Source organism: Melopsittacus undulatus, chromosome 2, assembly GCF_012275295.1.
Source record: "Melopsittacus undulatus isolate bMelUnd1 chromosome 2, bMelUnd1.mat.Z, whole genome shotgun sequence".
Classification (NCBI taxonomy): Eukaryota; Metazoa; Chordata; class Aves; order Psittaciformes; family Psittaculidae; genus Melopsittacus; species Melopsittacus undulatus.
The window spans coordinates 20,022,538-20,087,392 of NC_047528.1; the positions used below are offsets into that span (position 1 = coordinate 20,022,538).

Sequence of the window (64,855 nt, forward strand, 5' to 3'; positions counted from 1 at the left end):
GTTTTAGGGTTTCCTTGGATAGTAAAGGCACAGATTTCTACATTTCTGAAGAATGTTTAGCCAGTTTCCAGAAAATCGATGCATATCGGGACATGCTCTGGTGTTACCTAAATGGTCCTTAAGAAATAGGCAACAGATGTTCTAAGACAGAAAACTCCAGCATTTCACAAACAGTCTCTATCTTGTTTATTTAAAAAAAAATGTACTTAATAAATCCATTGTGAGCATAATCACAAATAAACTGGATGCATTTGCTGTGACACTTGTAGCTGGAACTCTTCCGGATTTTGTTTGCTCTGGAGTTCAGCAAGAACTGAAGACCCAAAAGGTGACCTTCATAATTCATTAATCATCACAAAACACTTCCTTGAGGGAAAGAGGTATGAAAGGTATGTGCAGTACTGAAAGAGGGCTGCTGGCGTCACAGCAGATCCAAGAGCCTGGTCTCAGAGTCAGAGGATGACTTTTCTTACAGAAATGGTCCATCCAGACCCCATGTGCATGTGGGTGCATCCAGCCTGGTATGCACAGTCACCCCCCTCTGCCCTGACACCTCCTGCTTGCTCTGCAGGGCTCACCTCCCCTGGCAGCTCAACAGGAATGGATGGGACAAGTGGCTTGGTTATTCCAGCTACACCTTAGCTCTAACGCTGTCTCCTCTGCCAGAGGCTGTCCTTGCCCTGCTCTTCATCATTTAGTTTCCAGCATAGCCTGTCTTTTCCTAGGCCTGCTTTTGGTCTGTGACTATGCCTATGCAACTAAATTAGAAAGGGGCAGGACAGGTGCATTCATCACTGGCCTGCAGCTGTCCTGGTGAGATACTTAGCAGCATGATCCCTGGCATGGCTTTGGGCCTTGGCAGCTACCCCAAATGCCTGGGCACAGTTCAGCTCCCAGTAGACCCAATATACATGTACACCAAATTGACTGTATGGATCTGTACTGCTGTTGGTGTAGACAGGTTAGCCAAGTAAATGCAATCTCTGCTGTGCCACTCGCCCTCAAAGGCTAGAGAAGGGGCTGTGGACACATTCACTCCACACATACAGCTGCAGCCAGTATGGCCCAACCCTCACACTTGGTTGCTCTTAAGACAAGCAGAGCTAATCCATTCTGGTATAGAACAGTCAAAAGAAGCAATGAGGCATCCCAGAAGAAAACTCCTTCGGTCTCTTTGGCTTAGTAACACAAGACTTGTGAGATCTCAAGTCATGACAAAATAAAGCTGACAGAGAGAAGAGCCCAGATCTACCATCACCTTGGAGGTGAGGCTGCCCTTGTGCTGTGTATGGGTGTTTCAACTATGCCAGTAAATTCCTCCACCAGTGCTGCCAGCAGCAAGTATGTGTTTCCTCACCATGAGCAGCACTGTGGCTGCTCTAGTTCAGTGAGTCCCTGTGCCATCTGCAGCTGGGGCAGGATGCATCAACAGCTCCATCAACACACACCATTTTCACCATGGGACTGCTGGGTGTTCTCCACTCTTCCCCCAGGCATCCTGCTGCTCCCTGAACTGTGCTTGTGGCCACTTCACTGACTTCATAGTGCAGATGACTCCTCTGGTGAGTGTTGCAGCTGCTCGTGTGGTCTCCTGGAATTCAAACGTACTGATACTGCTTTTCCCTCGCATCGCACATATCACATCTTCAAGCTCGTGTTTTGAAGGAGTCATCAACTGCCTTACCAGTGCTGTACAACCAGACATGGGAAGCCTCAGCTTTTTTTTTGTAGGCCATCTTTCATCAGAAAACATGGCCCAAGCCATCTGTAAAATGAGCACTGCACTCCTCAGTCCATACTTTGACATCTAACTAAAGTAGAACAGTCTTTAAAGGCACTCAGGGTTGCAGATCTCCCCGATTTTGTCAGTTGTTCACTGAAAAGGAATGGGAATGTGATTAACACAGTGCAACTCTTCATAACTCATCTGGGATAATTCCTTGTTTCTCCAAGCAAGTCTCCTTTTGGCCTAGTTTGCTACAGAAGTGAAGCTCCTGTGATACTGTGGCTTAGGCAGAAGAGCATGTGTGCAAGTGTTCCTCCTTATTACCACACTATCAGCCTGTGACTGGTGTGAGCTGGTGTGTCCCACAGCTCAGTTTTTACAAGTTTGATAAAAATAAGTGTCTCTGTGCAGAAGAAAAAGAGCGCCATTGGATATCTCTGTGGGGATGCAGGAGACAAGGACCAATGGCTTCTCAGATAGAAGTGAAGCTCTACAGGAGAGGCACATGAGAACTACCTCAGCCACTGGAAGAAGTCTTGGAGTTGGCATAAAACAATGCAGCGACCCAGCAGAAATTCCCCAGGAAAGCAGTCCTACACTGCCTGTTAGCCTCTTCACTTACATTCCCACCGTAAGTCGTATTTTCTCAGTGTAAACCCACTGCCAGAGCTATCTTCATCCCCCTACTTGTCTAAGTTCTCTTTTTAAGCTGGACAGAAGATAACAAGAACATGACTTAGCTTGGAGAACATGAGCTTGCTCTGGAAAGCTACCGAAGTCTCAAACATTTGTAAGGAGGAGAAGTGCAGATACAAGAGCATGTCTGGAGACAGCGAAGTGATAGTGGGCAGCTACTTGCAAGAAAACAAACCCTGAACTATATTCACACACGTGTTCTGTTGGGGAGAAATGAGTGAAAAGTTCTTTTCTATGGGCCTGATGCAGAATAGACAGAGCCCTCTGGTCCCACTCCAGCACAGCAGCTCAGCAAGGTTTTATGTTAAGGGCACATGTAATCTCTGTAAAGCAAGTAGGATTACTCGTGTGCTTCAAGTTAAGCACAGGTTGAAAATTGCTTCTGTGGCTGTGGGCCAGCTTCCTTAGCATTTAGGTCATCCTTGCTGCCTTTGCAGCTTTTGGGAGGTACACTGAGCCCCGAGACCACTGTCTTGGTGGGATGACGGAGTCTAGAGTAAAGCCACAATGTCAGGAAAGGACAGAGGGATCAACTGACGAGGGAAAATCATAAAGCTAAATAGGGTTTGTCTAAAATATAACACAGTGTGTGGGCAGATGTGAAAACAGTCTGTAGATATCTGAGGAGAGTAAACACCGTTGATAGAGAAAAATTGCTTAAGCAAACACACTGGCAGGGTAATTAGGGTAAATGAGGGGAAATTAAGAAAAGGAAAATTCAAATTAAACACTATGAACATACTACTGATGAGTTTGTACTGTGAAGCTGCTGTCGACAGCTTTGCTAACTCCTGCTCCTCAGAAAGTCATCAGGCTGGAACTGAACAAGTCAACATTAATAGAGTGGATTTTTCATTTGTTTTAGTTTTAATTGAAATGTCCTTGCATGGTTCAGTGTATTCTGTTACACATCAAACCACCCAATAATGACACAAATTATGCTCTGAATGAAACCAGTATCATTCTTATTTGCCTTCACTGGTTTTGGGCAAGTGATGTTAGAGCAATGGAGATCAGATGCTGTTCCAGGTTTAGGTGATGTGACACATTCTGGATGTCTACATTATTCTGTTTAAATCTTACAGTGCCAAAGAGCTTGTTACATCTTCATTTAATTACTTATATCATCTAAAAGTGATTTATATTTTGCTAAATCATTCATACAAATCCTTCACGTGGTGAAGCAAACCATACACTGTGACTTTAATAGGAGTGATCTGCCCAGATCTTGCATGTCCTCAAAGGAAAACCAAAGACTGGCCCCAATGCCACAGCCTGCAGTCGAGGCAGGCCTATCATCACCTGTGGCTTTGTATTTCAGACGGCTGATGGCTTTGCCTTCACAGAAGATGTGTTGCTGGTTGATAGGCCCCTGGATCCTACATCTACAGGACAATTTGGTCCTAGTGGGAGAACTCCAAATGCCTGCTTAAGCTAGACGATTGTGTCTAGAAGGGTTTGTGATAAAGCCATCGCCCTTTGGAAGCGTTGCATCCCGGCCTTAAGTAGGGCATATCCTGCTTCTGTTCCCATCTTTGTCTCTTAATTCTGCTTTTGCTTCTGCACAGAAGTAGCCTGTGCTGTAGGTTCATGGGGACCCCAAATAAACATCACCCAGAGCCCAGACCCATGAGCACATGTGGCCAGAGGAGCCAGCTCTTCTTGTGCTCTCATAGCAGCTACAGAAGAATCATTCCCACTGGCACCATCGTTTCCTGTTTGTGTACAGATGTCCTGTAGGTCTCTTGGAATTCTTGTGCAAGACTTGGGTGAGAGGGACTGCTATAAGGACACAATGCCCAGTCCATTCAAAGACCACACTGTCCTACCTGGGAGCAAGGAGAGAGACAAGCCCAGCCCATGCATGCAGTCACCCAGTGTCCCCAGGTCCCTGCTCTAACAGCGAGGGTGCAGAGCAGCAGGTTTACCCTATAGCTCTGCAGATGCTCCTCCTCCCCTGGTGGGAGTTGAAATGTTCAAGGCACAAAGAGTGTTTAGTGGCTTGGTTCATTGCTGTCAGTAATTCCCCCTGCTATTTGCTTCCTCCTGGAAGAAGCTGCCCCGAGAGCAAGGTTGGAAGCTTTGTTTTTCTTCCACAATAACCCTTTTCTTGGCAGAAGTGCCTCCCATCTACCTAAGCAGCTGGTGGCTCAGCAAATGGCTTCAGGGGAGCTCCGTTTCTGAGGAAGCATTGCCTGTGCCCCTTACTGTAACACTGCATAAACACCAGCATCATTGCGAGATCGGATGGCAGTTATCGTTGTGTTCCGTGATAAACACAGATGGTGTTTATGTTTAAATATGCCAAATGTGGTAATAAGAGCAAACTTTGGAAGCTTTTATTTTTATGTTGCTTCCATCCTGGCCTCTGACAATTAAGGCTGCTGTGACCTGACTTTTGGAGGACAAAAATACATTAATGCAGTACTATTCATGTTTCTAAAATAGCTCAGGGAGGTTTGGTTTGGTCTTTGCTGAAGGACAGAGAGCTCCTGTTTTCCAGGAGGTTTTATTGCCCTGTCTTGAGAACTGCAGACCAAGGTTTACAGAGGTAATCTGGCCATTTGTTTATACACATCTTCACTGCTTCTAAAGAATCCTTTTAAAAATTACTATTCTTTTTTCTTTTTTTTTCCACCAGAAAAGCAGGTTAACGTAAGAGTTGGAAAAGCTTTACTCTGTTTTATGCAGGCTCTTACACTGTGCTCATGCAGTAGCATTGACCACCAGTAAGGAGCGTGTGTTCAGCCACACATCTGTTCTGGAGCAGGTATCTTCTCTCATCTCCTCTGGAGGTGACTGTTGGGAAGCCCTGTTTCAGATAAACACTGACACATGCAAGCACATGCACAAGTGTTTATGCTAGAGGCAAGATCTAAGAGACAAGTCCTACAACCCATAAAGAAGGTGATGGTATTTCCCAGAGCTGCCTCCATAGCTATGAGCATCCCTGCTCTCCTTGTCCGTAAGGGAAGGAGCTCCTTCTCCTGCAGGGACAAGCCAGGGTTGCTTCAGACACATGTTGCTGCCAGGCCTCTTGGAAGAGAGCCTGCTGCTCTGCAACTCAAGCACAAAACTTCCCCCACATTATAGTGTTGAAAACCTGGAATAAATCCATGTAAGACATTTGAGGTTCAATGAGGCAAAGTGCTGGGTCCCGCACTTGGGCCACAACAACCTCATGCAATGCTACAGGTTTGGGGCAGAGTGGCTGGAAAGCTGCTTGGCAGAAAGGACCTGGGGGTGCTGATTGACAGAGCTGAACATGAACCAGCTTGTGCCCAGGCAGCCAAGAAGGCCAATGGCATCCTGGCCTGTATCAGACATAGTGTGTCCAGCAGCGCCAGGCCAGTGATGGTCCCCCTGTACTCAGCACTGGTGAGGCTGCACCTTAAATCCTGTGTTCAGTTCTGGGCCCCTTACTACAAGAAAGACATTGAGGTGCTGGAGTGGGTCCAGAGAAGGGCAGTGAAGATGATGAAGGGTCTGAAGCACAGGTGTGATGAGGAATGGCTGACTGTGGAGAAGAGAAGGCTCAGGGGGGACCTTACTGTTCTCTATGAGTACCTGAAAGGAGGATGGAGGAAGGAAGTGGCTGGTCTCTTCTCCCTGGTAATAATAAGTAATAGGACAAGAGGAAACAGCCTCAAGTGGCACCAGAAGAGGTTTAGGTTGGATATTGGGAAAAAAAATCAGCACCAAAAGGCTGCTCAGGCATTGGAACAGACTGCCCAGGGCAGTGGTAGAGTCACCATCCCTGGAAGTGTTCAAAACCTGTTTAGATGAGGTCCTCAGTGACATGGCTTAGTGGTGGCCCTGGCAGTCCTGGGGTAATGGTTGGACTTGATGATCTTAAAGGTCTTTTCCAACCTGGTTAATTCTGTGATTCTCTGAAAGGGCAATCTGACTGCCTGAGCTGGAGCAGAGATCACCCCTATTTGTCTTCTGCCTTCAGGCCAGTGCACCTAAAATCTTTCAGAGCTAATGCAAACTTGTGCATTGGCACTGATGCTTGGACTGAAAGAAATGTGTTGTGACATTTCAGTGGGGTCAGTGTGGAAAAGATGCTAATGTGGTATATCAAGAAGGCCATGACAGACAGCCTGAGATGCCTCTTCTCCAGGGCCTAGCACCAGCCATGCTGGTTGTGGGTCCTCAGGATTTAAAGTTTGATCCTTGTTATCCTACTGTTTTATTGCACTAAATGTCATAGGCTCCCAGGCATCTATCCTGTTATCAAATATAACCTGTAGCAGAGCCTCTTACACTGAGTTCTCAAACAGCTGTGCCTAAATGTCACTGTTCAGGGAGGAGCTGATACAGCTGGTACTGCAGGCATAGCAAACTAAGCAGAATAAAATTAAAAAGTATAATTTCTTAACATTATTTTGAAAATCTGGAATCCTCTTGAGGTGACTACATAATGCAAACAGCTTTCCACCCATTTGGACTTCCAGGAACACTGGCTTCTTGGAAAAGGAAAGCTAAAGTCCCAGTGCATATTTGGTGTCTTTGAGATATAAGTCATATTTAAAATCTTTATTCCCCCTCCCCAGGCTTGCAGGTACAGTGAGGAAGTTGCTAGGATCTTTTTTCTTCTACGGTTGTTACCATTTAAATCATGGCCAATAAGAGCTGCGTGTAATGGTGCTTTCAGGAGTCTATGAGACAGCAGCTATGTTAGAGACAGCTGTATCTGTTTTTTTTCTTTCCTTCAGCTTGGCATCTATAGCTGCATTTATAGACTTGCACAAGAAGCCTAATTTTCTGCACTACCAAGCATCTTCAGCTTCCACCTTTGAAAACAAGCATAGATTAGTGGGGCTGAACACTGAAAGCAGGAAATATTGACTTCCATGGCTACCTCAGCATCACAGCATCAATTGGCAAGACACTCAAATGCAAATCAGAGAGCAGGAACTGCTGATTACACCCATTTCTTTTTCAGCGCTACATGTAACTCTATAGGATGCTACTGTCTATGGAGTCTGTTTCACACAAAAGCTGACCCAACTGAAAATGTTAACTTATTTTTCTAGGGTCAGTATAAAAGTTACTGTTGAAATGAGGACTGGATCACTTGAAAAAAGGTGATACAGATAAATGGGGTTGTTACATGCATCAAGTGAGTAACCTATGATGAAAGCTTGGGTAAAGTTTTAACACCTGCATGTGTGGAAACCAATGTAAAAGGCCTGGCAAACTTGTCACTCATGAGGGCAAGCTTAAAACCAAGTCCAAGTTAGTTGTTTGAATAGCTGCTAAACACACAAGAAATGCAGGCATTCAGTCCTGGTTGTTCAGATCCCCCTGTGACCTTCAGCAATTCACCTCATACCAGATTTGTATCACCTAACTTTAGGTATTTAGGCTCCCTCTGTAATCAATGGAGAGAGAAGGCACTGCAGGGATAATTCATCCTCATCACCTCCAGGAATATGTCTTGGTGGACTCTGCTGAACCTGCCCCGTCTGGCTGATGCTTTTCCTGTGTTGGGAAACCCAAAACTGGATGAAGTGTGAAGATCTGGTTTAGTGAGTACTGATTAGAGGGGATAATACCTTCCCTCAATCCACTGCAATGCTCCTTATTTCAGTCTGTATGAGCAAAAGCTGAGCTGTGCCTCGTTCTTCTGCCCAGCCTGTATGAAGTTATGAGGCTATAGGGTATTTCCCTGGCCCCATTTCCACCCCCTCAAAGAGCAATTCTACAGCTCCGCTCTGTGTGGACCTTCAGGTTTCCCCAGAGAAGTGCAGATGAGTTTTTATGTTAAAGTTGAAGCAGGACTTAATTTTACATCCAGCCTCAATGATGGTAAATATCTGGACAGAGTTTACTAGGATGTGAGCAATACCTGCTCAGCAGAAAGGCTCTGGTCCGCCTTGTCAGGAGGGTCACAACATTTGCCCTAAAGAAACCCTTCAGGATAATGCAGAATAACTGATTTCTTAAAAGAAACACTGGAATTTGGTTTCATTCTGCGATGACTGAGTAACAAATGCAGTCACAGCCAAACATTAATCCAAAAGAAAGGATGCATGAAGGATTAGGACACAGAGGTCCCCAGATTTTCCATGTCAGTTGATTTTAAACAGTTGTTAGGAACGAGGGGAAACAACAGAAGTATTTGTTTTTTTATAAAAACAAAATGTTTGAGGGAATGCCAACTGCTCTACAGCATCCGGAGCCAAATACTTAAATCAGCCATGGAAGTGTGTGGTGCACAACCATGAAAAATGTTTTAAGAGCTGTTGGAAGAGCCTGGGATTGAAGTTCTTCACTAGAAACAGAGAAAAGGTCCCGGGAGCCGCGTTTTTACTAACCCTCCATACCTCAAATCAGGCCGACCGACGTCAGTCCGCCCTGCCCGGGTTTCCCCTGGCTGCTGGCACCATCTTGTGGCATTCCAAGTAACACTATCGGGAAGCCAATTCCCAGCAACTGCTTCCGCTGCAGGAATAGATGGAGCAAAACCAGAGCAAACTCTGTTCCGACCCTCAGAGTGTTATTATTAGGAGCTATTAATCAAAGAAACTTCTACTAATCTCTTCCTTATCCAAACCAGACACGTTGCACTTACAACCCAAATTCCTGGCGGTACCATAGCTGGCCAGCTTTCCAGGATGTTCACATAACTGGTATTTGACATAATACCACTGACATTCATACAGCTGTAAAGTCACAAGGACTTTAGAAGCAATAATTATAAGGCACCATTAAATTGTCTCTGGGATGAAAGATGTCAGCTGGGGGCAGGTGAGCAGAATGCCTGATGGGGAAAGTGGGAACTTTGCCAAAGGCCATCTAAGCTAAATCGTGGTGTGAAAAGAAACCCCAAACCCGAAGTACAGGACCTTAACATGCAGAAGCTTTCCTTATGGGATCTGATCCAAAAAAAGGTACCACAAAATAAACTGCATCGAATTTAAGACAGCCTAGCATTTGAGATCAGACATTAAAGCTGCAAAACACTCTTCTTCCACATGGTTGACAATGTGAACAAATAATTTTCTGCATGATTTCCAGTCTTGTAGCTCCAGAAGGAGTTTATTTTATAATTCAAAAGATGAAGCACAACATTACTCATTTGTATCACATGTAGAATACACTGGGTTTGCTTATAGTGTTCCAAATTTAACACCAACTGTTAACTGTGGGGAGCAGTGATTAATGGATGAACTAACACTGTTTTGGTGATCAGATGGAGGTAATCTGGAGAGATCTGGAATAGAACAAATACAAAAGAAGTAATAAAAGAAATCTAACTGGCCTTAGCAGCAGCAGTCGAGACCTATAAATCTGCAGAAGATACAGACTCAAGGAGGACTGAGGGGAGATTACTCAGGAGTATGAGAGACTGAAGAAACTATGGACCCACTTGACTGAATGGCTATAAAGGGCCAAATAATGAAAGCCAAGGAAGTGGGCATAAAACAGGAATAAAAAAGAGCATGGATCTATAGAAGATAGGTCACAAGAGGTAAACCTCCCACATTTTTTTCATAGGGGAAAAGCAGTATTTAGTCTCTGTGGGTATGTGAAAAACATCTCATTGGATGTGCTAGAAGAAATTATTAGACAGCTTGCAGTAAATGTGATCCAGCATGGCACATGTGTAAGCCAGGCTTTGGGCAGCAGCAGACAACCTGCAGCATTCTTCAGGAACTGGTCTTGAACAGAGTTCCCTCAGTGAACAGCAGGCCCCTGGGATGGTATCTGGAGGTGCTTGGTCAGTGCATAGGAGGGGAAGAACTGGTGCCCTTGGAGCCTAGACCAGCAGCAGTGTGAGGATCCTCAACTGTATAAGATGGGAAGTCACAGTCCTGAGAAGAGGTGCTAAGAAATTCATGGTAATTGGGTGCTCGTCTTTAGGGAATGGAAAACAGTGAAAAAGACGTGTTCATGTTTAGGGATGATCCTGAAGCTGCCATCTCCCAGCACGAGTCAGCAATCCCATTCCCAGCTCACATACTAGCCTGTATTACAGCTGGGCATGTACTTACTGGTCCCCAGCAGGATACATCCTGTCTTGTACTTTAGGAGCTGAGTATATGTGTAAAGAGATAACACAGGAAAAGAGGAAGAGCTGGATGAACATTTATGATATGGAAGATACTGCAGTGGCTGAGTGCTGTTACACTGTGTGAATGCCAAGTGCTGCTCATACAGTCTCTACAGCATCCTCACCCTGCCTAAGCATTCACAAACTATATGCCAGGTGCCAAAGTAATAAAAAGCTTTAAAATCATGATATTTGAAAGAACAAGTTTACTTTCTGTTCACCTTTGAATTTGAGCCTTGAAGTAACATATTTACAATTCTTTTCCTTTGCGGCTGCATGAGTTTTCAAGTAAGCAAAGCAAGCTGCAGTCTCATGCAAGAACCAAGATATGGAGCAACACTGCTCCAGTTACAGCCTCATGGCTGGGCTGTGCCTATCAATAGGATGAGTTGTATCCAGCCAGGGTAATTTGCTGAGGGTGGGTCCAAGTGTTGTTACCTGAAGTTTAATTATAACATTGCATAACAGCAGAAGCTGCCAGCTTGGAACTACTTTGTTAAAAAGAACCCACTTATTTCCTTTTTGCAAAAAGCAATTATTATAAATACAATATATATATTTATATGTAATATATATAATAAAATTATTATTATTATGGTTTGTGGAAGCATTTATAACATGACAGACATTACTAATATTGCATTAATATTGCCTCCTACTCTTCAAAAAGTAAAAAACATTTGAGAAATTACTACTGATTTTCCATTTTAAAATAAATCCTAAGGACCAGTGGCAACATTTTTCCGTGCAGAAAACTTCACTGGTTTTACTTCATGTTTAGTTTTGCTCCAGGATGGCTGTGAATTTTCAATTAGAGAAACAGATCCCAAATCTAATCTTAATTACAGGGGAATAAATCTCAATGGAATAAACTACAGGGGAATAACCTCCATTCATGTTTAAAGATTTCCCACAGCTTTGCATTGCTCCATTGAAAACCAAGTCTTGGCCTCATGTCAAATCGTAGAGAAGGGCGGTGACGTGGGGCACAGAGCCTTCATTCAACTATAAATGTGATTTATTGCCTTTTACTCTGGGACAGTTAAAGGAGCAGTTACAACAGCACAGACTCAAGTATCGGTTTCTTGGCACGGTGTTGTCATAAAAGCATAAAATGAAACTGCAGACATGGTCGGTAGATGTCACCCATGCACCAGGCACCAGGCATGCAACCCTTACCCATAGCCACCCAAACCTACCTTCCTACTGCAGGCAGAGGACGAGGGCAGGCAGAGGTTTGAGAAAGCTTACTTCAAAAGCAGCCCATGGATGGTGCAGGCATGTTCAGCGTGGTGGCCGTGCACGGTGGCAGCAGCAGCCCCTGCGCATCCTCTGAGTTCCTGGGTGAGCCGTGGGCATTCCCAGCGGGAAAAACTCCTGTGGCCCATGTTGGACATGGGGAAAGCACACAAACTTCTGCCTCTGCTGCTGGCACCTGTGCAAGGGATGAGCTCGAAAAGGAGAGGGTGTTGCTTCAGCCAGGCACAGGGAGAGCAGCCCCAAGGAGCTGATCTCCACCATCACCCCATCTTCTGACCCTGCTACCAATGGGGGTGGTGGAGACAGGGCTGAGGATGTCCCCGGCAGAGTGCCAGCCTCTGCAGCCCTGTGCACTTGAGTTCCTCAGTGTGACAGCTCGAGACTAGCTTGAGCTAGACCCTGTCGCTCCTCTTTACAAGCATATCTCATGGACATGAACCTTCCAGATTGTTTCTCCCCTCTAAAAATCAATTGAAAGCTGCTAGGTGTGATCCAGCTTAATTATTAATAAGTGCCGAGCTGGCTAATGGTGTTTGTTCAGGCTTTCCATAAAACATTTAAAACCAAACCCCTGTGATCTCCCCCAAGCCCTGTTACCAAGAGTCTCATTAATCCCAGATGAAACCATGCTGCTCAGCCCCTATGTTTTTACTGCAAGAGGTTTAGAAATAGTTAAGCTTTTACCCTGCTCTGCTTATCACAAGGTTGTTTGGCCTTGGCCAGGGTTTTGCTGCTGCTCTGGTGTGGCAGAAGGCCACTGCTTTGGCTGAGCACCTCCTACCTCACCCCAGAGTCTGGTGCTGCTGGGGAGCTCGGCTGTCTAACCAACCCTCGTGTTTCCCCAGCTTGTTGTGATTCCTGAGCAGAACGCTGGCAGCTTCAAACCTGAAGAAGTGGAAATGTCAGTTGGCAATACTGGTGGCTTCAGCTGCTGCTTTGGGTTTTGTGTGCTGAGCAGGAGCCTGGGAAGCAGGAGCTCCCCAGAGCTCTGAGCAGAATCATGGGCTTTGGAGTCACCTCTGTGGTTTACAGGAATTTAGGTGTTGAAACACAGAAAAAATCTGTCTATAATAATTGGTATTTAAGAAAGCAAATCAACCATCTCACGGAGATGTGATCATGCCTGGTTCTATCAAATGGATCAAAGGGCATCACTGATGTTTCTAGGGTTCTTTTTCACACCAACCAAATAGGAAGGAGGTCTTCTACCCTGCTGACTCTAGCTAAATAATCCTCCCAGGATCCCTGATCACGCAGGTTGAAGGTAGCACCACAGTTACGTGCTGGCTGCAACAGGTTGCTAAATGTTTTTTCTAGACAGAATAATGGGGTTTGGAAAAAAATACATATTGCTTTTCTGATCCATACAGCAGACCCAGGCTTCATGTCCCTAACCAGAAGCTTTGGAAGGGGACAAGATCACCATGTTTTCCTGACACAAACAACAAAGTATCAACGGAAATCAAAATAATCTGATGGAGCAGATTCAGTCCTGCACCTCCTTGCATGGGCACAGGAGCTCCTGACTGGTGGTGCTTTCTGTGGGTGGCACTGGTTAATGATTTCAAAGCAGCTTACCTTTCTGATCTGGCATTGCCCAGCTCAGTTCAGTGCCACAGGGCCTTCCAGGGGGGTTTCCAGGAGGAGGAAGACAGTGATCCGTTGTTGTCATCCCAGTTTCTGTATCAACAAAGTGGGTAGAAATAATCTTCCCTGTGTACAGGTGGGAAAAAGAGGAGAGGGCTATTTCTATATAGAGAAAACCAGCAAATACCTGGGTTCAAAGAACTGCAGCCTCTTCTGGGACAGATCCTTCTTGCTTGCTGAGCAGCTCCCCCCTGCCAGTGCTCCCAGCTCTGGGTAATTCCTTGGTCCTCAGGTCTGCTCTGCCTGGAGCTGACACACAAAAGGCCATTTAATTGCTCTTTGCTTCAGAGGAAAGATGCTTGCCCTGGCCTTCAACCAGCTCCCCAGCTGTCCTTAAATCATAAACCTACTGAAATGGATAAATCCTTTTTCTTTTCAATAGCAACACAAACATTACTACCATTCACATGTGCTGCACAGATTATCTTGAGCTGTGGGAGAGGAAGACCCAGGCACCACTACATGCCTGTGCTGCGTGCCTGCGCGGACGATGCTGTTCTGTGACTGACATTGAGATAAAACCCTTTATTAGACCAGTTAACGTGGCAGCAGGTAGGATGCAGGGCTAATAAACCACCCTGCCTCTGGCAAGCACAGGTCACTTCCACGAGGTGGGGCTCTGTCCCCAGATTTTGCAGCTCTTCCTCCTCTCCTGAAGCGTCTCCAGCTTCTCCCTCTGGGGCGCTGAGGGCAGTGGCAGAGGTCCTGGAGATGGGAAGGGAGAAACAGGGGATGACATTTTAATGGGATTTGGGATGCTCAGCATCATCCTCCTGGGAGGCACCGATGCCCAGCAAGTGCCTGTGCAGCACAGCCCCATGGGCAGCTCAAACCAGCACCCACAGCACTTTCCACGAATAAAAGCACTGAGCTGATGCTTGGAAGAGGTCTGTGGAGGCCAAATCCTGCCATGTACTAAACACCTTTCTACCCCAGTAACCAAGGATGTTAGGCCAAGGCAAGATGCTTCCTGCAAAATGGTTTTCTTGGCAGGAATGGTTCACTTCAGGCATCAGTCTCACAGACACAGGGATTTTCTCCATCTCCCTGCACTTGATACAAGCCGTGTTAACATCCCAGTAAACGTGTTTTCTTTTCAGCTACACTGCTTGTAACAGTATTTGCCTGAATTAGAGTGAGTTTGCTCTGCAAACTACATTTACCTTTCCCAGATACAGAGCAGCTGTTCCCTGTTCGTTTTCGCAAGGTCCTTGTTTGCACAGACTTTTGTCAGCAAATACACCCCCCTGAACAAGCCACTCACTTCGACTTTCCAGCATTGATAGGGGAGTTGTGAGCCCTGCAAGACACCTTCATCCTTGTCTTCTTGATTCATTAACAGGGACCTGCCTTCGAGACGGCGCCAACAAGGCTTTGCTCTCGCCATCAATCATGGTTTGACCAGCCCTTGCAGAAGTGTGAAAGAAAGAAGCAGACATTATTAATTCTTCTTTCAGTGAAAGCTCTTCAATCACACAGTGCTGACACTCACTGCGAACCCCACAGCACAAACACAAAGGTTGCCAGCTCCCGAGTCAGCACCCAAAACATCCCCCCCATGACTCCCCACATGCATGACAGCATTTACTGCAGCTCAGATGGAATCACAGTCTGTATAAAACACCAAGGCAGCGGTGCCTGCTGTGATGGTGGAGGCAGGAAGCTGCCCTGATGCCCACAAGCAGGGCTGAGAGCAGAGCAAGGGCTGTCTGCAAGCCCTGCAATGGAAGAGGTGACCAGGCTTCAACACCAATCTGCAGGAGTCAGGGCATCCTGCAAAATCACCTCATTTCAGCAATGTGTAGGCACATGTCCACCAGATGTGACTGAGATGCTGCCAGCTTGTCTTGCAGGCAATGGGGCGGCTGAGCCAGGGCCATCCATGGCACACTGGGGACTTGGTGGCTTCCAGGGCTTGTGGATGTCTGCTGCAGAGCCGCGAGATGGAACCCAGACTATGGGGGAGACAAGAGCTCTGCTGACCAGCAGAAAGCACCTTGAGCATGGATCTTTCATGTGGAAGTGTCAGTGAAGGGCTGGTGTGGTGGTGTGTGCTGGGGTCCTCGTTGCTCCCACACTTCCTGCTGTGCACACAGGAACCTGCTCTCCTGGATCTAAAAATCTCTTTCTAGTCTCACTCATGTTTGCCAGAACTCTGGACTGAGATTCAGCCTTTGAGGAATGTGTTGATCACTGGGATCCAATAGTAAGAGAAGGGATGGGTCACAAAAGGGTGTCATTAGCTCCAGACAGGCATTGTCTTCTTGATACAGCTCCTGAAGAGAATTCCATGAATATATGTGTGTGAGGAGGAAGATACAAAAAAGTGAAGAGGGCAGGGACATCAGGGACTTTTCACTTCCACCTTTCACAATGTGACATATATGACCCCAAAACACACACAGGGGCCACTAGAAAAGGCCTTCTCCTCCCTTCAACCTCAAGTTCAAGAAATGCTGTTCTGGACACCTGTGGAAAGAACCACTCTAAGGTTGAGGACAAGTTAAGTGCCCAGCCACTCGTTTCCCCCATTTCTCAATCCACCTCTCAATTCTGCCACAGAATATTTCCGTTTAGAGGTGGACAAAGCTACAATACCAGACGGGGCTTCATGTCACCTCCTGTGGACTGAAATTCAGAGCATCTGTTGGAACCTCTTTCTTGCAAAGCCTGGGGAACAGGTGGATCTGAAAGGGGTTAATCAGGGCATTGATCGTCAACCATGGCAGGAAGTGAGGGTTTCTTCAGACTGTTTACTAAAGATGCCAAAACACCTTTGTCCCTACACTGACTGCAGGGAGTCTTGCAGCTCTGCAGAGTAGGTGGTCAGGCTCACCCACTGTGCTCGTGCATTCACACGTTACAGTAAGCAGCAAACACTACTGTAAAGGACCTGCCCAAAGTGTCAGAATCTGGAGCAGAGCCAGCGACCTCACATTTGTCTCTTAAGTCCCCATCTATGCCGTCACTTGAGGACCACCATTCCTCACAAATAGCTGTGTCTGATGTCTGAGTGGTGTGCATGAAACCACCTGAGAGAGGAGGTGAGGCACTGACTGACACAAGACTAACACAGTCCCATGGCTCAATTTCACTGCAATGAGAGCTGAGGGATCGGGGGCCTGAGATGTGTGTGCTGGGATGCCCCCCTGGGAAGCCCAATATGTGATTTACCTGAAGGCCCATCACAGTGTGCTGCTGGTGAAGGACCCTGGTGGGACAGTATTGAGGAGAGACACCCTCTTCATGTGGTGAGATCAAGTGAAGCTGCTGACTGTGGTCAGCCTACCCCATCTGACCACAGCTGGGGACCTGGCTCTCTTCTTCCTAGTCCTGAGTAGGTCCATACCTACCGCTTCTCCTGCTCTCAGGGGCAGGTATACCTAAAAACATACACACCTGTGCTCTTCTGACCCCAACCAGGGTTTCCAGATGCTCAGGCCAGCTTGCAGCATTTCTTTGAAATGTATTTCAAAATCTAGTTTTCATTAAAGTCAAGTTATTGCCTAAAATAAGAGTGCAGTTTATTACAGCATCCACAGTTCATGTCTGCTGTAACTAATTCAGTTGCCACGGGTTCCTCAGAGAGCAAAACCAGATGCCCTGGGAGATGAGTGCTTGGGGGAGATGCTCAAGGGCAGGTCCAGCTCTCACGCAGACGCAGAAGTCTGCCACCCTGTACAGTCAGAACCACTGAATCTTCCCAGAACATGTTATTTTCCTTGCTCTGAGTTTCCTGATGCAGGAGATCTCGCTGCCGTTCAGCTGGAGAGCACTGGCCACAGCTGCCTTTAAACGTCAGAGGGGATGAAGGCAAGACATGGTTCTATTCCCGGAAAGTGCCTGCAGCAACCCCACCCTGTGAGCTGGCTTGATGCTATCTGCAAGCATTTAAGCAGACATTGCATGGGTAAAGAATGTTGCACAGCAATCACACACTAAAAGACAGTAATGTTATTTTACCTCCAATGGCTTGAGCTGTTATTCCTGCTTATCATGGTCAGGGGACACATCCCCATCTCCTTGACAGCAGTCAAGCACAAAGATGTCACATTAGTGATTCATGCCTTCAGCCAACTCTACAGTCATGACCAGGTCCAAGACTATCAAGCTGGGTTGCTTTTAACTGGCCCATGTTATCTCAGAGGCCTCCTCTGACCATGATCCATCAATTGGATGTGGTGTTCATTACAGACCTGGATGTAGGAAGTTCTTAGGTGAGGACTGTGGGATGTGGTGCTTGAGTCTGGCTGAGCTCAAGAATACAAGTGCTGAGGGCAAAATTATAAAGGCTTTTTTTGCACTGGTCATCCAATGCCAGGAAGAAACCATGGTGAGTTTGGCCCTATTAAATGGGATGGTTGGGCTAGGTAGGTCTGATAGATCCGGAATCCAGAGACATTTCTTACTGGACAGTCATGGTTCAAAGCAACTGGATCAATAGAGAGGGGTAATTTTTGCTATCTGATGAAAGCTGCATAACTTCAATCAAGATCCCTTTGGGCTAACATCTGCAGGTGATCCAGCTGGCTCTCAACACAGGTCAATTACCTGTAGAGGCTTGCAGCTTGGAACTCTAACTCCCCTGGGACCCCCTCAGGGCTGGAGCATTTTAGCAAGGATTTACTCTGTTTCACATATCTAAATCTGCGAACAAAGGATGCTTTAGAAGCAGCACAGTGAGACTGCATAAAGGTCATGCGGCATCTCCTGCTTTATGGAAAGGTTACTTCAGCTGGAAAGCTCTGACTTGGTACATTTCCAATTCACTTCTGTGCAATAGATGCAGCATTCCATTAGATGTAGTCTTATTTTCAACACAAGTTGGTGCCTTTTCAAGGTACACTGTCTTCTGACTATGCAGGCCTGTGAAGCTGACAGAGCACCAGAGAAACACTATAACCAAATGACCATGTCATGGAAACGGAGTCAATTGTAATTTAGGGCTGTATCAGCTGAATTGAGCAATCTCTAATAGAGGAACAAAACCTGCTTACTATGTTATCTCTTCTTATCAGACTGGGATTTACTTTGATGCAACAACCCAATTCATCACAATAGCCAGAGGTGAAGAAACCTGGGGAACGTGGGGACTGTCACATTAGCCTGGAAAGGTGTTAAAATGAACCAGTGAATCCAGAAAAGGAGAATGGAAAACTAGGGAAGTGCAACCTGGAATATGAACTGTTTGCATAGTCTTTAGGAGAATTATATTTACTGAGTAATTTTGGTTATCTAATGCACACAGGGAGGGCACATCTCTTATTATATGTCAGCTGCTGGTTAATAGCACAAATATAATTGACAATAATTTTCTATTAATAACCACAAGCATGAAAGCAATGGAAGATGAGGTATTTGTGCAAGAAATCCTTCACAATAGCAACTGGCAAAGTCTTAAGCTTGCTATCCACAAGGATGCAGGCAGCATTCAAATAATAGATGGAAAATGTAGAACATTTAACTTACAGCATAGCTGGAAAAAAAAAATTAAATGTGTACTACAAGTTTTCAATTTAAAAAGGAAAGGGACCCACCTCTGTGATGGACAGAAATCTTTTTTGCTCATTTTTGAAATAGAAAGATTTCTTCTTTTCTAATAAATGGAAGTTTGGTAGCTCTGCATTGTGAATGCTAACACAGAACACTTTAAGCCCAGTAAAGCACTTGATGACTACAGAAACATCAGTTAATTTTTAAAATGTAAGTGTAAAGACAAAAAGTATTGGAAATATTCCTATTTTTGAGTATTTTCTTGCTTTGGTGAAGTAATGTCATTTGAAGACAATGGCTATCAAAGGATGTTTCAGAAATATCACAAGGGCAATACATAAGCTCATGTTGTTCTGCAGCAGTGAACAAGTGCAGTTACATATTTATTATGTGGCTTTCCAAAAGTGGGAACAGTTTTCCTGGGTTTTCAGTTAGGTGAAGAGTTGTAGCTGCTACACTATGCATAGATCTGTCCAATCTCACCCAACAGAGTTTTCAAGCTTCCAAAGTGATCCTCACCTAAAATATTACAGTTGGTACAAAATGAGGCAAAGACACAACTGAGGGGTTTGAGTCTTCAGGACTAAGGTGAAAAAACAAGAAACTTAACATTTAACACCCTGCTCTTTCCAGAATCTGACACCTTCACATAGCAAACTGCACCATTCTCAGATCTGCTGCTTTAAAGAGAAAAGCACTGATCTGAATGCAAGAATAGGTTCAAAAACCCTTCTAAATACAGGGCTATGTCTATTTGTTTTCCTGTGTAACGGAAAAATAAAGCACTTCTTTGGTGATCCTCTGAAGACAGTCAAGGAAGATGCATTGTAAGAGAGGGAGCCAGACGATGAAATACCAGGGGGTTGGTGTATGATTGCTACCAAGCAGATATAAATGTGCTGTTTATGGCTGGGAAGAGCCTGCTTTCTCCCTTTTAAACAAGAGCTTAAAAAATGTAGGTGCTGGATATTGCCATCTGGATGGCGAATGAGATGGCAGCAGCTCCCACTGATTATCATAGAATTATTTAGGTTGGAAAAGACCTGTAAGACCATAGAGTCAGTCCTTAGCCTAGCACTACCAAGTCCACCACTAAACCATGTCTCTAAGTGCCACATCTACGCATCTTTTTAATACCTCCAGGGACAGTGGCTCCATCACTTCCCTGGGAAGCCTGTTCCAATGCTTGACTACCCTTTGGTGAAGGAAGTTTTCCTAATATCCAGTCTAAACCCGCCCTTAAACCAGCAACTTCCAGCTGCTTCATCTCATCCTAACACTTGTTATTTGGCATAAGAGACCAACACTCACTTTGCTACAACCTCCTTTCAGGTAGTTGTGAAGAGCATTGCATGGGGTTATTGTGACCCAAATGTAGGACCTGGCACTTTGCCTTGTGAAACCATTGGCCACAGCCCATCAGTCCAGCCTGTCCCAATCCCTCTGCAGAGCCTTCCTACCCTCCAGCAGATCAACACTCCCACCCAGCTTAGTGTCATCTGCAAATCTACTGAGGGTGAACTGATCCCCTTGTCCAGATTGATGATCAAAATATTAAACAGAACTGGCCCCAGTACCAAGCCCTGGAGAGCACAGGCTGAGCAGTGCTCAGTGGAAAAACAGACCAGTGGTCACCTATTAATGGCATTGATTTCCCTCCAGGGCAATCCATCAGACACCTTGAAATCAAACAAAGCACCTTCCCGTACCAGCTCAGATGATACACTAGACATTTAGCAATGTCTGTGCACCTATTCCCAGGCACGTGGCAATCTGTCTGTCCATAGGAGCTGTAAGGAAAACCCTCTCTCTGGCCTTGTCCCCCACAGAGCAGAGCAGGATTCATCTCAGGAGCTGCTTCACACAGGCCATGAGCTGCAAGCAGGGCTGAGAAGGTCACATTGCAGAGTCAGCCACTGACACTCAGCATGACTTCCCTCCATGCTTGCATGTCCCAGTACACAGAATGTGCTGGGAACCTACCTTTGGTCCTGACAGTCAGGACAACCCCCATTTAAAACCAACCCTGCAGTATGGGAAAGGTAGCTTTGACACACGGCAGGTGGCAGTCCAAGCCTGCTACAAAGCATGAAGAGGAGGACATACACTGTGATTTTTACATAAGACACCCTCAGGTTCAGGTCAAGGAATAATCCCCATAGTCACAGGGAAAGATCTTGGATGACCAAAGTTATGAACCCGTATATCTGTGCCTTAAGTCGCCATGAACAGTTCCACAGCTGATGGCTTTTCCCTGGGGTAAAAATGTATGTGAAATGGGGTATAGATGACAACCAGTGGAATGCAGAGACATGAGTACACTGCAGAGATGGTGCTGGAGAGAACAACATTCTTCTCTGGAACTGAGGACTGCTACAGTCACACTTGTGCTCTACATAATGACACACACAGGTCTCTGAGCTGCTTTGAGCTGAAAATACACAAAAGATTCCTTTTTCCTTGTCACTCTTTTGCCAGTGATTTAAAACATTTCAAATACCTCTTTACTCATATCTTTGTTATTCTACATTTTCTCACCTATACTTGAGCTCCAGCAGTGATGAACTCAGGTCTTTCAAATGTTTACTAAGTGCCAGCCCATGCATCTAAGCTTAAGTTTGAAATCAGCCTCTTACTTCTAGATATTGCCGAAACCCGCACATACCTCCTGACATGGTCCCAGTGTCTTTCACAGAGCATCAGACGGCTTCTCTGGGAAGTGAAGGCACGTGGCAGCCCAAGGAGCTGCGTCCATGGTGAGCTTTGCCTCTGATATGCAATGGCTTTTTTTCCTGTTTGCTGTGTCAGATGCTTGATGCATTGAAGGATCATGAAAGAGATAAGTCACTTGCCTAAGGCACATTAGGGTCTGAAAGGTAACTTGCATAAGGCACATTAGGGTCTGAAAGGTAACATGTCTTTTGTGCAATTAATTTGCTTCCAGACAATTAATAAACCTTGGTAAATATTGGCTCAAAGAGAGCAATAAATTAAACATTGTGATTTAAACTTTGAATTTTCGACTACTGTAAGACTGCAGGAAGATCACAGTCTAAACTGCTCACCAGCTAATGTGCTGTGGGCAATTTGGGAAGTGCCGTATGATTCAGTGTTGAATGGTCTCTTGAAAAGTATTGATCCTTCCTTTTTCTTCCTCTCAGAAGCATTTTTGAGCAACTCCAAATGTTGTATCATTCAAAGAAGAAAATAAGCATGTCCTGCCTGATTCACTGCTCCTTTTCACTGCAGGAGTGATCTGCTGAGAAACACCAGCATCACTCTGGGGTAATGCAGTGAGTGAATCAAACCCACACAGATAATACAGATACACTTCATTTAAGACTGCAGGGGTAAGTTATGTGAGCTCTACTCATGCTGAGTCTCCCAGCAGCCTCGTGGTAGAAGACCTTTACTGTACCCATCGTATCCTGCTTTCTCTGTGCTGGGATACAGCATGGCATCATCAGTGTCCCTCAGTGTCCAGCCCATCACCTCCTTTGGCCCAGCCAAGCTGCCCTAGCTCTCATCACTCTTGTGTATAAGGCAAAACATAAAGCTGTTTTCTTGCAATCCAGGAGCAACTGAAACACTTCAGCACTAAATTCAGTAGATGCCTGCAGTAGCAGATGTCTGGAGACCTGAGCTGCACTGGGCTGCCCACCCTCTCTGCCATGGAGCAGACCATGCAGACACACATCATTATCCTATAACACATTAGAACAACATAGGGGTAAATACAGTTGCCTCAAAAAGCACCCAGCCCTCCTGAATTGGTTTTTATATTAGCCTCAAACCTTGCAGAGCCATTCAAGCCAAAGGCCAGCAGTGTTTCAGGCTGGAATGGGACATTGGAAAATCTTGTTGGAGTATGTTGATCTGCCCAGTAAGGCAGGATAAAATGGAGACTTGTTGAAGATGGCCCATTTGGCAGCAGCCTTCTCTTCACAATACATAGCAGATGGAGTTAAGCTGCTGTGTAAGAGCAAGAGAGCTCAAAAACAGAAGCTAACTCTGCAAATGCATGAATTGAGAAGCTGCTCAGGAACCCAGCTGTGTAAACAGAGTATTTTTATTAGCTCTGATTGCACACACAAAGAAGAAGTTGTTATTTTGATGGATGTGTGTGCACAGATACAACCAGAAACACCAAATAAGCAGAGAGAAATCCCAGAAGTGCTAGAAAAGCAGGAACTGGGGAAAAGAGTGCAGACTGCAGTCTGGACAAAGTGCCTGCCATGAGGAACACCAACACAGATCCTGTTGCCTCAGGCACCCCGGTGCCCTGTGGGCATCATGGGTCAGGCCAGAGGTAGCATCCTGTTTCAGGCTGCGCTTGGCATGCTCACTTGAGAAGTTATGGACAAGCAAAATGTTTTAAGTGATGTAGCTCAAGGACATCACTTTATAAGGGACCATAACACTTTGAAGCTGGTGTACTTCAGTTTGATATGTTGATCAGATAATAGCCAATCACTTACATCCCTAATCAAACTGATCTGGATGGGTCTCCATGTCAGCCAGAGCATCAGCTTTACTGCTTTCCAATCTCCCAGTAATAGTGCTCCTCTACTTTTCGTTATCAGGGCTCCAAAAATACTCAGAAGCTGGAGGTTTCTGTGGGGTATGTCAAGTCAATTGGCTTCACCAAGCCACTTTTTAAACTGCTCTGGCCTTTCCTTGGGAGAAGTCACAAATGTCTTTCACAGGCTCTCCCACCCACAACACCACCTGAGAAAACAGGTTTCCTCTGATACAGACCACTATAGAAAATACAGTCATTACTGTACATCAGAAGAGACATATATAGAACCATAGAATGGTTTGGGTTGGAAAGGACCTTAAGATCATTTAGTTCCAACCCCCAAACTATATAACCCACACAGGACTAGGATGAAGAAAAGACTCCTATATACCCAACTTCTTTAGGGGAATTTTATTCTTTGCAAAAGAGAAGGTCAGTCGGATGAGCTTTCCCAGGACAACAGCAGCCCTTGAGTGGCTCAAGTGGACCTCATGCCACTAAGCAGCTCCGCCCTACCTGCCGTAGCTGTGCACCACTCAAGTGCAGATTCTGATTGAGACCTGCAGAGGAAATAGCTGTCCACAGCTGCTTGAAAGAGAGTCCTTACTTAATGATGCTTGAAGCTGCCCTCACCTAGCCTAAACATGAGTTTTAGAAGTGGGGTTTTTTACTCAGTGTTTGCCAATTTACAGGTTTCCATTGGTCTGGCAGGTCCAGCTGTTTACTGGTGCGTAGGACCAGGGAACAAAGAAGAGGGATGGAGCCTGCAAGCAGTATTTTAATATATCCTTTGTGCACCCTATCTATACTTAAAAATAGAGAGGATACATCTTGCCTCCAAGAAAAAGTCATTTGTTCTAAGTAGCCCTTGCAAAGGTGGAGGCAGCCCTGATGGAGCTCTTGACAAACACTGAGAAGACTCATGTTCCCCTGTCAGATATTAATGTACAGAACCATGGGACTGAATCTGAAACAAAAGTTAAGAGGCTCTGGGCTGTACCATGCAGGTCAGGACAGGTGGTCTGCAACATTTGTCTGGCCTTCAACACCAGTGAGTGTGTCCAAGCAGAAAGGTGGAATAGGGGTTTCTCCAACTCATTACACAAAACCAATGATGGTGACAATTGTACTAACACCCCAGTTTGCACTTAATGAGTGATGCTCAGAGATACTCAGCATTGCTCACTATGAGAACCAGCCTTGGGAACCAGTTAACACAGAACCAGCCCTCAGCCAGCTTACGTGATGGCAGAGAGACTTGCACATGGCCTCGTGCCCTGGGTGTCTTCATGACCTCCTTCCTTGTATCCAGCGGATCAATTTTACCTGAAATGTTTGCGTGGTGAGGAGGCAGGAATGCTAAAGATAACTCTGCAAACAGAGAAGGCATGGAGGGGTCAGAGCCCAGGGGAAGGATCAATATGTTGGCTTAGCTGAAGAGATGAACAAATTGTATCTGAGGGCTACACAGACATGTTCAAGAGAAAAAGCAAGGTGCTTTCTGTCTTTAAGAGAAACCACAGATTATTTTTTTTTACTTGAGAATGAGACAAAATCCAGATCCTTGGGAAAATCAGGAATTAATCATAATCGAAATAATATTATAGCAGTACTACTACTACAACTAGTAATAATAAGGATGGCAATGACAGTAATTCAGCCTGTGTACCTACAGAAGAGGTAAGCAAGGTGAGGACTTGTGCTGCCTGTTGCCTTTGGAGTTGAAATGCAGCGTGTTTATGGGAACCTGTACACCAGAGATGTCCCCTACAGCCTTCAAGGGCTTGCACAAGTATAATGCTGGCCTCCTGCATTACACAAATTGCACATTTCTTCATCTGTTTCCTTCTCATCACAGGCATCATTGGTAAGAAAACAGGCTCCTGTGTCAGCTCTTTCTGCCTTTTCTTTCTCCTCCTTTCGTGTCCCCTTTGCCTATTCCCCAGCATCTGTAGCCCCTTTCTGTTTGTACCTTTTGCTGCCTTTCCTTCCCCTCCCAACTCCTTGCCCTCAGTGCGTCCCAGGCCCTCCCCTAATAGCCACTAAATCCATCTGTGACTGAATGGTCAACACCAATATCATTTGAGGTGGTACAGGCTGCAGGGGCCAGTGAAGATACCCCTGATGCCACCCAGTTTGGGGTGTAGGGCTGTCCCTACAGGGAGAGAAGGCGACAGAAACAAGAGCAGAGTAGCAGGGTTGCAGGGTCCTGGTGTCACTAATCAAATCCTGGGAAACAAAGCATCCTTTGCTTGGGTGAATTTCAGGCTCACCTCTTAGTTAGCCAGGCACCAAGCAGCCCTGCTCTGCAGTGCTCAGAAACACTGGGTTTACCTGGGCTACTGCTTCTGCCTTGCACAGGGTCTGCTCCCCAGTGTGGTGTCCTCAGCCCAACAACCTTTCCCAAACGTTGCTAAAAGCATCCCTAGAGCTTTTCCTTCTTAGCCTCTCCTCCTCCTGCAGCCAGTTCCTCCACTCCCCAGGGGCTCCACTCCTGCCTGGCTCTACTGTTCCCCACTGGAAAGCCCCATTCCTGATGACAAGGGGAGCATGAGTGCCCCAGGACACTGACAACAGCCACTTCCCACCTCATTTAGCCACCACCAAACCATACTGAAATCATCATTGTAACGCCAAGAGGGCTTTGCATTTCATATTTAAGAACTTGATGAAATATCAAGGTAGCAACTGGCTGACCCTCTCCCCACCTGGTTGGACACAGACTCTCAATGGTGAAGCGATCACTGCTGTCCTTGCTCCCAGATTTCCAGCTGCTGCTTCACTTTCTGTGGGGCCTGCCATCCCACGTGATAACGGTGAGATTTTCCATCAGGGATTTCTCCTGCTCATACGTCTGGTCCTCCCTCCTCTGCCCCATTTGATTATTGACAAGGCACTGGCACACACAAAGGCAGACACTTCACCTACTGATGCAAGCACTTTGTTTTTCCATGCTCAACACTGCAGTATGATACTGATCAAACAGTCCTGGGTATAAAGATGGGTTAAGGCTCCTTTCAGATAACAAGATGCTGTTTTCCCTTCCAACATTACACAATTTGGGCAGGAGGCCATTAACACAGCTCTGGGAGGTCCGCAGCAGTGGGTGCTCTCAAGGTGCTGGAAAAGTACTCAGAAAAGCTGTGTCCATCAGCTCTCCAGCACTGGCTTGGGCTTGGGCACATGGAGCTGCCTCTCCAGGCTCCAGTTGCTTAAAAGGGGAAAGTTTTACTTCAAATCAAGTCTTGTCTTGTTGAGCTGAAGCTCACTGGTTTGGGGACTGCCTGCCCCACTGGCTGTGGCAGCAGTACAGCCCCTCAGCACTACATCACAGCATCCAGCACACAGAACTGCAGAAGTGGGTTAGAGCACATGGTAGGGCCCGTGGCTCAGTGAGTGGCAGGTTAGGAGCACCTTGCCTTCTGCACCCCTTTCCCTTGCCCCATCTCACCAAGTGTGGGAGGAGGGAGTGTGCAGAGGGGACCCCAGCCCTGGAGCAACACCTCTGCATCATGGCTCAGTGTGAACCCTGACTAGAGGCTGAAACCCTACCGTGGGGACTGTCAGAGGCCGCAGAGTGACTGCTTGGCTGATCCTTAGCTCACAGCCTGGAGGGTGTTTTGAGCCTCCCCAAGAAACAAAAACTTGCTGCAGCCACACATCTCGGATCTGCACATCATCCTCATGTACAGCTGGAGAGTAAAAGACTTAATTCAGGGAGGAGGCACCTTCAACATCCGACATTGCTTCCCCAAGGGAGCGTGATGAAACAGGGATATTTTAGATCTGGCACTTGTGCCACCTGTTAAAAATTGTGGGTCTTCCTCTGTTGGAAAAGGATCACACACAGGGGATTAAAAACAGTCCTACTCTCATCTGGAGACAAGTAAACCTCTGCTTCAGGAAGGATTTGGGGTTGCCTGTGCAGAAACCAAGAGAACATGGATAGCAAAGAGACATAAGAACCACCAGCCCTCAGTAAACACAAGCAAGATGTGGGGCTGTTTGCTTCCACGACAGCCGTGCTTCTCAGAGAGCATCCAGGTGATTCCAGTCCTGGGAAACTGGGGACGTTATAAGCTTCTGTGTAAAAGTAGCGTCTATCTTTGCTTCCCTTTTAACAAGATTAGTCTTGCTTTTCTCTCCCTCTTTCTTTTGCTGTCTGCCGGCCACCTCCGTGCTCTCCCACTAATGTGATTAGCGGTGCATGGGGACCATACTGGCAGCAACTGTCACAAAGATCTCTGCTTACTTGAGTGCACCTCTTTCCTCAGTGAAACATCTTGTGTTTATGGTCACAGGGGGTATTGTTAACTCCTGGATTCGAATAGAAAGGGATATTTACAACCCCCCCCATAAAAGTTGATTCAGGGAGACATTTAGGAAAGAAAGGGACAGAAGACAGATGTGTTTCCTACCACAGATGCTGAGGAGGTTCAATTGTTCTGCATATGTAATGACTTTTTATGGTTCCTTACAAATGCTTTCCACACTGCTAGAAAGGTGCCAAAGTCAAATACAGATAGCTGCTTACAGAAGACAATTTAGTGACCATTTAGGACACTACAACTTTATATCTTGTTAAATATGTCAGAGATGGGCATTGCCACATATACAGCATGAAGGGGAATCTCTGCCTCACCAAGCCATGGCTGCCTTTCTGCTTTCGCCACTACAGCTCTGCTTTCATTTAACATTTCCTGAGGCTGTTAGGGCATGTTTACTGTCATGCCCAGATGGTTAACACTTAAAGCACCTATGGATTCTTTCCAAGTGAGGCACATTATCAGTGTTATGTGGTGAGCTAAATTGCCTGCAGTTTGTGTTTTCCAGAAGAGTAAAAAAAGAAGTTTAAGTCTTCCTAACTGTGCAAACAAATAAGTACTTGTAGGTGACAGGACCGGAAAGGTTGCTGGATTATAGGTCTGAAGAGAACAGATGACCAGTGACTAAAGCATAATTACAGGCAAGAGAAGAAAAGGAAGATGGCAAATTGCTGTGTTATCCTAACAGGAGCCAGAGGATGCTTGGATACATGATGCTTCTGCCTGGGGCTGACTGGTTTTACTCTCTGATGTGAGCTCCCACCATATGACAAGAGGTTTGAGGTGAGTGTGCAGAAGGAAGTATCTATCTCAGGTGGTGCAATGAGCTTATGACTATTTACAGCAGGGGAAGATCTGGACAAAGCCACGTACTGCAGTCCCTCTGTGCTCTTGTGACAGAGCAAAAGCCATTTCCCAAGAGTTCTTACGCCAAAAATGTTGTGCAAAAAGTGGCCGTGTTCTCAGGTGCCTGCAGAGAACTGCAGCTCATCCCAGCTGCACCCAGCATCCTCCCACTGCCACCAAGGGATCAAAATCAATGTTGACTGAGGACAAAGTCCTCCTGTCTTGACACACAGAAGAAATGGGAAAGATGGGCAGCATGAGATCATTAAGGAGCTTGTGCACCTCCCTCTGTGCCTGGGATTTTGCAGTGCAATGGAGCTAAGGAGGGTTTCACTGGGACTGGCTCAAGCTTTTACCAAGTTACCTATGAACTTGGAGCCAGGAAGGGCAAGCTCAAGATGGCAGTGGATGGAAAACTTTTGAATATCCAGACTAGTCAGGCTTTCTATAATTAAGAGCCGAACTGACATTACTTGGGCAGTGCCATCAGTAGCTGCCAGGCTGTCTCCCTGCAGTGTGTGATTCTGATCACTAGAAGGGTAGTGGTCAGGTTCCCTGCATGGACAAGTGATTTCTGATTATTTCGTATCAGTGGATGCATCTTTGTCCAGCCATCATCACTCCTGCATTCTCATGTTGAGTGGCCATTGATTACCCCAGCATCTCCTGTCCACAAAGAAAATAACATGTTCCCAGGGGGGGAAGTTTACTTTCTCTGGTAAATAATTAATAATGAAACTACAAGCTGCTGCTTGTCTTATACAGCAAACAGCTCCTTCTTTGCCTGTGAACAAGCAAGGCAAAAACCTCATGGGATAGACAGCATATCTGCAAAACCAGACCTCATTTGCTAGAAAAACCTGGGCTAAAATGCATGGGGAACAGCCAATTTCAGTACAGGCTGGAGGCAAAAAAAAATATTATAGCTCACAGAAATCCCTGCTCAGGGAAGCTGAGCTCAGCCACAGCAATCTCCTCTTTCAGGAGAGATCAGGTGTGCTCCATACAGATTTCTTCTGACACACGTGGTAGGCATCTACAGTGGCCTGGGGTTTACCTGATGGAATCATCCTGAGTAGTGAGGGTAAGAGCAGAGGTTTGCAGCCTACCTGCCATGGCAAGCTAAAGTGAGACACCGGTGGAGTCTGGAAGAAGGAGAAGGACCACTGCAGTAAGCACCAGACCTGCTCCTGCCAGCAACACAGCACTGCCACTAACGTAATCTTTGTTAATGTTCAACCACCTCGGAAGAAACAAGCTCTGATGCGTGTTCCTGGTTTCTGAAGCTCTTGCATTATTTCCAGAACAGTAGGGTCTTACCTTCTCCTTTGGAATGCTGTGTTTTCATTACCCATTGCCCTCACTGCATGCTTTGCACGCCAGATACTGCCATTAGGTCCTGTACCAATCTCACTGACTTTTTAAGAATTAATCCCTTTCTTTCAAAACCTATTTCTCTTCTTTTTGGTGCAAGCAGAAGTGCTACATTAGAAAGTACCTGCTAACAGGGAGAAACCCTGGCTAGCAGCCCAGGAAACCTGACATCAGTGATATCAGTGACAGCAGCTTTTCATGCCTCTGCAGACTGGGACTTTTGCAATGGCCCCAAGGAGAGGACCACAAAGGGCAGTGCTGGGCAGAGATCATGAAACTGGTCCAGAGCACATTAGCTCAAGCACTGGAAGCTGTAAGACCATGGTGTTTCTCTGTGCTTGCCCATGGTTCCAGCCCCACACTGATGGTGCCCTGCCCAGGCAATGGGTATGTGCCTCAATGATGCTGGCTGTAAGAGCAAACCAGCAGTCATTACCTAGCCCAGATTACCCTTGTTTTAATTCATGTAGGTTTTCAAATCCCAGCTCTCTGCTGCCCCAGTCATTTGCTTCACCACATCTGAGCCCATGATGCTGTGCTGCACGCTGTGGGGCACAGCCCTGCCATAAAGGGGGACTGCTGTGAGCAGTGAGGAAATGAAGCCAGGAGCGCTGCATGTTCTTGGCCATAAAAAACGTGCTGCAGGCTGTGTCTTGCTGGGCAATGCGAGTTCCCAAAGTTGTTTTCCCTTGTTGATGTCATAAAACTTCAGTGAAACCACCTACAAGCTTCAGAAGTTGCATGGGGGATGGGGTATATGTAAGAGTCCATTGTTACAGCCTATAGAGCCTCTTCTGCTTAAGTTGGCTTGTGCTGGGTTCAGTGGGATGGTCAGCGAGTCAGATCCCAAGAATCAGTTAATCATAACTTGTTCCTTGAAAGCAGATGACTCTGCTAAGAGAGTTTCTGAACAAAGGAGTTTGTGCTGGGCTCCAAAACCTGCTCTTTCATACCTCTAATTAGGGACCAGGCACCTATTTCACAGGACTGTTTCAAGTGTGGGGTAGTGCTGCAAGCTGCTGGCCAGCCAATGTACCAAAGCCCAGAAAACAAATAAATGCACTCATCTGACAAGCAGCTTGACAAGGGCGATTGCAAACAGTGCCAACACATCTCTGAGCACACATATAGTGGCATGGTGGTTTCAGAGTATGACAGATACATAAACATACCTCTAAATGAATGCTTAATGATTTAACTGACTCCCCCTGCGTATCATTAGCTAATTGGTGCAATCTCTTCTTCTGCCTGCAAATCTGATCACAGCACACAGCTAGATGAGTGTCTGACACTTTCCATTGGAGCTGCAGGGAGCATTGGTCCATTCTGATGGCACTGAGTTGGCACAGAGAAGTGCATTTTCAGATAGCACTAGCAAAGGCAGCAGGCAGGACAAGGGGCAGCATGGCCAAAAGGCGAGATGAAAGAGAGAAAGGAGGTTGTCCAGATGTGCTAATTACAATTAAAAGCTATCGAGATGGTTAGTTTTTTTTTAATGAGGAAAGAAGAGTTGAACAACTCAGCCCCATACACCCCTATATAGAAAATCTGTCACAGCAGGCTGAAACAGCATCCTCTGAGGCAGACAATGTGTATTTAAGAGAGCTGGCATGACACCCATCACAGGGGTGGCTGCTGCTCCCCATGGGACAGAGCAACAGCTTGTGGGTGGGCAGAGAAGATGGAACAGAGAGGAGTGGCAGAGAACCCCATGACTTATCATGTAAGTTAGTTGTAGTCACAGACTTATTGATTTGAGGTAGAACTGTAGAAAATGTTTGGTTCATCAGCCTGAAGCACAGTTGTGGAAGGGCTTCAGGTTTTCTCTTTACTGTGTTGGAGAGATGGAAGCTTTTCAAATTAAACAGAAAGCTGTTTAGCTTGGAGTACTTTGCAGAAATCACAGCATATGTTTATCTAGGTTCCAGCACTTGGAAGGGCTGGTGGACTAGGTCTTGACAGAGAGCTTTCTGTTTAAATACATTCAGAACTAAGCCATTAAATTAAAGGTTGACCCTGGCTATGTGTCACAGCCAGCACTGTGAGCAGCTACAGGCTTTGGACCAGACTGGAAAGCAATTAAAGTGACTTGAGTGAACTAATTTGTCACTCCCAGGTTCATACTTGATTAACCATGACCAGAGCAACACCTTCAGATGAGAAGGTAAGGGAGAACCATGTGCTGTTGCAGCACTTGCACTGGGTAAGAGCTCAGTGAAAGACTGTAAACCGTACGGTGCTGAGTGCTGGACAAGCATGTAGCACAGCCTCTTGCCTCAGATCTTAGCTTCCAGATTTATGAATAGGCACAAAATGCGGGTGAATTTTTCACCCACAAATGGCCAAGGGGAGCTGAGAGGATCTGGGAAGAAGAGCAAAATGAACAAAGGTAAGTGTGGTAGAGATCAACCATAATCAGGTAAGAGTTGCAGGGAATTCTTGGTTTAAATTATAAGCCTACACAAAAGCATTTTTGTTCTTTTGTTGACTGCACTGTCCTTGTTCTCCTTCCAAGCCCTATTCCTCTGGTAGCTCATTACATCCACTCAATTCACCTTGGTTTAATTAGGGATGTGCGAAACAACTAGAATGCTTGTGCTGAGTTCCTGGCCAAGACTGCAGGTATGAGCATCAAGTAGAAAATGTCCAAAGAGCTATGCCATCTGATAGAAAGAAAATCTTCCTGTGGGAACAACAAAAGGAAAACCTGGGGCTTTATTTCCACAAGAAACACAGAAGACAGAGGTGAATCCAGACAAACAGATTTGATTTGCTTTTGTGTGTTTTGTGGTGCAGACAGTGTTGGGTTTGTTTCCATTCTGAGTCAAACCGAAGTTTGCAGCTAGAACTTTGCCACAGAACTGCAGTTCAAGTCCTTCTCACCCCCAGCACAGCTTGGTAGGGTTTAGTCTGTCTCTGCTTGCCCCAAGCCAGGGTGATGCTGACAGCAACTATCCTGCTCACTTCAGACCTGAAGTGGTGGTCCCAGCCTTGCATCTTCAGACAGCCTCATGCCACACTCCCACTGCTACATTCACCCTGTGCTATGAGGGCTGCCAGTGGACTACGATGCAGCCCAACCCCATTTCAGGCACTTTGAAGTGGTTTCAGTTCCTGGAACAAAGTGACAATCCTGTCTTTTTGGGCCATGGTGGAACTTCACGGGGCAAGAAGACCTAAGCTTCAGGGCTCTGTGGTTGGAACACAACTACTTTGCCCTGGGTGTCCATCCTGAGCAGTGTGGGTACAATCTAAAGCACCCAAACAGTCTGTGTCTTGGCTTTGCTTGCAGTACAGGTAGGCCCAGAGCTGCCTTGGGTCTCTCTCCACCCAGGAGCTAATGGGCTCACCTCTGGGCTTCCAGCAGGAGAATCCCTTCTTTCTCAGAAGTGCTGGGAGACCTGAATGATGCTTGGGAAGACAAACATAAAAGCTATGGTGGCTGCTTTATCTCCCACTTTATAAGTTAGGGGGTGCATGGAAAATACCCAAGGAACAAAAGCTGCTAAGTAGCCTCATTATCCCTTTCTTTGGGGAGTTTACTGTAAAAAGGCAGGCTTTGGATCTTAATTTGCTGGGAAGTGCAGTAATGTAATTAGCTAGACTGATAACAGCTGAGTTGTGTGAATTCTTCAGAGCAGAAAAGGAATGTGCTAGACAGAGAGAAGGAAAAGGAAGAAGAAATAATGCTTCCTTTGTCAAGAAATTAGATGTTTTTCAATATGTTAGTGATATAAAATTATGGAAGTTTGGGAGTTTTTTACTTTATTTTTGTCATGCAGAAGTATTTCCTTACTTAGAAGGACACAATTTCTAGAATCCATTAATAATTGTTTTTTTTATATATATATAAAATTTATTCATATTCTGAAACAAATGATCTGTGTGTTTGTTTGTTTCTGTGAAGCATCTCCCCAGTCCTACATTTTTCCTTTTTTGGCTAAAGCAGCTGAAAACCCGCCTGAGGAAAACAATATCCCAACAAGCACAAGAAGCTCTGCCAGTGCCTGGCTCCCTGAGCTACCTTTGAGGCACCACGGGCTCTTCTCACACCCAAACCTTGCCAACGACCACCCATCAGTGCTGTCACCCCTGCTCCAGAAAGCTTTGTAAGGACCATGTAAAGCTCTGGCGGTGTGAGCCTCATGAGGCTCACCACTGGGAAAGGGGCTGCCCGTGCCTGGTGGTCAGCACGGGGTTCTAGGGGCTTGTGAAGGTCTTTCACAGCATGAAACGAAGAACGCGCTTCTCTTGTCACTAGATGGCTCTATCTGCTTTCGCTAAATGCTCACGGCTTTCTTTTTAAAGCCCCAAATGAGCAGCAGCCACAAACCAGCCGCAGTCAGAAGGCTAAATCTTCAGGAGGGGAAAAATTCACCTGGGTTTTGATGATGGCTTTCATTATGTTCTTGATAACTTCCCTGAGTAGAATGTACAGTGTTGTGAGAAACCTCTTGGTCTGAGGTTGGGGTGAAATCGTGACCTCGGGGAGAAGTTCTGATTTTCTTGTCTCCAACTCCTCCAGCAGCCATTGCATTCCAGCCTCTGTGCAGATATGAACCAAAAAGAGAGGAATTTGGGTGGCTGCCAAGCATTTAACTCAGGTACAGGCTGGTGGAGAGCCAGGAACTTCCTCTTCTTTGTGCCTTCATTAGGTGGGAGACAAAGAAGGGCTGGCTCCCAGCACACCCCTGAGATGACTCAGATTGGTGGGATGATGCTTTCCAGATTCCTCGTGCACCAACAGTCCACGGCTCTACCAGCGTTGGTGCTCAAAGGAGAGGACGCCGGTACCTGAGCAAGCACAGGACGAGCACAGCTCCTGGAGAGTAGGGCAAACCCTGGCAGTGCAGTGGGCAGAGGGCATGCACTGAAGCCCTGTGGGTGTCTGCAGCCTCAATGCTTTACACTGAAAGCCATATTTTCAGGTTTTGGTTGTCTTTGTGTAGCTAAAAAGCTACTGCAGTTCTGACTCTGCACAAGAAGGCATATCACATTGCTGCTTTCCCCAGGAGAAAAACTGTATGTTCAAAAGAAATACAACACATTCAGGGGCTCCACTGTCTGTACTGGCTTAAGGCTGAGTATTTTATCAGCTGCCAGATCTCTCAAGTGTAATCAACAGATGTTTGAAGCAAAATTCCTGCCTGGAAAAAGGTTGCTATCTGAAGACATAATCCAAAGCCATGAAAGACTGGGAGCATCTCTACTGATTTCAAAAGGATTTGAATCAGGCCCTGGGGAACTAGTCCAGCATCTTTTTCTCACATCATCAGCCTCTGTGCTTCTAGGAGCCAACTCTTGTAATGACAACCACTTGCAGAGGTATTTGCAAGATCATAGCTTCAGCTGCATGAATGATAGAAGACGCTAGTGACCATGGTGGGAAAGGAAGCAAATTTGCTTGTTTAGATAATGAACAGGCATTTGAGACAAGTGTTGCTGTCTAACGCATCACTGACAGACTAATAACTCTGTCTGACGAAGCAGCAATTATTACAGTAATGTCACAGTCACTAAAATAACCACCCCTCCTAGCCACTGCTGCCGGGAGGGGATGGGTGAAATTGCATTTCTCCTCCTTCCACTTGAACAGACTACGTGCTGGAGAAGCACCCTGCGGGAGAAGGACTCCTACAACTACTGTGTGGCAGCTTGTGTTGCAACCTGCCTTAGGAGGATGCCTTGTTTTTATGGCCCCAGATAGCTGCAGGCATTATTTTGCACCTGCAGTTTTGGATAGATAGGTAACTGCTGTCCTTACTGACCCATGTAATGTGATGCCTTGAGAGGCCAGTGCTGTGAGCACGAATAATTGTGACTGATTAGGAAAGGCATCATTTGCAGGGCACATAATGCTGGTTGTGTTCCTTCTGAAAATTGCCAAGAGCCACAGAGGACCTATAATCCCATCAACATCCTGTGGGCAGGCAGCTCCTTCCCAAAGTCATGAAGAAGTAACTTTGCTCACTTCAGGCACTACGATGGTGAAATGGAGAACTGGGGGCATTTTGGTTTAACCTGGTCTTGTCTGATCCTGTCTAACAGCTAGGTGAGCTGGATGCTAAGGTAGGCAAATCCTCCAGGGTGAATGCACTGAGGCAAGAGCAGAAATGGGATGGGGAGGAGGTGCTTTCCAGAACAAGGCTCCTCCATCACCCCACAGCCCATGGAGGGGCTATGCCCAAGCCCTCCTCTCCCCCATCCCACCCAGAGAGAGCTCATGGGAGCCAGCTCACACTAAGGTTTTTCCCTTCTTTTCATGCAGCCCACAGGAGACAGGTAGAGATACAATACCATGACAGTAATATTAACTGACACTGTCCTCTAAACTGTGTAAGGAATATCTGGGACTCTGCTCTTACCTGGTTTGTATGACATGAAGGAGATTTCACTCAAAACAGGCAATCAGAATAGCTGATGGGAGGGATCGTGGGGAGCAGAGAGCTCTGGGTGCTGCTCCACACAGCTCTGCTGTGCAACTTCACAACCATTTACAGCCTGTGCCTCCCACAGACCGGAGGGAAAATCAGGTAATGCAGATTTCCTCTTTCTTCTCTTGGGGGACCAGTCTGTTGAGAGACTCATTAAAACACACTATGCCCAAGATAGAAGAACGTCACCTGACAAGAAAATGCTCTTATGGAAAACAAGTCTTTGATAGCTTTACATGCTTCTTGAACACAGGAAAAGCCAGTCAATAATGTTCCTTGTGGCCTAAAAGCAGAAACATCTGTTGGAAGCGGCTTGCTAGGCTGAATATAGCAGCAGGAAAGCCCAACTGATTAACTCCATCCTCTTCCTAACATGTTTATGTGGTTCCCAGAAATCCCTAGAAAGGGCTCCTGAGGACACTGGCACTATTACAAGCCAGCTATAATTCTGTAAACAGAGAGATAAAAGAAACATTATCCTACTGCAGTTCACCTCTGGCATCCAGTTTGCGTAATTCACACATGCTTCATCTAGTCTCCCTTAGCTGTGGGACAAGCTTCTGATTTAGGAAAAGAGGAAGAGCCCATGCTCTGATGAAGGAAAGCATAACGCTGTTGTGAGGAGGAAAAGAGGGCTGGGGGTGTCGGAGTCCACCTAACCTTGCAAGTAGGCTGGAGCTGGGGAAAAGTAGGAAAACATTAGAGCAGTAATAGAGTCAGTAGATGCAGAAAGCACTTCCAGTGTAGCTGGGCTGATCCTTCTCAAAGCAAACAACCACCAGGGCCCTTCTCTTCCATCCACATTCACCATAGCAAGGAAAGCAGCTAGCTTCCTCTTGATTACTTCTCACATTTTGGTCTTCTCTCATTTCTGTTTATAGTAATCCCCTGGGATGAGAATGCTTAAGAGGAACAGTCTCTTCTATTCCCCCCGCACTGACATTTTACAAGACACAGCTGGACATGGCAGGTTGAACTCTATGGTCTTTTTAGGTGCCATCTGACCCCAGTTGTTCTATGATGTAGGACTTCAAGTCTGGTATCAAGCAACACTTTTGCCTCCAGCATGTGGGACAGCAGGAGGGAAACTGCCTTCTTGGTGGGAAGAAGGGATGACTGCTCAGTAAACAAATGCAACATGTCATTTTAAGGACTGTGTTAGGGAAATATGCATTTCCTATCATGTAGCATGCCTTTTTTTGCCCCTAAGTGGTATATTTCTGCAGTACACAAATGCATAATTCAGAACAACTTAAAATGTACTATTTCAAAAAGTACTAAGCAACTTGGATGCCTTGTAATGATTTTAATCAAACAATATTTTTAGTATTTACAACAATTTTTAAAATTAAAAAGTAAAAATAACTTAATTTTAGAGCTCAGGTTAACATAATGTTTAATAAGTTTCTCTAGTTTCTGCAATATCCCCAAAGCTGTTTACCCAAAGAAATGTTATTTTCTCTGCTGCATTTTGGACACACAAAGGTAGTTAATTCCACAACTGTAAGAATTTTCACAGACTGTAATTTAAGTTAGGAGATAGAGAATTTCCCAATACCAGGCTCCTTAAGTGTGAGCTTTACTGACTACTTACCATACAGTATTCATCCTCTAATTCAAGGAGACACAGGATGCATTCAGTCAAGTCTAAAAGCTTTGAGAACAATTACATTTTGTGTAAGCTACCTTTAAAATAATGCATTGGCAAAAAACTGAGGAGATGCACCCATTTGTCAGCCTTGAAGGACACGGCAGTTCCAAGAAGGCAGCCACACTAAGAGTCTTCCAGGATGTCTTCCAGGAATCCCAGTATATGGATAATATCTTGACATCCTTTCAACGGAAAACAATTAAAATGCTCATCCTGTGGGTACATGCCTAAACATTCCTACGTATTCAACATTACCAAAATGGAGTATCAGCTGCAATCCTGAAGCCCTGGATAGCTTTTATAGCCAAATAACACATTATCTGCAACACTGTTTCCTACAGTATGTTGTATGTGAGCTGAACAAATACCTGGAAGGAAATACTTGTTCTGAGTTCCCATGAACTTCCAGGGAAAATCATGCCTTGAGTTCACATTAGCATCACCAGCTGCAAACATCAATACACTGTCCAGGTCAAAACATTTGACTATGGTACATTGGTTTTTATCTTTTCAAATATTGTTACTGCAGCTTCCTTACAGTCTTGGAAACAGGCAAACAGCCAACAGTCTATTCCCTTTTCAACTGTGTAAAGATGAACAACTACCAAAAAAAACCCCCCTTTCTTGGTTTTGTGCTTCGAGGTATCTGTTGACAAGAAGGAAAGATGCCATTTCTAGCTAAATGTCCACTTTCTTAGTGAGAAAGGATCTGATACACTGCTGGTATACAAAAAAAGGTCTCTTCCCAGAAAGATGAATTGTCTTACCTGGAAGTGGAAAATTACTCTACTACTTTCACAATCAAGTAATCACTGGAATTATTATGTACCATACCAGCACAGGTTTCCAGCACACACCACCCATTTCTGCTAAAAGAAGCTCCAAGTTTCACCTTTATAAGAAATGCTAGAATTACTTCTTTGTGTTACTCCACTTCCATCTTGCTTTCTGTGTGATAGTTCATTGTGCATAACCGAGGAACTCCTCCACAAGCTACAGGAAATTTTGTGACAACTATTGCTAGCTATATTGGGCTACTCCACACCATTTCTCCACTGACTCTGTAAAAAAGAAAGCCTTTAATTTCTTTTTAAGACATGTGTGTTCAATGTCTGTGCAATGTTCATAAACATAAGATCTGGGGACTTCAATAAAGTGCTGCATATAGAGAAACTACTTTTCTTGGAGGCAACATAAATATGACTTTGCTTTACAGCAGCACAATGGGAAGGGAACATGAAAGAGCTTTTGGTCAAAAAAGATACATGGCCCATTCACTCAGCAATTCTTCAGAGGGAAATGAGTATTCATGGCACTATATCCAGTCTTTGCTGGATTGATATTTAATTCTGGGTAGCTACTGCCAGCTTAAAGGAATAGTTTTAATCAGAGTCTGAGGGATTTACTACCCTGTGGGGTTTTATGTGTGTGTGAGGGAGTTGTGTGGTTCTTTTTTTTCTTGAGGGAATGAACTACCTCAGCTTTCCAGGGTTTTTCCTCCCTTTCAGCTTACAGATTATTCAAATTTGTCAGTAGCAGTGAGGGCCTTGTGTTGAAAATGTACATCTTCAGACTTAACTCTTCTCCACTGCATGTGTTTGCTTCTTAGGTTTACCTTCCACCTCCCACACTGGACAACAGTAAGATCAAATCTGAAAGGGAACCCACTGCTCTTTCCAGCCCTACTAGGGGACTCATCAGAATTCTCCCTCCATAGTTGACCACAGCAGACATCAGCAGCACAGCCCAGTGAGAATCCCTTGGGCCTGGAGTCAGCCTCTATTTATATATTTCCAAACTAAGATTAAAATTCCCAGAGGACCCTGCTGTAATCTCTAACTGGCATCGCACAGAGCTAACCCTGTGTGATGAGTATCTGGCCTCTGTGTAGCCAGCAGTGACATTTTCCAAAGTTTTATGCATTGCATGCTATTTCCTCACCTGTGTTAGAGAGGCCTGAGGCAATACCATTTTTTCACAGGCGAGGTCTCAATAAGGAAGACTGTAAGCTTATCTTTTGAATTTCAGGTATTCTTTATTGCAATTCTGAGGCAAAAAATGTAGCAATATTTTCTTCTTTTTGCTTAAAAGTGGATATCCTTTCAGACTGACTTTCTTCCCAAGAATAAGGTGACTTGTTGCCATTGCTTTGAGGGTCTCACTGACTGATTCAGCCCTCCCCTCATTCCTGCTACAGATGAGCAAGATCAGACCTCCCCTAGGGCCACAGGGATCTGCTTCTGGCCCAGCAGGAACTCCTCACTCTGCCAGCAGCTTCCCTCCAGGCAGGGCACTGTGCCCCATCCTTCAGCACTCCTGCCACCTCATTTTGTGTGTCCCTTCTCCCACCCACTCCCCATACGATTGATTCATGCTCCTTATTCCCGCCAACCTTCCTGCCCTGTTTCCCTAGGCTGCTCCAAGCACCGCCATCTCTTCAGGCTTTCCCACCACTCACGACACAAATGGAGAAGGAGGAATAGGAGATTTTCTTCTCAGGATGGTTCCCTTGTCACAGTCTTGTTCCAGCTTTCTCCCCCTGTCCCTCACACTCACTCTGTGTAAAGAATTGCATCAGATGGGGAAATGTCTCCTAAAATAAAGCTCAGGTGACGACTCACACAATGCAAAGCAGAGGGGTTGATGTGACACCCCAGCCCAGCAAGTCAGGTACCACAGAGGTACTGCACAAGGCATCAGGGCCCTTCAGCTCAGTGAGTCCCCACAGCAGGACCTCAGGCACCCTGGGCATACAGCATGACCACAGGCCAGGGGGACAGGCCACCTCTGCCACAGGATCCCAGACAGCCGAGACATGGCCTGTGCTGCAAACCCCCGAATCTGGGTACTGATGGTAGAGTGCACAGCAGAGGCTGACACCTGGGTCCATGATACTCCCCCAGTAAGGACCAGGGGCTAACCAGCATGATGCAAACCCATCCCCTTCCCTGGCACAGCACGGACTCAAACCACAACTGGCAAGGATCTAACCTGGCACCTCCAGTGCTTTTCGGGGAGACAGCAGGGCCGTACATCCCTAACCCCCTGTACGGCTGTTGGGTGGAAGGACCCCGAGTCGAACCTTTCGAACTCTTGCATCACCAGCGTGAGAGAGCCCCACAACCGGCAGCAGCAGGGGCTGTGCCTGGCGCATGAGGTAACAGAAGGCACCCCGGCTCCAGGCTGCTCGGATCGAGCTCTCGGCTGAGGCGATCCCGACCCTCACAGCACAGCACCGAGAACACTCCACTGTCCGCCCCACCGTATCACCGCCACTGCCTCCCAGCCCGGCCGACCGGCGGCGCATGCGCCACAGCCGCGCACCGCCCCGCGGCCGGCGCGCTCTCACGTGTCCTGCTGCATGGCTGGAGAGGGGGTGGTGGGGGGCGCGCCGGAGGGCAGCGGGAGCGCGCCTCACGCCCGCTCCTTCATCTGCTCGTTCCCGGACTGCGAGGCTTTCTTTAACAAGGGCTGGAAGTTGGAGGCGCACCTCTGCCGGCACACGGGCGAGGTGAGCCGGGAAGGGAAGGGTTAGCGCGGTGAGGTGAAGGCCGCCTCACCGGGGCCCGGCGGGCGGGCGCGGGTCGGGGCCGGGCAGCCCGGTTCACGGCCTGGGGTACCCGAAACCCCGGGGGCGGGGTGTGTGCTGCTGAAGGAGCCTCCCGGAAGCAGCTGAGGCCCGTAGGAATGGTGTGCCGCCTCTGACCGGCCCTCCCTCCTTCTCTCCCGCTGTCTCAGAGGCCGTATGTCTGCCCTTATGATGGCTGCGGTAAAGGCTTCACCAGAGACTTCCACCGCGCTCGACACATTCTTACGCACACCGGGGAAAAGCCGTTCGAGTAAGGCCGCGCTTTTTACATCTTAAAACGGATTATGCTAGTCCTTAATGAAGTGAGAGTTGAAACTGATGTATGGTTGCTATGCACGCCTAGCTTTGGTACCATTAGCACTGGGCTGCCATTAGCAGTGCACGGACAGGGTGAGAGCTGTGGGAAATAGCAGCCTAAAGCCTCCTATCTGGCCGTGATCCGTAATAGGAACGGGCAGATCTCTCCTTAGAATGCAGAATTAAAAGAAGGATAGTTATTTATTATTACTAAGCTTTTAGCAGCTGCATGTCATGGATTAGGAGCTAGGAATTCCTGCATGCTTTATTAAATATCTCTTCTGTTATATCTTGTGGCTTTTGGTTGTAACTTTGCCTGTCTTTGTGTTGTTAAGGCAAATTTTTGTGTTTGGGTTGAGTTTCAGTTATTCTTTGTGTATTCTTCTTGTCCACCAATTTCTGTATTTGCCTATCGAACAAATCACTCTTTGGGAGTGATGATAATGTAGTTCATTTGTAGGTGCACAGCTGATGGCTGCAATGAGAAATTCAGAACAAAGTCAAACTTAAAGAAGCACATTGAGCGCAAGCATCAGAATAGGAAAAGGCAGTATGTGGTGAGTAATTACCTCTGATACTGCAAAGTGGAGGCTAAACAAGCTCCTTTTTGTATCTCTAGTGAAATACTTCAACTTGTTATTAGGCAGTACTTGTAATATGAGTTCAAATACTGTGACTGGGATTTCACCAAACACATGTAGACTGGGCTTTCGTTATTTGGTCTCTAATGATAACTTAATTTCCTACATAGTGCGACTTCGAGGGCTGTAACGAGTCTTTCAGGAAGCATCAGCAACTTAAAGTTCATCAGTGTTACCACACCAATGAACCTCCCTTCAAGTAGGTGGATAATTTTAATAATGAACTTTAACAATTCCATAAACACTGTAGATGAAAACAGGAGACTTTTCTCAACCTTATCACTAATGTAGCATTTACAAAAGCAGCAAAACCAAAACTAGAATGGATTTGTAGTCATGGCTGCAAGTACATTTCTTGTGCAAGTGCTTTGCGCAGTGGTCTGGTTTTTGTTTCTTGATGCTCTGTAACTTAGCATTCCAGATACTTTCTATGGGTTTATTACAGGTTCACAGGAAAAATAAACAAAAAAAACCCCAGCTTCTAGTTCAGACAGTCTGAAATACAAGCATAAGAGCTTGCAGGGTAATGAAAAATGCAGCTACTTATATTTTTCAGTAAAAAGAAGTGCTGTAGCTAACGTGGAGTAGTAGCTTAGAAAAGGTGAAAGGCTTGGACACCGATTTGAGAAGCTGCGAGTCTATGAGGACATATTGGTATAGGTCTGATGAAAGCGAAGTTTAGTCTTGTGTTTCTTACAGGTGGAACACACTTAACAGGAGTGTTCCACTTCAGTGATGTTCACTAGTATGGCTGTGTGACAGGCACAAATATACTGTTGGTGCTTTGCTGCTGCTCTGCTAGATCTGTACAAACTACTTAAACTCTCAACTTTCTATTTCTCTTTTAAGAGCCTACTGTGTAGGGATGATATATGGCTTGTTTCTTTAGCTAAAGCTTAACTTGCTGTATATATGGAAACTGTACTATAATTTTACTCTCAAGGGGATCAGTGTCTTCTATTACAAACGTATTATGGAATTTACCTTTACAAGGCAGGGGAGGACACACAGAGCAGATCTTTAGGCAAAGGAAAACTTGTATTATTTTGTCCACTTTAATTGTTCTTGACTTAAAGAGCAAAAAATACTTGGACGCAGTGAAAGAAATTAAACCAGTGTATTCTATACCTAGATGTAATAATGAAGGATGTGGAAAGTGCTTTTCAACCCCAAGTCATCTAAAGCGGCATGAAAAGATACATGAAGGTAATAGAGTTTTTCTTCTTGCTTCAGTTATGTTTTAGCAAAAGAACTTTTTCAGTACAGAGAATACGCAAGGATGTTCAACAGACATGAAAGTGTTCTGGGCATAGTGAGCCAGTCAGACAAAACAAGAACACGTGTTTTGAGTATTCAGGTGGGGTACAGTTGCAAGGCGCTGCAGTGTTCAATTACTTGTGTCAGGCTGAACAGAGCTTGGGATGCCTTCAGTAATTTATTTTCCTAATGTGCCTCCTTGTCAATAATCCATCTTCTGGAGATGGGCTGATGGCTAAGGACATTAGCCTAGACTTCCAGAGGTTAGGATCAGTTGCCAGTTCTGCAACAGATTTCCTATGGAGCCTTGGCAAAACCATGTAGACTTGCATTGTTTGAAGTTATTAATGTACCTATGTGAAAGGTATTTTAGTGGAATTGTCAGGAGCTGGTCAATGTATGTTTGAGCTAATCCTGCTACGCTCCTGTCTGTTCTTTCAGTATGATTGACAGCTAACCTACTTTCCAGTGCTAGAAAAAACCCCAACCCAGGGGACTAGGTAGAATATGCAAAAAGCTGTGATTTGTACTGTGTTCCTTTCTTAAGATAGGATGTTCTTGTGTTAATTTGTGTTGGTTGCAGTATGGGAGGAGGAATACTGGCCTTTAATTTTCAAAACCTGAAAGTGGAGTTCCCCCTTGAAAAACTGCACTCTGTTTGCGAAAACCTTTGTGATTGTAAGCATCTTCCCTGTCCAACAGGCTATGCATGCAAGAAAGAAAACTGCTCATATACTGGAAAAACTTGGTCAGAGCTTCTGAAACATAATAAAGAAAGTCATGCAGGTAAACTCAAAATTATTATGTAACAGAACTGAACTTTTGATATAAACAGGAAACAAACTGCTAATTTGAGGAGTTCATGCTGAAATTTCATCAACTTGTCATTGTGTCCAGATGAACTTGTATACTAATGCTTTATTGGTAAAATGGTAGTTGCCCTGGCTAGACCTTTAACTGATGGAATGCTGCTCTGTGTACTAAATTTGTGCAAGTTCTCATTAACTTGATCACAAAGCAATGTAGGATTTTCCATCTGGATAATTCATACTGCATTATTCTCTTCCAATCTGAGCTCCTTGCAATTTTTGTGGATTTTAGCATTGTTTTAGAGGACTACTAAGGTTTGATTCTGAGCTTCTGTAAGAAGCTATTCACTTATACTTTGCCTGTCTCTCTCTTACTCAGACACACTCATTTGCAGTGAGTGTAACAAAACGTTTAAAAGGAAAGATTACCTCAAGCAGCATCAAAAAGTACATGCTACCGAGAGGGAGGTCTGCAAATGCCCAAAAGAAGGATGTGGGAGAACTTACACAACTGTATTTAACCTTCAAAGCCACATCCTCTCTTTTCACGAGGAGCAAAAACCGTTCTCTTGCGATTATCCAGGCTGTGGAAAAACATTTGCAATGAAGGTATGTATTTTTTTTACACTGTTCTAATCTGAATCACATAATCTGAAATTATAAACCTAACTTTTTCTTCCTGTTCCTTATAACTGTAGCAGAGCCTAGCAAGGCACGCAGTTGTACATGATCCTGAAAAGAAAAAGCTGAACTTGAAAGTAAGTTGTACTCTTGAAAAAAGTGTACTCTTAACCATACCCTGCCACTTCAGAGGAGAATAAATATTACATGTTTCAGAATAAGACTTCAAGCAGGAAAGCAGGTCAGCTGTCTACTTAATTTGGGAGATTCTTAATTCTGAAGCTCCTTTAAATGATGCAGTGTTGGCATTTTCTTCTTTCCCCACTACATTAGTAGACTTTGTTCCATGGATATGTCAAGTTGCTAATTGTGCATTTATTTCTACCAGACAAAGCGTTCTCGTCCTAAGAGGAGCTTAGCCTCTCGTCTGAGTGGCTACATTCCTCCTAAAACACAGCCAGGGAAGGATGCTGTTGTGACACAAAGCAAGACAATGGATAAGCCCACGGAAAGTGAAATACCAACTGTTGAAATTCTGACTCTGCAGTAAAGGTGGACTGAGATGACATTCTTCATGGAATAATCTTCATAGGATAATCAATGTAAAGTTCAACAATTTTATTATGTTTATAGGGTTTTGTTTGTTTTTACGAGATTGTTTATACCTTTTTATAAAGTCACTGATTCAACTCACGTGATTTCAGATCCTCATTTTCATTTTTCTTTTCTGTACTGTTATTCTGTTTTTCCATCTTCTGGTATGCCTTCAGCTCTTTGTCAGACATGTGTCTCAAAATACAGGTACTCACTCCTTCTCTAGTAATTTTTGGCTTGGAAAGGTAGGTGGCTTTCTCAGACACAGTCTCCAAAATCTGATCAAAAAGCATGAACTAAAAAGAAGGAAAAAAAACAGGATTAAGTGCACAAACACAGGTAGAAAAATATTTCAGGCTGTCTGTAATGACACTGTCTCCTGCTTGTGGTTTAGCTGTTAGCTGAAATGAACTAGTTGCTAGTCCTGGTTTGAGCAGTTAAGCTTGTCCTTTCCTAATCTGTTCTTCACTTGTTAGCAGGTTTAGGAAGGTTACCAGAGGAATTAAACCATTTCCTAACACTTAGGCTGAATTCCTGATTCATCCTGTTTTTGCTGTTTGAAGATGTCCATGAAAGTGGACCGCATCTGACTTGTCCCCACCATCCTCTTCCACTAGATTTGGGCATATTATTACAGGGCTTTCCTCTTAAGGGGCAGTATTGTTCTAAGGTCAGCAGAACCTGGCAGTACTGAACTCACTGATACAGTGGATTCATGTAACAAGTTGAACTCTTAAGCTCACAATGAGCTTTTAAATTTAAGGACATAAATCTGGATATCCAATTCTTCCTCATGTTACCCTTTCCCTGTAAATTCAACTTCTATGAAAAGTTTTTGTTCGTTTTTAATGAATCAGTACCACAATTTTCTTCCAGAAATTTAGTAGAGAAGATTATCAGGGAAACCTAATTCACTGCACATATTAAAAGGAAAAAAGAAAACAAATTCTTACATGGAATCTTTACAAAAGCCACTTGCACAAATGACAGTGGAAACAAGTTTCAAGGCCCTGCAGTTATATTAGTAAGTTGCCACCAGTTCCCCAACATATTTACAGAAGTTTCCTTTGCCAGTCTTGGAACACCATCCCAGTAGTTTTTCACACAGCAGTGGGCAACTAACATTAGCCACCATTGCACAAATGCACATTCAGAACAACAGTCAGATTAGTGAAATAATCCAGCTAAAATACCAACAGAGTTTTTTTTTAAACCTTACTACTAAACTTTTCAGTGAGTGACTTGGCTTAAGGCACTGGCAAGGAAATTTCACCAGCATGGTTAATAAGGTGGGGCTGCAAAGGAGTAGGAACTGCTTAGACTCTGCTGTCAAAGCCAGTATTGTACCTGCATTCTTAAAGCATGGTGCTTGACATGTCTCTATGGGACTACTTTCCTAGAACTGCAGTGTTTGAACAGAAGCAGCTGAAGGTGGGACAGCCATTCCTTTAATGGGACACAGACCTTCACTTATTTTTAGCAGTACATGATGTATTAAAACAATACTGAATAGGGGAAGTTAATACAAGCACAGTTATGTAATGAAAGTGGTTGGTTGAGTTTTCAGAAGTGCACTTACCATGTCTGTATTGCTATCTTTTGCTTGCCGGATGGTAATTTTAACTTGGTATTTCTTTTCAATCCACTGGGCTATCTGTTTAGTCTTGGTATCTAAGTCGTTCTTGGCAATAGCTGAAGAAAAGGACAACTCCTTCCGAACCATCTCTGTTTAAAACAGAACTAAAACTGGCTTAACATCTGAAAAACCTTTGCTGTCTTTTAACAGCTTACGGTGCTTGGTCTGCTTAACTCCCCTGCCCTGTGCTGCATTCTCATACACAGAGCATCTAAATCTGATTGTCTCAGCAGGCACCACTCCCACCTTGGAAGGTGATATACTTGGTATCTCACACTCACTGCTGTAATTGGGAGGCTGAGTGCATGTTTGAAGCATACAGGGAAGTTTCTTCAGGATCAGAAGGCTTTAAGTATTTTTTATTTTAATTACAGTTTTGTTCATACCACCCACAATGCAGGTCTAACAGATAAACAGCTGAGTGCTGGATATGGATTTATAGACCTAGTGCGCAAACTCTACATTCTGCACTTAGTACAGTTGAATAAAGCTCTGAAGTTACAGCCCTCTTAATCTGAAACCTGTTTTCTTGAATGGTGAAGCACAATATCAACTGAAAGTGTGATGCCTTGAATTACATTTGATTTGTGCTCTCTTCCTCCTTAAACATTTCTCTGAAGTAGTTACCATGTGAATAATCTTTTTGTAGCTTCTTGAACAGAAAAAGTCACTAACATAATAATGCTCTCCTCTAAAATCAGAACTCTCCCCACAGCACTGATACCTTTGTCAGCCTGAGGATAAGAGAAGAGGGTATAAGGTCAGACACCCTTTCTAAAACCTACTTGCCATACTCCGTTTTTTAAACTGCTGGAGCAGGCTGACTTAAAAACAGCAGCGACCTGAGAAGTGTTCAGTATAAAAGTTGTTCTCTTCCTTTGTAAAAGACAGGGCTCCAGACTTTGTCTTCCTCACAGCAAGCTAGGGAAAAAAATGTTTTGTGACTACCGGTAACAAAACTTTGTAGTTATATAGGTGTATCTGTTGCTCAGTTTGTAAAATCTGCCTGTCACTTTATGCCTCAAAGGAACAGGAATTCAGTGAGGCTCATGGAACCAGAGTCCAGTTATATTCATTTAAACATAAATATTTTTTTAAAAGCCAGAAGGTGCAAAGATAGTAAATCCTGTGAAGGCAACAGAAGGCTTCTCTATGGAAGACTAGTCTAAGCCAAAATGTTATCTTCACCACTGCAAATCCTTAATAAATAGCATGGACCACAGTGACGTTGCTTTGGATTTACACAAATGCAAGTAAGAGGATTTCACCTGCTGAAACCACTTCTAATGAAGTATTTGCCAAAGTAGTCAGTGTTGCAGTGTTGATAATGAACATACCTGATTTTGCACTTGATTTTTTCTTCTCTGCAAGTTTCAGCTGTTCTTGATGAATCTGCTGCCCAGTCATTAGTCTGTATACAGGAGGTTCTACATTCTCACGCAGAAGAACTAGTTTCAGGTTATGTTGATCCATAAGTTTGAGTGCCTCAGCTCGGTGCATATTTCCTAAGCTCTCTCCATCCTGGTTGATGACGTGCAATATCCGATAAGGAATTCTTCGCCCAACGCTTCCAAATGCTGTTTTTGGCTCCTTGGGAGGTTTTTTAGCTGTACAAAAGGGTTGTTTAAGTCCAAGCACTGTTGCCTTTGTAGGGTCAGACACTACCATCCAGAATGGAGAAAAGACCCTCTTCTGTTGGGTTTGTGTCAGAAGAGTACCATAGAATCTTTTTGTGTATCTCTGCTCGTTTCTGGTTGCTTGACACACAAGTTTCATCACACAAAAGGCAGTCATTCTGAGGAGGCAGTGAAGAAGACAAAACAAGTTACCCCCTTTAGCCAAATACTTCTAGTTACATTACAAAGACTTGACTCCAGTTCAGTAAACCCTAGCTCCTAAAACTACTCTTTCAAAAAGATGCAATGGTGTTACTATACAGAATGAGCAACTAACAGTAATTTTACAGTAACAGAGGGCTTTAACCTGGAGAGAAAATCTGACAGCAAAATTTATGAAGAATTGATGTTATCTTCAGTAATTTAAAATTGGAGCCTGGACTCCTTTAAAATGCCATACTTGTAGTTCCTTCCTCCTCACAGGAGTATTCACTCTTACACAGTTTTTTTTGTGTACAGAAAGATAAGCCAATAGTTAAGAAGGAGAACATGCTGTCAAATAAAAAGGCATGTCACACTTCTAATGTTCAGTCCAGATTTTTTTTTCAGGAGGTATCTAACAATAGGATTTTCTTCCTGCTTTCAGTAATTGTCTTTGGAAAGTGTTTCATTTAAACCACATGAATTCAGAACCACCTTAATCATGTAGTGAATGAAGTGGCAATTTGTGCAGTGTCCCTCAGCAGCCATTCCAACACCTGCAGCTGACTCTTCAATGCAGGTTTTGGAATTCCAAAGCCTTCACCATACAGTGTAAGACTGCCATGCAAAGTCTTCACCGTGCCATTGTAACTTCACAAATTTACCATTACTACACTTGAAAATATGGTTTATCTGCCTGGGTTGAAAACTCCTCCATAGCCAGCATGCAACGTACTTCTCATAGCACTGGCCCCGAATGATGTATTTCTCTGTTTTCCAAGTGTCACTGTGGAAGCAGTCCAGCTACTAATTGCTCTTAAATGGATTCACTGATACTATGTCAGTAATCTTAATTTTTAAAAATTTTTAAAGTTTCTTCACTGTCCTTTAAGCTCAAATTCTACTGATTCAGCCAAGCTCCAAAGTGAAAACAGTGCCTTAATTTTAGATTTACTTTATCAGACATTTAAAGTATCAATTGACTCTACCAGTTTTTCACAAAAAATTAAATTTAGGGTGGCATATTCCTATTTATAGTGAGCTGATTTTTTCCAGTACCAGAACTATTTGAATTTCTTACATGCAGAAAGCATGCACCTAAGTGCCATTTCACTAGGACCACTCAATAAAAACATCAATAATGATACTTTTCTTCCTGAATGACGAAAAAATCTAGTGGGGAAAAAAGACAAAAGAGACACGGGTAAGACTTGCCTGCAACACATGAACTGTAAAATAAGCAACAGATTCATAGGCCTAAGATCCCCAAATGCAATTTGAAATTTAAATAGTTACAGGCATCTGTCCTGGCATGGTACTCATGCAGCTATAGAATCACAGACTGGTTTGGGTTGGAAGGGACCTTAAAGCTCATCCAGTTCCAACCCTCCTGCCATGGGCAAAGGCACCTCCCACTAAACCAGGCTGCTTAAAGCACTGTCAAAGCATTCAAAACAAGCCTCAAAATACACCAGTGCTTGAAATCAAAGACTAGTCTTTGAAGCATTTCTTCCATTATATTTTTCCCCTATTTTTCCCCGGTTCATGGATTTCCTGTGGCAATTTTGGTGCACCTGACCATTATTTGCATTTCATTCAAAGCTTCAGAAATCAGCTGTTTTTTAATGTCTGTGAAAACTTTAGAAATAAAGAGCAAACAATGAAGTATTATCTGCAGTTTTGGTATTCTGTGTTTAAAAGGCAGCAAGTACAGGGAAATCCAAAGATGATACAGGAAACCAAACGTGATACCACAGGAGCTGGCAGGAGTGCATCCTCTTTTGCCTAGGGAAGAATGTGACTCCACTCTATAAATAAATGCATGTGTGACACTGTAAACCCACATCCATGTACGTACATATACATGGAGAAGGCTGCTCAGCCTTGGGTTTGCAAGCTCTTTCCTCAGCAAGGATGAGGAACTATTTATGATTCTAAGGAGTCCTGTCCCAGGAACAAATAAAATGACCTGTGAATAAACAGTCTGAGCACAGGGACTGGTTGAAGACTAGGGCAGACTAACTTTTAACTAGTCGATACAAAGCTGAGGGTGGTGAGACACTGGCACAGGTTGCCCAAAGGCTGCCCCATCCCTGGCAGTGTTCAAGGCCAGGTTGGACGGAGCCTTGAGCAACCTGATCTGATGGAAGGTGTCGCTGTCTGTGTCAGGGGGTTGGAACTGGATGAGCTTTAAGGTCCTTCCAACTGAAACCATTCCGTGGTTCTGTGGTCACTGAGGACAACTGTGTCGGGGGCTCTGGTGCGCAGGCAGGCTGCACGCACACCGCAGCTGTGGAAGAGCCGCCGTTCCCTACCGACGGGACGTGTTTGGCTGCGCACACCGGTGCTACGTGCAGCTGCTACAGACGCGTACCTTGCGCTGTCTCGAGTGAACGCGCGCTGCGGAGAGGCTCTTTGCGCGTGGATCTGTGCGGGCTTCTGCGCGGACGTGCCGGGGTGTGCACGGCGGGGAGGTCACCAAGTGTGTGCGTGTGACCCTGTCACTCGGGCCCAGCGGTGTGTCGGTGCAGGCCCGGAGCCCGCCGGGCCCCCCCGGCCCGTGTCCCCCCCACCTCCCGCGCCGGGCGGCTCTTACCTGCCCGCCGTACCGTACCGTGCCTAGCCGAGCCGAGCCGAGCTGAGCCGAGCCCAGCCCAGCCCAGCCCAGCCCAGCGCCCGGCCTGGGCCGCCGGAAAGCGGGAAACTGTCCCACCTCTCCGCCTTCCTCTTCCGCCTCCCGCTCTTCCGCCTCCTGCTGCCTCCCCGTGTGCGTGCGCGTGTCCGCGGTAGCCGGGCACGCTCCCGCGTTCTCGCGGCCGTGCACACGCGTGTCCGGGCCTTGTACGTGCTGTTGCTGTACGGGTGTGACTGGGGGTGTGTGCGCACTGTGTGTGCAGGACTGTCCACCTGTCTGTCTGCCTGCACACGTGTCTGCACGCTGGGCACACCTGTAGTGGGTGTATCGAGTTGTATTTTTGCATGGGGAGGTCTGTACATACAGAGTTTGTGTCTCCTCGCAGTGTGCATTTGTCTGTGTATCTGAGTATTCCTTTTGTGTCCGTGCATTTCCGTGTTGATGTATGTGTGGTGTGTGTGTCTGGTTCTGCATGTGCGGTTGTTGGGTTGTTTTCCTCGGTGTACCACCACCATCGTTTTGGTTTAGTTTTGTTGATTCTGTGGGTATTTGCTGCACTGGGGTTGTTGCAATTGGGCAGAAGGACCACTGCGAGGAGATGCTTCTTGCTGTACCCAGTGGCCTTCCCAGGACATTAGTTTGTGGCTGTTTGTAGGGAGGATCATAGAATGACAGACTGGTTTATGTTGGAAGGGACTTTAAAGCTCAGCCAGTTCCAAACCCCTGCCATGGGCAGGGACACCTTCCACTAGACCAGGTTTACTCCCCTTCCAACCTGGCCTTAAACACTGCCAGGGATGGGGCAGCCACAACTTTCTTGGACAACCTGTGCCAGTGCTTCATCACCCTCACAGGGAAGAATTTCTTCCTTATATCTAATTTAATTTTTTCCTCTGACAGTTTAAAGCCATTGCCTTTGTCTGATCCCTACATTTCCTTGTAAAAAGTGCCTTCCCAGATTTCCTGTAGTCCCCTTTAGGCGCTGTAGGACTGTTACAAGGTCTCCCTAGAGTCTTCTCCAGGCTGAACAAGCCCAGCTCCCGCAGTCTGTCTCCATAGGAGAGGTGCCCTCTGATCATCTTCATGGTTTCCTCTAGACTCACTCAAGCAGATCAGTGTCCCTCCCCGGAGCTGAACACAGAGCAGAGCTGGACACAGTAAGAGGCTGTGCATGCCGAGTGCTTTGCCTGTGTGGTGTTTATGGAGGCTGCACACCTGAGCCTCCACCGTACCTGTCTGCTCACTGTCGCGCATCACTCCCTGCGTCCCCAGCCATAAGGCGGTGCTGGTGTGAGTGAACAAGCGGTGTTGTGGGCCTGTGTCAGTGCCAGGGTTGCCAGGAGTCAGCGGTGCGCGCTGTGGTGCATGTGCGAGGTGTCGGGGTGTGTGGTGGAGCTGTGTCTGCAGGGGTCAGCAGCAGCGTGTGCCTTTCTGGCACTGTGCGAGTTACTCCGAGGGCTTGTTGGCTGTCTGGATATGTCACCTTCCTTAGCAGGCTGATCAGCCTTAGGTTTGCAGGCTCCTTCCTCCCATTGGCCTTGCCTCTGAAAGAGAAGCTGAAATCCGTGTGCAAACCCTATGTCCCCAGCTGTAAGTAACACACTACGAGCACAACACTAAGCAGTGTGAGCTGTGGAGCTGTTTGTGTCTATTGGGGGATGCTGTTTGACCAGCCAGACTGGAGCTGAGAGCGATGCTGAACTGAAAGTGTTCAGGATCTGGTTCAAAATAAAGCCATGGTAAGCAGCTGTAAGGGAGGCCCTGTCTACTCTCCTTGCCGCTGAAAGAAAACCAGGATTTTTAGCTTATTTGCCTTGGGCCACAACTTAAGTGACCCCTCTTTCCTCTGCCCAGGAAGAAGAAATGCGGTGAAAATCTGAGCTTCATCTTTTTGGTTTGAGAGTTTTCTATTCTTAACTATGGTCTTGGAATGGTTTAATTCCATATGCTGGTGGTTTTGGTACAGCCATTTTGGTACGCACGTGCAAAAGTACGCACTGCTTTGTGCTCTCCGTTTTCACAGAAGACATCATATGGCAATGGTGTGCGAGACCGGAAAACTTGTCTACATCAGTTCTCAATCTGAAATTCATTCATATCACCTTATCCTCATTAAAACTCCTTGCCTGCAGTAATGAGTATGGAAAAATGCCATTAACAGAATTAGCTAAGTAGATGGTGAGCTGTGCTAACAGCCCAACTAACAGGTGTAGCTTCACCTATTCTATGCAAATAGCACCTGTTTTTTCCAATCTGCTCTTTCATTCATTACTTGATTTTGCTCAGGCTTTATGCCTTTGCAGTTTTAAGCTCTCTGGGAACAGGGATTGCCATTGCTGCCATCAGGAGAGTGCCTAAGAAAAGCAGATCTCAGTTTGATGCTTTTGAAATATCAATTATTGAAATTCTACAGTACCCCATTGTGGAGAGTGAAATATTCCACAATAAGACAAGGCAAGACAGACCTGGGTTTTATAGCTCTTTTCATGGTCTGGAAATGAAGTGTGGAATTTGAATGGCTGTGAAGGGAAGTTTTGGCAGAGCTGAAGCCTGGGGAGGTTTGTTTTTTTCATCCTCTGCTCTGCAGTATGCATTAGAGGAGAGCTTGTCAGTGCCTGGCTTGCAGTTAGCTGCTATTGCCTCTCCGAGAGCCATCCCCATGAGAACGATAATTTTCAGCAATGGTAGCAGGAGCAATAAAGCTAATAATCCTCTTCACTGTGATAAAAACTACCTGCATGAAAGCAATGTACTTTGGAGCATGCAACTTGCATTCCTTCTCTCTTCCCTTTGTTCAATTCCGTTAAGTTTAAGCCTGATGTTTGCTTTACTTTGTGCCTTTCTAATTAAATTTAGCATGCCAAGAAATAGTGCAGCCTTCTCTTGCTGTTTGTCCTCGATTAATTTGATGTTTCTGGGGGTTCATTGTACTCTTTCTCCTTGTTCTCTGTCTCGAGTCTGTTTACGCTGTGATTGTCCAGGGGCTGTGTTTTTATATGTGCCTGTCACAGTGGGACTGCAGTCTTAATTATTTGAAAGACACTATCATAATAAATGCAGTTAATAACAACAACTTTCTCCCTTCTATTTTGCCTGATGAACATCATCCTCCTTCCACTGCTGATAATACTCTCAGACATTTATTTGTTTTTATAATTCCTATATCTGCATCTTTTAGGTCTTTTTTTTTTTTTTCATTTGAGATTCAGTTTCCCAAGCTGGTTAGCAAAGTTGTTGTTTTCACTTTGGTTTTTTTTTGCCACATGAAGGTCTGTTCAGCTAGACCTCATGTCAAAGCGTAGATAATTCATGCCCCAGAGAACTTAAAATGCAAATATATGAGAAGGAGAAAGGATGGTGAATAGAGATTTCTTGCCTCATACATGAGCAGTGTAGTGATCTGCCAGTGTGATTGTTATTAATGTTGTTAATTAATGTGAAACTCAGGATGCTGCTGGGATGCTTCCTCCAAATTCTCACCTGCCTGTGGGAGGTTTGATTGTCCCCTGAGGGTGCTGGAAACTGGTTCCAGTTCTTCCGTATTTCAGGGTTGATCTCCTCCTGAAGCTGTTCATAGAATCCCGGACTGGTTTGGGTTGGAACGGATCTTAAGGCTCACCCAACTCCAACCCCCTGCCACAGGCAGGGACACCTTCCACTAGACCAGGTTGCTCCAAGCCCCATCCAACCTGGCCTTGAACACTGCCAGGGATGGGGCAGCCGCAACTTCTCTGGGCACCCTGTGCCAGTGCCTCACCACCCTCATAGTTAAGAATTTCTTCCTAATATCTAATCTAAATCTGCCCTCACAGTTTAAAGCCTTTCCCCCTTGTTCTGTCAATACCTGCTTTTATAAAAATGCCTTCTGTGTACAGTAAGCTGCTTGTAATGCCCAACAGAGAGCGAGAATGCCCATAGCTGAAAGACAAATTGCTCACCTGGAGACCCAAAGCTCTAGTTTACATTCATTCAAACTGTATCATGTATTTGTGGGAGGAAGAAGCAAGCTGCTCAAGTGCCTTACACATGCAAGGGGCTCATACCTGCTGGCTCTCAGTGGAGGACAGGTCTTACTTTGGTCTGTGGTGAACATCTTGCCACTTTCTAAACTGGAGCTGTAGTTCTCAATATCCATTCCAAAAAATGTCAAGTGCCAAATAAGATAATCAAGAATTTATTACTAATACTGTTGGGTTTATGCAATGCCTGGGGCTCCTGGTCATGGACCACCAGCAGCAGGTGGGACAGCAGTTTCTTTTGGTCTTATTTACTAAGTGTGTGATTAGTCTTCTGCACACTTGTGTGTGCAAAAGTACTGAGCATCTGTAGGGTCACTTACCCTGTGCACCTGTGTTTTCCTATTTTTCTGTGTAATTCCCTCCTTCACAGGGCATTTCAGCATGGAAGCTTTGGGGAAGACTTGGATAAAATCTCTTTCTCCTCCCCACCCCTGCCCATTAGCAGCAGCTGCCATGGCTCACCTCCACCTTCCTGCCAGTTATAACTGCAGTTATGAAGTCCCCTGGTTCAGAGAGGAGCCTGAGCCTCCCCTAAGCACTCCTTATTATTCCCTTTTCCCTTAGTGTTTATCAAAGACTTTTGCACATAACTCAAATGAAAAACTCCCTTGTGCCAAATAGAGTATTTCCTTATGGCAGAGAACATGTCAGAGTAAACACTAGTTAAAGGACACAGAAATTTGGGGTATGTAGTGGGTCCAGATTGCTGGGTTCTGAAGCAGCTCATTTACTCCTTTTCCATCCCCAGCTTTTGAAAGCTGCTGCCTACACACACTTCTCTATTTTTATTCTAGCAAGAGACAACAAATATCAAAGCAAACCCAAAACTCTGTCGCATGGTAAACGATCCCTGCTAACTGATGCCCTGTGCAAGAACATACAAATGCAGTTGAAACAGCTAAAGTTTTGTTTGGTTTCTGAGCTGTGCTGTGTTAGAGGAGTTAAAACAAACCTTTTGAAGATGCATGTTTTGCCGTTGAATTGCTTGGGCTCATTTACCGAATCCAGACACAGAACTGGTTTTGCTCCCTGAAAAGCAAGGCTGACTGAATTTATTAAAATGTTAATCATAAAGCAAGCCCGTGGGGCCCTGGTGTGAGACACAATTACAGTTAAAACTTCCCAGTGCAGAAAGCGTTTTAACTGTCTAGTTATACATCTTGACTGTAGGGAGAGGAGTTTCCACTGTACATCGAAGACATTGTTCTACAGCCTTTGCAAGTGGTTGGGTTCAGCTGCGAAGATTTTAAAAGCTGCCTTTGTTGGCAGCCGAGGACACATCCGTGACCTTATTAAAGTGGAAGTGAAAGCTCTCTCTCTTCCCCCCCCCTTTTTTTTTTGCAACAGTAAATCTACTAATTTTACAGTCAGTTGAACAGCAATGGATTAATTTGTTTAAAGTCTGCATTCACAAAGGAAACGTGAACTTCGCTGCCTTGAATACCCGAAACTACAGTGTGATATTTAAAGGGTAGAAACTATTACAACTTGCCCTAGAATGGTCCAAGCAGTTCCCTGTCACCTGCTTCTCAGCACAGGTGCTGACCTCCCCGTCTATTCTATCCCTCCTGACAGACTAGCAGCGAGGCTGGGGCTTTGTGTGCAACAGAGAGTGCTTTTCCAAGGACTGGGCCAGTTTTCTTCAGCAGCCACAGGAAGCAGAATAAAGAAGAGGTTAAGGGCCACCGCAAGGGTCAGAATGGGTTAAATTTAGTTAACATCAGAGGTTATAGCTTTTAACAAGAGCATGAAGGAAACTTATTCGAAGACACAATTTGTTTCTTCTTTGTCAACCATTATTTTTTTTTACCCTATTGATAGTGACAGCTTAACAAAGTTTTTATACGCCTGGGTTTTCATCCCTTAGAGGATAAAGAACTGTGATGCAAAGAAGAGATGCAGGTGGAAGACTTTATAAAGCCTCCATGATTTTCAAATTGAGGGTTGAAAGTAGGCTCCCTGCGCGGCTAAGTCAAAAATAATTTGTAAATGTTAAAAAAAATGCACATTACAGACAGAGGAGCTGCTTGGGTTTTTTTTTCTGCCCAATGTAACTTGCCAAGAGCGGTGTTTTATCGGAGGCTTTACAATCTGACTGTGTTTGTGTGCGTTTTTCCCAAGGTAATCTTGTTTTCTTTTTTATCTCCCTCTAAAGATGATCAAAGTCAAATGCCCATAACAACAGTCTTCATTCTCTCCCTTCAAGATATTTTTAGCATATAATGCAAGATGCTAGCTTTCTGAGGAGTTTTCATCCCAATTTAGTGAAGAAGCAAAAACTGCAAAATGCACTCAGTGGGTAGCTCCAGCATCAAGCTTCCATTCCCTTTCTTGGAATGCAGAGATGAGGAAAGGCTGAATCTTTTGTTAAGTTATTGAACAGAAATAATATTATTATTATTATTATTATTACTATGTAGTAGGATTTTTCCCATTTACAGCAGCTCATCTTCTGCCAATCAGTCTTTTCTTAAAAACTAATTAATACAATTACTATCTTTTTGTTCTTGCTTTATCCTGGTGTCGGTGTTATCATAACACATTGGTGTTATCAGCTTTGTCCCCAGGCTGAAAGTCAAAAACACAGCACTGCACCAGCTGCTACGAAGGAGTAAAAATGACTGCTACTGCTGAACTCAGGACACCTGGTACAAAATAAAGAACTGAAATTGGAATTTAACTGAGACTGATAAGAATTCGTAAATACATTTTGATGTTTCACTGTTTGCTTTTTTTTTTACCATGTTTTCCTATCGAAATAGAATGTGATCATCCTGTCTTCCTATCCATCTGTGTTTCTGTGAGTTGTCTTGGCACAGTTTTAATCTCTTGGACACTTCTGCCCAGTTTGGCAAAGAGATAGGGGCCTCAAAGACATTGTACCTTTGTAATAACTACAGATATTTATGTATTTTTAACAAGTTCTGTGAAAGTCAGTGCTTAAACAGTGGAGCAACACTAAAAGTAATGTCTTGTTCTGGCAAGAGAGTTTGTCCAGTTGGGCAGTGTATGTGTGTGGGTTGCCCGGTTAGCACACAGGTATTACTGCAACAGCTACAGTTCCTGGTGTCTTTTGCCTCTCCTATGCTGCCCAAGGGGCTGTGTAGGTGGTACAGAAGGCTGAGAGAGTGCTGCAGTGGGGGCTTTAGAGATGGGAGAAGGAGCTAGGATGTTTTGACAGAAATGGAGAGGTGATGCTCATACCTTTAATTTTGGTATTTAATATTATTAAGTCTGTTGCAGAAGATAGAAGAACAGCAGGATTGATTGCAGTGGGAACTGAGAGACACACAAACCTTGACAGTTTAAGTATTGGTTATTTCAGTGCTCATGGGACAACTTGTGTTTGCTGACAGGAGAAATTTCATCTGTTTCATGGTGTCATTGCAGTCTGCGTGACCAAGGCTCCAAGCTTCAAATTCACTTACTATTGTGTTAACTCAGACTAGCACTGGGTTCCCGGCTGTATGACTGAGAGCTGTTTTTGCTCTCCAGAGGGCTGGATTAATCCTTGGAGATGCACGTCATCACTTTGACACTCCTGGGAGGGTTCTGTTTGAAATCAGTACAAAGTTTTTTGTTGGTGTAGAATAACTTCTACCCTGAGGGACAGCTATAGAAAGAGTCTGTTCAGATAGAAGTATTTGTGCTGTTACGGTGTGTACACATACATATAGACACTTGACTGGCAAAAGACTAGAGAAGGAGAGTAGAGAACTGGAGAAATACAAGGCTTTCTCTGTCCCCAGAGATGGAGGAAATGGCATGATTGACTCGAATAGATGAGGGCTGTGTATCTTCTCTTTTTGGTCCAGCATGCACAGAGGCAGCCTCTGCTGAGGAGATAACTTTCTATGGCCTAACTGCAGCAAAAGAAGAAATGAGAAAAAGTATGGCTTTCCACAGCCCAGACAAAACTGGCCTGGAAAAACACAACAAATACTGCTGCTTACTATTCTGCTCACAAGCTGCCACCAAAACTCAGCTGTGAGCAGAATAAGAGCATCATTTTAAAAATGTAAAGCTGGTGGGTTTTCCCTTCTGAGCTGCTCTTACAGGCTTTAAAACATTCCTTTCAAAAGCTTCTCAAAGGTAGCAGGCATCAAATAGTCCAGGCTGAATGGATGTTTGGGGAGGAGGATTGCAAAGTAAGTTGTGTGGGTGATGGCTGCTGACACACCAAAGCAAGGTTATTTGTTCATTCCAAGTCAGTGATCATTGCTTGCTTTTAAGGATGGAGCAGCAGAGAAGATCATTGCAGCAGCCCTAAAAGCCCTGGATTCATACAGCCTTATTTCAGCTGTATCTTCCACCTCATGTTTGTGTTGGCTGTGAGTCTTGGCTTGGGAGTCAGGAGATGCAGATTTTGACCACACTGCTGTCACTGGTGTGCCCTGTAACCCTGGATAAATCTGTGCTTCTCTTCTCATCTCTTAGCCCCGTAGGTGCAATCTCTCTTTTTCCTTTCAGGGTCTTTCTCTGTTTATAGATCTGTACCACACCTAGCAGAATGGGGCTGTGCTCTCAGGTTAGGCACTGCTATCATCTGAATGAGCAGTAAAGAAACTGCACTGAGCACTTCACTAGGACTCTTCTGTTATCTCAAGGCTTCACCAGTCACCTTAATCAAATAAAAGTCCTTCAAAAGGCTGAGTGTTCCTGCCTACTACCCAATTGCTTGCTTTTTGTGTAGCATCTTGAACACAAAAAAACATCAATTTTGATCCCTGAGTTGTCACAAGATGGTGATTTATAGTATTCCGTGCTTCCTGGATTATTGGTAACATATTTTTTCTTCCTGAAATCTCAGCAGTAGCTTCAGTACTTCACTGTGGCAAATTCTTGTCAACCTGAATTATAAACCAGCATACTGCTACAGATCTCATTACTTTTGTTAGCTTTTCCTTAACTTTGCTCTTTTGTGTAGGTGCAGTTCCTCTGTCTGAGACTAGGGACAAAGCCTTCTCCGTTATGAATAATGCACTACCTCTGAAATCTGTTTTATCTGTGTAAGGATGGCAACCACTGTCAGGCTTACTGGCTCTGCAATATGATCTCAACAACATCGGGTATGTTCTTTAAGATCAGCTTTCCCTGTAATGCTCCTTTACCTGGTCCCAAATATCAACATCTTTAAAAAGTAATTACTAGACCCTTGGAAAGAAAGATCTACATCCTTCAGCAACAGCATTCACATCAATCTGTACCTGCCTTTTCAGCTCCTTCTGTTCCAACCAGAATTAGGACTGGATTCTTCCAGCAGATATATAAGGAAAACTCATACCCCACAGTTTTGCATTTCACCTTTTTGCTTTCTTTTGTCTTTATACCAGATGTGCTCTCAGAGAACATCTGCAACAAACCTCTCACAGCTAGGCCAGCTTTCAGTGTCCTTTGTAAATTGTCAGATCACAGATCACTTTGGACACTGGGGACTTCCAGACCCCACAGTGTCTTTTATTTACCTCATGTTTAATTCCCTTTTGCCCTCCCTCCACATGCTGTAGGGCTATAGGAACAAGTTTTTTGCTCCAGGAGTAATGATTGTCAAAGACAATTTGCTACATCATGACAGAAGCATAGAATTGAAGAATAATTCAAGTTGGAAGTGCCCTCAGTGGGTCAGTTACCCCAGTGACATACCAAGAATTCTGGATTATGACCTTAACTTGGGTGAAAAAAGCTCTTATTTATCCATGAGTCACTTCAGGAATTAGCAGGACCTAAGAGATTTTCAGATTCTGCCCTCTTACATTCTAATGAAGGATTGGGACCCTTAGATACACATTTTCTTAGAAGCAATTGCAATCCTACAAGCTCAGTCCATTTAAAATATAAGTAAATAATCTGCATTTGAGTAGAAGTTTGAGAATTTGATAATAATTTTATCAAGTGGTTTATTTTTAAAGAAGTGTTTTATTAAATCACTTTAATTGCAGTTATAAATCTTTACATTCCAAACGATATATGTGTTTATTTGGATTCACACACCAGAGAGACTTACATGATATCAGACCATAACTTGTTTTACATCTATTAAATATGGATGATGGAGCCACAAGAAATGAGTAATTTTTTTTCTATAAAGAGCAGCAGGAGGTAATTGTTCCAATAAGAAGTTCAGAAACCAGCTCTGCATTAACACAGAATTGTACTCAGAAATCAAATGCATTATTCGTGTATTCAGGTAAGATCAAGTCACTCACAAACATAGATGGTGCTAGAAGGACTGAGCAGAATTTATTCATTCTGTAAGTAAAAACTTGTCAAAGGAAATAATTTGTCAAAAGAAATCATTCCTCAAAATGTGCTGATGGGAACCTCTGCAAGTGTTAACCATAAAGGGATCTTTCAAAAATCTTCATTTCCCAGTCTGCAGCTCTATGGTGTTTCTCAATGTTCAAGTTAGTATCAAATTTGTGTCTGGTCCTAACAAGTCAGGGAATTAGCATACATAGAGAAACCGAAGTTTCTTGTTTGTCTGCTTGTTTACAAGGAAATAGAGCAACAGACCTGGAATTATTTCTTTTAACACCCAAATCTCATTCATCTGGACCAACATGTTTCAACATGCCACTGGAAAAGAGGTGTTATTGTTAGGTATTTCATATCTGGGTAAAAATAAAGGGGGAAAAATCACAGTATCTTTTCTTAAATGTCCAAAAAAGGGAAAAAATTAAAAGAAAGCCTAGAAACCAGGCCAGTTGGTGCTTTATTTAGTGGTTCTTTTTCCATTAGCTCACCCTGCTTTTGTAAACTTTGGAGAGGAATGCTGTGTTATAACAGTAACATTTGCTATGCTTTTTCAGTTACATATGTGGGTAATGAAAAACAACTGTACTTTGTGAGCTTGAAGTATAATTAACGGATGCTCTAAAAGGTAAATGGTTTCTTCTAATTATGTCTAAAAACCAGTTATAAGCCAAGCAAAATTATTTTTATAGAGTAACTATAACAAATGTCTGAGTAAATGTATAAAGGCTACCCCGCTGTTTGCTTCTGCTATTCTAAGAGTATAAATTGTAGATCCTTTGGAATATTTTCAATAAAATTTATTTCTGGGGAAGAAATGTAGCATTTCATTGAAGCCAAAGACTTTGCTCACGGATCCTGGCTCAAAAGGAGGAAAAGACAAGTTTTCAGCACATCAGCTTCATATCAAAATTGTTACCTCACTTCATTCCAGGCTAGATATGTGAACCTGGTTTTCCACATTTCCCAAGCAGTCCTCCCCAGCCATGCCTGCAGGACAAATGGAAAAAGCATACAAAATTTCCAAATTTGGTTGCTTCAATGAAATTAAATTATTAGCTTCTGTTTGAAGCCTAATGCTTTCTTATGGAAATGCCCTGAGGTGCTTCATCTCTTCATTGCCCTTTCCACGCTGGGTGTTCTATTATATGTTTTAGTAAATAGTGCCTCCACAGTTAAGCTGAGCCTAGAACAGGACAGGACAGGATAGGATAGAATAATTTCACCTGGGAGGTACCTACAATGTTCATCCAGTCCAGCTGCCTGACCTCTTCATGGCTGACCAAAAGTTCAAGCATGTTATCAGGGGCATTGTCCAAATGCCTCTTAAATACTGACAGGTTTGGGGCATCGACCACGTCTCTAGGAAGCCTGTTCATTTGTGTTTGACCATCCCATGGTGGGTCAACCCACCCAACCCAAAGGATCTACACTTTGAGTTCCTCTGAATGTTCAGAATGGCGTGTCCCATCAAAATCTGGTGTGTTTGGGACACAGCTCACTGAAACAGAAGGGTCAGAAGACATTCTTTAAGTGAAAAAGGAAAGCTGTTGGGTTTAAAAATAAAGTTTTCCTTAAAAGCAGTTTCAGTAGAAAGATTTTGGATAAGCCTTAAATAATAACCACTCCCAAAGTTTGCCAGGAAAAAGGGCAGAACAACATTGTTTATTGACCATATAAGCACTTAATCTTTGCTGGAGTCTGTAGGATCTGGAAACATCCACTGTAGACTGAACAAATGTCGAGCCTCAGGGTGATGTTAGTTCAGTCCCTAAAATTGCATAATGTCATTTGCATAATCAACTCCTGTACCAGTAACTACTTGATACCTCCATGGTTATGGCGGTAGTTTTGTTGAATGCATAAAAAAGGAATTATGGAACCTGCCTGTCCTCCCTTCTCGGTTCCCTGTCGATAGGAAAAGGGCCCATTATCTGGTGCAGGCACACAGGGATGCGCACTTCAACGAAAGGTTATGGTCCCTGTTCATTATATGCAAATTTCCTAGAGCATTAATCTGCCTGGCATTAACATAATATCAGTTGGTGCATCGGGGTAATTCTCATCTGATCCAAAACATTCCTCATGTAAGCAAAACAGTTTAGCTACACAGAGAAACGATGAACTAATTCGTTTTGTATCTAACCATATCAAAATCAGCAAATACGAACCAGAGCTGAATGTGACCTGATTATATGTACAGAAAACCACTGCCTTATAGGCAGTTTATTCATTTAAATAATCAAATTAAACACGATAGTTTTAAATGCATCTTGCTTAACTTGATTACTTAAATAAGCAGCCATCTGGCATGAATGACACAGATGATGTTCTGCTTCAGATTTTTCTTCTTTTCATTTTTCAACACCAAAACTGTTTTGCACCTTGTGCATATTTCATGTGATTTCTCTGCTAGAGTATCTTTGCATAGAGATTGGGGCAGAAGTTAATAGAAATTATAATACAAATACAATCTGAACTCACTGTCTCCACAACTTGATACTAATCAGCAGAAGGGAGTACATTAGATTCACTATTTGCACAATTATTTTAGCCAAAGGAAAATCCATTTGTTGTTAGAGGAATACAGCTGAAGTCTATCAGGATTAGAAAGCAAGAAACAATATCAAAAAAGGGCTGGGTAGAAACCCT

At 44.6% G+C, this 64,855-nt stretch overlaps 2 protein-coding genes across 3 annotated transcripts; one reads left to right on the forward strand and one right to left on the reverse strand.

Moving 5' to 3' along the window:
• The first annotated feature begins 41,371 nt into the window (after nt 1-41,371).
• Nucleotides 41,372-45,943, forward strand: GTF3A (general transcription factor IIIA). The gene is made up of 9 exons (XM_034073455.1): nt 41,372-41,547; nt 41,775-41,875; nt 42,383-42,479; nt 42,674-42,762; nt 43,696-43,769; nt 44,523-44,606; nt 45,009-45,238; nt 45,328-45,387; nt 45,639-45,943. Exons 1-9 carry the CDS (start codon nt 41,398-41,400, stop codon nt 45,798-45,800), a joined length of 1,047 nt encoding a protein of 348 aa, XP_033929346.1. The 5' UTR covers nt 41,372-41,397; the 3' UTR covers nt 45,801-45,943.
• Nucleotides 45,854-52,029, reverse strand: MTIF3 (mitochondrial translational initiation factor 3). 2 transcript variants are annotated; one of them, XM_005149771.4, is made up of 4 exons: nt 51,894-52,029; nt 48,818-49,275; nt 47,424-47,569; nt 45,854-46,140 (listed from the first exon to the last, which is right to left on the reverse strand). In XM_005149771.4, exons 2-4 carry the CDS (start codon nt 49,272-49,274, stop codon nt 45,928-45,930), a joined length of 816 nt encoding a protein of 271 aa, XP_005149828.3. In that variant the 5' UTR covers nt 49,275; nt 51,894-52,029; the 3' UTR covers nt 45,854-45,927. The 2 variants fall into 2 exon arrangements, with proteins under 2 accessions (XP_005149828.3, XP_030905387.2); XM_031049527.2 differs by lacking the exon at nt 51,894-52,029 and adding an exon at nt 51,672-51,873.
• Nucleotides 52,030-64,855: the final 12,826 nt, after the last annotated feature.

Coding starts and splice junctions, on each gene's coding strand:
- MTIF3 (XM_005149771.4), bottom strand. CDS start 49,274: ATGACTGCCTTTTGTGTGATGAAACTTGTGTGTCAAGCAACCAGAAAC. Junction 47,570..48,817: donor AAAATCAAGTGCAAAATCAG/GTATGTTCATTA, acceptor TGTTTTAAACAG/AGATGGTTCGGAAGGAGTTG. Junction 46,141..47,423: donor AAGATAGCAATACAGACATG/GTAAGTGCACTT, acceptor CCTTCTTTTTAG/TTCATGCTTTTTGATCAGAT.
- GTF3A (XM_034073455.1), top strand. CDS start 41,398: ATGGCTGGAGAGGGGGTGGTGGGGGGCGCGCCGGAGGGCAGCGGGAGC. Junction 44,607..45,008: donor TAATAAAGAAAGTCATGCAG/GTAAACTCAAAA, acceptor TCTCTTACTCAG/ACACACTCATTTGCAGTGAG. Junction 45,239..45,327: donor GAAAAACATTTGCAATGAAG/GTATGTATTTTT, acceptor TTATAACTGTAG/CAGAGCCTAGCAAGGCACGC.